At 38.6% G+C, this 72,089-nt stretch overlaps 1 protein-coding gene across 1 annotated transcript; it reads right to left on the reverse strand.

Annotated features, from left to right (window-relative positions):
* Nucleotides 1-24,621: 24,621 nt before the first annotated feature.
* LOC132062331 (uncharacterized) lies at nucleotides 24,622-27,408 on the reverse strand. The gene is made up of 4 exons (XM_059454918.1): nucleotides 26,902-27,408; nucleotides 25,718-26,016; nucleotides 25,428-25,589; nucleotides 24,622-24,841 (listed from the first exon to the last, which is right to left on the reverse strand). Exons 1-4 carry the CDS (start codon nucleotides 27,406-27,408, stop codon nucleotides 24,622-24,624), a joined length of 1,188 nt encoding a protein of 395 aa, XP_059310901.1.
* Nucleotides 27,409-72,089: the final 44,681 nt, after the last annotated feature.

Consider the following 72,089-nt stretch of genomic DNA (forward strand, 5'->3'; position numbering starts at 1 on the left):
ATCAGTCTTGACCAAGCCAAGCTCCCCCCGGAGTTGAGAGATAATGGTTTCGAGTTCACCAAGCCTCGAAGAAAAACGAGTATTATCTTGGCTAAGGCCGACCTTGTCCGCTTCCAGAAGCCGATTCTTCTCGAACATCCCGGCCAATTCATCCTTTAACCGAAGATTTTCGGCCTTCACTGCTTCGAGCTCGGGTTGAAGGTTGGAAAGGGCAACAGCTCGGTTCAATTCATCCTCTTTCACTTGCAAAAGGTGTGGGAACTCCTCCATTTCTCGACCCTGGGAATCCAGCTGGCCCTTAAGGTCGTCAACTTCTTGCTGAGCACGGATGAAGGCTTCACTGACGAGCACCACACTCTGTAAAATAAACGAGAAGTTAAACTTGGATAAACGAGAAGCTAAAATTCACATTAAATTATGCAAAGATAGGATCATAAGCTAACTCGATTGCCCGCGTGCATGCCTCGTTGAGACTGCGCCGGGGGGACTCGGTCATCTTTCGCTTATCCAACTCCGAGACGAGGGGCCTCAGATAGCTTGCTACTCCAACCGGACGAGACAAAAAGCTGCAATCCTCAGGGACGGTGACCATGACCGATCTGGTCCTTCTAGGTTCCATACTCGGGGCCGGGAAGATACACACTAGGCTATCTCTCGAACCAGTCTCGGTGGCCCGACCGGCTGCCCTCGTAACTCGAGGGATAGGGAGATGTCCGAAATCGGCGGCCTTCCGGGGAGGGGTATCCAAGAACATATCATCGAGGTTGTCCGACCTCGGAGCAGGAGTAGGAGAAGCCGGAATAGCTCCGGCAGCCTCGGTAGGAGCGGGTGCCTCGGGTGTTGTAGTTGGGTCCCCGACAGGTGTTGAACCGGTATCCAATGGAACCTCGATCTCGGGGACCGACTCAGCCCTCTATTCGGCCTCGGCCGGTGGTGCGTGCGGATCTTCTGGTCCTTTGCGGGGGGTCTCCTCGGATGAAGCATCACCTGAAATGTCAACATATTCAATTGACCTTGAGGAGTCGGGTAAAGAACTTCTTCCCCACCGTGTGCAATGCGAGGGCCGACGGTTTTCCCCTACCGAAGGAAACGGCGGAATGGTTGTATCCTCCTCCGCATAGAGTCGACGGAGGGAGTCACACCGACCCTTCGAACAAGGAAATCGGGCTGTTTCGTTTCTTGAGTCCGAACGACGCTTCTTGCCCTCTTTTCGGTTTCGCCCTTTGTCCGAGGGATTTCTCCTCCTTTTGTTGGCGACGATAATACGGATGTACCCTCCGAATCAAATTCGAGTGCCGCCACAAGAAGCCGATTCGGTCGTCTCCGGTCTGGGTTCCACCGAACCCTTGGGTAAACCTGAATACCGAAGAGGTTATGAAAAAGGGGAAAGGAAAAGGTAGAAAATGCGATAAATTTCGACCCAAGCATAGTATTACCGTGGTTTTGAGCGACCCATCGGCCACGCTACAGGAGTCCCCATGTCCGTGGTTTATGGGTGTGTTGGCTAAGGAGAGCACCAACCCATTCATTCATGTTCCGGACAGCCGGAGGTATCCATGCCACGGCTGGTATAAAGAAGGGGACGAATCGTGTTAATACGAAAGGGCAAGCGTTTGACAAAGCATTCAAGGGTAACTATTAAAAGAATGGAGAAACTTACGATTATCATTCCACCTCTCCGGAAAGGGCATATAGTTGGCCGAAATAATGTCCGCGGTCCTCACCCGGATGTAGCGCTCTAGCCAACCTCAGTCTCTGTCTTCATCCATCTTCGAAAAGATCGGGTTCCGACTTCGCTTGGCGAGCTTTACACCCCCCAGAACAACCTCGGGGAATATAATCGGATGAAGTGAGCCATCGTAAACTCCTTCTTTACATTATTGGCCAACAGCCGGAGGCAAGCCACGGTCCTCCAGACTATCGGACCAATCTGGGCCAAGGTTACATTATATGTCCGGCACATATCCAAAATAACCGGGTCGATCGGGGGGTCGAGCTTGAGTGTAAAAGGATAGGTGTAAACGCACAGGAAGCCCTCCCGATTATCGGTGATCAATTCGTCGGGTCCGAGGGCAAACACTTGCACCGGACGGTTATTATCAGCCCGGACTTGATCAAGTTTGTCCTCGGTAATGGACGATGGATACCGCCTTACATCAAACCCTCTATCAGCGACCGCAGAAGGCTTCTCAACTTCAAACTCCTTGTTATAGTTGGGTTTGGAAGGTACAATGTCTAAAGTAGTGGGTTCAACGACGATTTTTCCCTTAGTTTGTGAAGTTGGCTCGGTTATTTGAGAAGAAACCGAGGGAACATCCTGGGAGGTGGTTTCGGTGTTGGCAGACATTTGAATTAGATAATAAAAAAGGAGATTCGGTGAACTCGATGAGGGAGAAGGAACAAGTTACAAAAAATAAGAGTGAAGAAGCTGTTGAGAGAAAATTTCAAAATGGCGAAGTGAGAGAAGAAGCAAAGTAGCACTTTCAGTTAAAAGAACGGCAGTAGAGAAGTTGACAAAGTTGGTCCTTTTATGATCGAAACAAATAGGAAGGGGGATAATCACAATCAAAGAAGAAAATTGGAGAGAAGGACGATCAGTGAGTGAAAGAAGTGAAGAAGGGGAAGTGAAAATGGTAAAAAGAGGGGGTTAAAGGCCTTATATAGGCATGGGGACCGAGACGGTTACAGATCCCAGCCAACCGGGGGATGCCACGTGTCCCACAATTAATGAGACGTGATTTGAAACGTCGTGCATTACGAGCCGATTGCCAAAGTTGGCGTTCGGGATGAGACACGTGGCCGATAGCGAGAGGGACGTGACGCCTTAACCGTTCGCCAAAATGAAAAGATAAGAACGAGCTTATGGAACCACCGGTTTCGTGACTCATCCACTTCCCGTTACTCCGGTAAAACTACAGTCCGGAAAGTGTGGGGACTATCTTTATACGGTAAAAATCGAATTTATGCTAGACCGGGAATCGAGGGAAGAAAGAAACAAGCATGAGCATGAAGACTTTCTTTTGGACCGGAGGTATTGCACCAGAAGTGGTTGATCAGAAGAAAGCGGAGGAAATCGTTTTGTCCGGTTTCTCCATGGCCGAGTTGATCGTGGTCGTTAGTCCGGTTTCTCCATGGCCGAGTTGATCGTGGCCGTTAGTCCGGTTTCTCCATGACCGAGTTGATCGTGGCAGTTAGTCCGGGTGATCAGTTACAAAATTGCCACGCGTCAAGACCGTTTTGTCACATTGTACTACCAATCGTACAGGTGTCGGGCCAGAAGACGCCCCAACCTTATCCTTTAGGGTTTTTTATTCTAAGGGGCTTTATGTTGTAGGCGAGGCCTATAAGGCAAAACTATAAATAGGAGCGTTTCCCTCTTTTGGGGTTAGCTTTTCCAAGATCAAGAACATTGTAATAGAAATTATATATTGAAGCTCTCTCTCCTTTGGTCCGGATCAGTGGCATTTATGCTTATTCTTCCAATATAGTTGGCTTAATCATAAACATTTGTATCTTGATTCGAATCACTAACGCATATGTTCACACACATATGCTATAACGCGCAAATCTATAATTATTTCCTATAAATTCAAAATAGATTAAAGTTCATCCACATATCCTATATCTCACTTACAAATTCAATTGGTTACCTAAATTCGGGGTAAACAAATTGTATGCTTGAAGTTAGTTCCAAGTCAATTTTTCTTTTGTATAATTATCTAGTAGTCGGAACTCACAGATCCAAATAATCCAAATTTTGAAGTTCGTTCCGACTTCAAATCTCATGTTCTTGATGTCAGATGGAAAAGGACAACCGTATATTTTTATACACAAAAGACTGCCTTTATATTTGTTTAATGTTTTCTTCAACAAATTTCACAAGAAAACAATTAACTAAGCAACTACGATTAGGAGTTCATTAAAATTCAAACACGCAAAAATTACGAATGGTTGTGACAATCGAGCTGTTTCATTGGAGTACCACTTTTTTTTGTACCTTACGAAATTAGAATTAACAACAACATATCCAGTGTAATCTAGCAAGTGAAGTCTGAGAGGGCAGAATGTACGTAGACCTTACCCTTAATCTTAGAATGTTAAGGTTATTTTAACAAAATAGTGACAAACAATTATCACGCCTTTCCAAATTTCTGATGTAAAAGGAATTTATTGGTAATTACTTTTGGTGTGAAAAAATTCACAAGTTTCTTCTGCTTCTAATTTTGTATTTTTTGTTATCTTGAAAAAAGATAAAGAATCTTACCAAACAAAGTAAAATTTTATAAAGCATGTGCTAATTTCTCTCCACCAGACATCTGTATGTACATATATTTATTCACACGTGTTTGATTTTCTAGAGGGGTAGGTCGGCATACTAAGCAATTTTGGTACTCAAGTGTACATTCACAAAGGTCCGGGCATGTTTGTTGGTATTTTAAAGTTCAATGATGCTCTATGTCCACCCCCACCCCCCGGCCCCCCAACCCCCAACAGAAAAAGATTAAAGAGGGAAAAAATGATTAAACTTGATACAATATATATAAAGAATTTCTAAACTATAAAAAACTTTAATATGTTGTAGGAATAGGTTATTATATGCCTTATTTCCAAAGTTATTAATTTCACTTATTATAAAAATTTATTTGTAATTATCTTTTAAATAACTTGATATTGTAATATAGAAGTTGATTTATCAAAAAGAACTCGCCTCTCCTAGTTCTTCTCAAATTCATAATCAACAAGCTGGGAAACAGAGGTTATAGCTCATTGATTATTATTTTCTTGCTTTTATTTAGTTTTTGTGCTTATATATATGATAGGCATATATAGCTTATGGGTAACCTATATATACTACGTGGAATTAATGAGGCACCTACTTCTTTGTTCTCAAAGTACCTAAAGTCTCTGTGACGAGTCATTAATAGATTAAGATTGAGGACTTAAATGTATAAAAAAAATGTGATTTTGATATCTTATAAAAAAGGAAAAGAAAAAAAAATCTGCACCTTTTCACGCATGATGCAACCGCGTGAAAATCTAGTTGATTTTTTTTTTTTTAATGGGTTAGTTTGGTTCCAAAAATTATTTTTTGGGTTAAAAAAGTTCCGGGCTCATGGGTTAATATATTAATATATGTGGTAGAATGAAAGCGCGAAAGTGTCGTCTCAAAACATGATTCACGTTCCTAAAACAAGAAAATAAAAGCAAACCATGATAAGTTCGCCTGATGTCTCTCCTCTTACAACGTAAGCCCCACACGCGCATGACATACATTGGCTGGATTTATATTTTATATGTATACTTGATGGCTTAGATTTTTTTACCCCATTAGATTACTTGACGATTAATTATCTGTAATAAATGAAATTAATAACTTAAATATGAAGCAATAATAAAATTATATTATGGGGTAAAAAAGTTCTCCTTGAGTCGAGGATCTATCGGAAATAACCTCTCTACTTTCACGAGATAGGGATAAGGTCTGCGTACATTCTACTCTCCTCAAACCTCATCTTGTGGGGGCTATACTAGCTTTATTATTGTTGGTAAAACTTTTTATACCATATAGATATGAAATAAGAATTTATCTTATATTTCTTTATTAATCATATAAGGAATTTTTATGCTATTAATATATTTGAACTTGTTATAACAAGTAATATGACTCATTTTTCAAGTTACAAATTAAATCTGACTTTTATCAAGGGTTACCTATATAATTATACTTTATATAATTTTGTAAAGTAGAAATATCACAATATATAAATTACCATAAATTAAATCTTACACTGAAAAAGCTGGCATGAAAATTAGTTCCTAGGAAAAAGGTGGAACCTAGATAAATAATTCATTTTTATTTATTTATTGGGAGAACTGATAAATCAAAAAGATAATAATTATTATATTATGTTTATTTGGTGTTGCTTTAAGATTTGATTAATTTAAGTTTGCATTGAAAATTTTCACTCTGTGAAGAGAAAATGACTCTCTGCAAATTAACAAAAAAAAAAAAAAAAAATCCGACCTTGGTAAAATGCAAATTGGAGATTTCGTAATAAGAATTGAGCAGTAGTTATCATTATATCTTTAATTTTAAAGATAAGATATTTTGTAAGAGAACCGTCAGTTTCTTTCACTGCGGATTATGACAAGACAATATATTTAGTTTCCCGTACGTTAGAAAATATGGTGATAAATAATGAATGGTTGAAATATGACTTTTTGGTTGGACATGTAGCCCCATGTTCATAAAGCACGAGCCTCATTTTTCTTATTAGAAAAGTATATATCCTAGGATAACAAGTTACCACGTTGCTTGACCTTAAAAAAACAAAAACCTTGTCACAAGTTTCGACTGGATTTGGATTTCATGGACCAGCAAAATCTACTCTACTGTATTTATTTTGACAGTTACGATAAGGTCAAAAAATGATTTTTGACTCTTTATTAAAAAAAATTAATTTTATGATCCGTTTGTAAGAGTTTTTTTTTTTTTTTTTTTTTACACATAAAAAAATTTGAAAAAAACACATACGATATTTAAAAAGATCATTTTCTTCTCTTCAAATTGTAAGACGATAAGAGATCTCATTTCCTCAACTATTTAGTGCAACGTTTTTTGCAAGTATAGATTGTTAGAAAATACTACATAGCTAGTTCACCATCACAGCAGATTTATGAATTATTATAGCGATTTCAAATTTTTATAATACAAAATAGTAGTAGAAATCATAATTATTTATTAATAATATATTTATATATAAATATAAGGTTTGAGAAAAAGTTATGTAGTTTACGTAAACTCATATATTATATGATAGATCCACCTCTGATCACCAAGTTTCACCACTGCGGGTTCCATATTCAAAAGAGAAGTTGGATATTGTCTCACAACAAACATGAGTTATATGCTTGATAAATACAAGTAGAATGCTATTTTTGGAGAGCTGGCAGAAGAAAAAGAGATTCTTAGCTCGCTAAAAGTAGTTTGTCTCGCCCATGAAGTAAGAAGAGTTGAGAACAAAATGTGGCAAACGTATGGAACACAAACAATTATTAGAGTTTATTTTTTTAAAATGTGATTAACATCTTTAAAATCACATTATAGCTCTGTAAATCATAATCTAATACTCAAGATATTTGAAATAGTTATGTTTAACCTCGAAAATGGGTAATAAGTTAAATTTGTAAATGAGGCAAAGGATATGTGGTACTTTAATCTATACTTTGAGGAATAAAAGAAAGTCGAATCTATTTGGTTTATTAAGGGCTTGAGCGAATAGTGGTATATATTAAAGGTGCTAAGACGTTTAGATCTTTGTATTTGAGACAAGTTTTTATATATCTATATATGTTAGATGCAATCGAATAAAGAGATTTAATGAATACATTTCGGTTATGTAACCTGGACAAATCAAGAACACTAGGCAAGAGAAATTTTATAATATATTTGAAGTACAAAGCTCTTGGATCGGAAAAGCCCTCAAAAATGAGAGAATGACCCACTATTTATAGTTTTTTCCTACGCCTCCTATACATCATGGGCCCCTTTTAGGGTAAAGAAAACCTAATATGGATAAGGTTAGGTCGTACGGTCTGACACCCGTACGACTGTCAGAAACAGGTGGCAGATTCCCACACATGACGAGCGAATAACCGATTATCCGGACCAACGACCACGATCAGAATGGTCACGAAAAAACCGGGCTAACGACCACGACTGATTTCACTATATTCGAACCGGGCAAACGGCCATAATCAATCCGGCCACGTAAAGATCGGACACCGGACCAACCACGATAAGGAGTTATCTCCGGATACAACGGATTCATGCCAAGCTTCTTCGGATTAGACATTACCGTTCGTTCTCTTCCCTTTGCCGATCCCGAGTTTCACCAGACAAACTTTACCCGGTTTTTACCGTATACAAATAGTCCCCACACTTTCCGGACCGAGGTCATATCGGAGTAACGGGAAGTGGATGAATCGTGCAACCGAGAATCACATTGGCTCGTTCTTATCTTTTCGTTTTGGCGGGAACGATGTCACCTTTCTTCCGCTGTCCGCCACGTGTCATACCCCAACTGGTCCGAGCTCTGCAACCGCCGTTACGCACGTCCCTTCAAATCACGTCCTCATTTATTACGGGACACGTGGCGCTCACTGATTGGTCGGGATTTGTAACCGCCCAGTCCCATGCGTGTATATATAACCTTCTACGTGCTTCCTTCTTCATTTTACTTTCTCCACTTTCATCATCTTCACTTCAAACTTCTTCACTCCACTGCTGTTTTTCATTTCATCTTTTTCTAACTTCTCTTTCATCGTTGATCCTGTTATTTCATCACCCATATTTGCCACCTAAACTTTGCTTGCAAGGAAAACCGTTCCACTCAAGTGTCGCTCGTCATTTCATTTTTCCATTCGTGCTTCATTTTATTTGCTTCACTGTCACCATCTTCTTACCTTCATTCCTTTGTCACATTTTCAACCTCCCATCGATTGCAAATGTCTGCCAATACTGAAACCACCTCCCAGGATATTCCCTGGTCTCCTCCCAAGGAGCGGCCGGTGTCTCAACCGAAGGGAAAGAATGTGGCGAACCTACGGCTTTGGATATCGTGCCGATTAAACCCAACTTCAACAAAGAGTTCGAAGCGAGAGAAGCCTTCATTAGTTTCGGATAGAGGGTGTGACGTAAGGCGATATCCCTCTTCCATCACCGAGGATAAGCTTGACCAGGTCCGGACTGACTGTGGATGGGATAACCGACCGGTGCAAGTATTTGCTCCTGGCCCGGACATACAATGTGACCCTCGCACAAATTGGACCGATAATCTGGAGGACGGTAGCTTGCCTCCGTTTGTTGGCCAACAACGCCAAAAAACCATTCACGATGGCACATTTGATCCGCCTTTATTCCCCAAGACGATTCCGGGGTGGCGTAATAAAATTAGCCAAGAGAGGCCGGAATCCGATCTTCTAAAAAATGGACGAAGATAGAGACCGGGGTTGGTTAGAGCGCTTCGTTCGGGTGAGGACCTCGGATATTATCCCGGAGGAATACATGCCTTTCCCGGAAAAATGGAATGACAACCGTAAGTTCCCCGACCCCAACTTCGTCAATTTATTCTTATTTTCCTTAATTTAATCCTTCGGGCTTACGTTCTCCTTTTTCTTTTCTATAGCCGTGGCATGGATACCCCCGGCCATTCCACATATGAACGAGTGGGTCGAGGCGCTTCTTGACCGTCATTCACACGAAGAGTTGACATGGGGAATCCTGGCTCGTGGCCGATGGATTGCTCAAAACCACGGTAACACCACTTTGAGTTCGAGCATTATGTACTGTTTGCCCTTCTTTAATTTTACTCGACTTCACCCATAACCCTTCGATTTTAGGTTTACCGAAAGGTTCGGTGCAACCGAGACCCGGGACAGCAACAGAGCAAGCTGTGCCGATACCGGCATTTGATTCATCCGGGTCATCCAGAATTATTGTTGCCGCCCAAAAACGAAGAAAAACTTTGGATAAAGGAGATAAGCCAAGGAAAAGGGCAAGGCGCGTCGTCCGATCACTGAGGGATGAAGAGGAGTCCGATGTGATTGTTCGTAGGGTCGGTGTGGCCCCTATTTTTGAGTCGGTCCCGGAGGAGGAAACTGCTGTTCCACCCCCTTCAACCGAGGAAGGACCCTCCACTTCGGCTCAGTTACCAGGTGGGGCAGAAATACTTTACCCAACACCTCTTAGGTCTATTGAGTTTGTTGATATTACAGGTGAAGAGTCTTCCGAGGAGATTCCCCTGCAAAGACCACGAAGATCCGGACTTGAGCCGACCGCTGGAACTGGGACAAGAGTTGAGCCTGCACCGGTCACTGAGGCACCAGAAGTTACCGGTTCATTGCCTGCCGAGGACCCCGTCACCGGGTTTGAAGCCTCTACTTCTGCCGAGGGTGCCGGTGCTGTTCCAACCACACCCACTGCTCCTAGGCCGGATAATCTAGATGAGATGTTTTTGGACACTCCTCCTGCTACCGGGGAGGCTGCCGGATTTGGCCATCTTCCCATCCCTCGGGTCACGAGGGCAGCTAGTCGATCTACCGATTCCGGTGCGAGGGAAAGTCTGGTGAGCATCTTTCCGGCTCCTAGCGTGGAACCTAGGAGAACCAGATCGGCAGTAATTACTGTCCCGGAAGATTGCAGTTTCTTATCTCGTCCGGTGGGGGTGGCAAGCTATTTAAGGCCCCTCGTCTCGGACTCGGACAAAAAGAAAATGGCCGGAATCCATTGGCAGAGCCTGATCAACGAAGGAATGCATGCAAGCAATCGGGTAGGCCTTCTAGCCCATGTCTTTTATAACTTGATGCAAGTTTATGGTTTTTAATGTCTTTGCTTCTTTGGCAGAGTGTGGTGCTTGTAAACGAGGGCTTCATCCGGGCCCAACAAGAGATTGACGACCTTAAAGGCCAACTTGATGCCCAAGGTCGAGAAACGACGAAATTCCAACACCTTCTGCAAATAAAGGAAGACGAGCTGAGCCGAGCAGTGTCCCTTGCTAACCTTCAGCCCGAGCTTGATGCAACAAAGGCTGAGAACCTTCGACTGAAGGATGAGTTAGCCGGGATTGTGCAGAGGAACCGGCTTCTGGAGGAAGAGAAAATCGGTCTTAGTCAAACCAACGCTCGGGTTTCTTCCAAGCTGAGTGAGCTCGAAACCACCATTTCCCAACTCCGAGGAGAACTCGACTCGGTTAAGTCTGATGCCGCCAATTTGGCCGAGAGGCACCGACGACTCGAATCCGAGAGTACTAAGTATGCGGATAGAATGAGGGTTTTCGAGCAAAAAGCCGAGGACAGGGCTCGAATGTGCGATGAGCTAAGAACCAAACTCGGGGAGATGACCGAGGCAAATGATATACTCAAAGCTGAGCTTGACTCGGCCAATCAATATCGGAGTGTCCTCGACGTAGAGAGGAATGAGCTTTTGGTTAGGCTGTCCCGGGCTGAAGCCGATTTGGCAGAAACCTTAAAGAGTGTGGAAGCTGTCGAAGCCTATTCCACGGTTGCAGTGGAACATGAACGGTGGAGATCTCGGAGAATCACCCTTGAGGAAGCCGAGCGTGGCTTTACCGATCTCCCAGCTCTTATTCGGGAGGCTAGAAGAACCGAGGAAGAAGCAAAGAGAGCTCTTGACTCCGACTCCGATGATTCTGAACGGACGGAGTCCGAGCATTCTGGTTCCAGTCGTACCGGATAAGCTATGGCTTGTACTTCCTTTTGTTTTGTCTTTATGGCACTTTGAATTTTTTCAAATTTCGAGTGTAAAAATTTGTATATATAAAAAGCGTATCCTTTCTGCTGACCATTCTTTTGTTTGAATGTTTGCTATGATTTCTGTCCAACTGCCGATGTTTCGGACTTGTTAGACTAGAGTTTTCATTTCATCCGGAATGATTGATCCGGGAGCTGAGCAAAGAAGTTTGCCCGCGGGACTTATTTATGCTTTGTGAATTCAGACGTCTCCGAATCACGTTAGGCATTTTTAGGGCCGGTATTTTGCGGCTATTCCTTTATTTTTGATTAGGTTCGGGCACCTGAATCTCTGCTTAAACAAATTCGTGTAGCGAGTCCCCATTCGGGGTATTAAGATTTAGGCTCGGTTTTCGTAACCTTGTGGCCTTTGCCGTATTTCGGCTGTAATGTCCGGGATCGAGTATACGGATAAACTGGTGCCCGATTTTTGGAGAAAAGTGATTTACTAAGAAGATAACTCTGAAATGTAATAATTTGATTTTTCAATAAACTGCAAGTACATGTACATCATATGCGGACTTTATCCGTTTCCTTCTGTTTTTTGCCGTGGCAAATTCTAAGTGGACACGATTCGCTCTGATCGTTTGGTCCTTACATCAAAACCTGATACAGAAGGTCCGGCATCGGTTCCTGCCATAATGAATATTAGAGGGACACGATTCACTTTTGATCATTTGGTCCTTACATCGAAATGTATTGTCATAGCCCCCTGGTGCTTATTCGAGCTGTAAAGTCGGGTAAGCACTATCCACTTTCGGTCGTAGGGTCTTACCCCCGAATATCCGATATTTATACTCTTACTTTAGTAACACGTTGTACTTGTCGCCTCATTAAAAACCTTTGTCGGAAAACCCATTTGGGACAAAACCGAGCTAAGGAAAAGAGTGCAACACGTGTTTTCAGACCTAACAAGCTAACTACGTCGGGCACTCGGCTCCCTGCAAAAAGAAAAGGTAAGTGAATAAAATAAAAAGGTCCATACCTCAGCAGTAGTATCTTTTCAAATGAGCCACATTCCAGTTGTTGCGTAACCGTCGCCCGTCCATGGATTCCAGCTGATAGGATCCTTTGCCCGTTATCTCGGTCACCTTGTACGGACCTTCCCAGTTCGGACCAAGTTTTCCCTCATTGGGGTTTTTGGTGTTCAAGGTAACTTTTTGGAGCACTAAGTCCCCAATTTGGAAATGTCGGAAGTTAGCTCTCCGGTTATAGTACCTTTCCATCCTCTGTTTCTGGGCTGCAATACGAATTAACGCGTTCTCGCGTAGCTCGTCCGTGAGATCGAGTTTTACGGCCATGGCCTCCTCGTTCGATCCCTCGGTGGCGTAATTGAACCGGAGACTGGGTTCTCCGACCTCTACAAGAATGAGGGCTTCGGTCCCATAGACCAACGAGAAGGGTGTTTCCCCGGTACTCGATTTTGATATGGTTCTGTAAGCCCATATCACCTCCGATAATATTTCCCTCCAAAGGGTGCTTTGACGTTTCAAGTCTCTTTCTCAGATTTTGAATTATCGTTTTGTTTGTAGATTCCGCTTGTCCGTTCGCACAATGATAATACGGAGTTGACACAATTTTTTTTATCTTCAACCCCTCGAGGAAATCATTAACTTTGCCACCAACGAACTGGGGCCGTTGTCACAGGTGATCTCGGCCGGAATGCCGAATCGGCAAATAATGTGGTCCCAAATGAAGTCAATAACTTCTTTCTCTCGTATTTTCTCGAAGGCCTGTGCTTCAACCCATTTTGAGATAGTCAGTCATAAACAAAATAAAGCGGGCCTTACCTGGTGCCCATGGCAATGGACCAACAATGTCCATTCTCCATTTCATGAAGCGGCCGTGGTGATACAACCGAGCGCAAAGCGGCTCCCGGCCGATGAATCATCGGCATGTCTTTGCACCCGTCGCACTTCGGACAAAATTCTTCGCGGCATCCTCCATCCGGTTCTAATAATAACCGGCTCTGATAATTTTTTGACTAAGGCTTCCGCGCCGAGTAATTCCCGCATGTCCCCTCATGTACTTCTCTCATCACGTACTCGGTTTCACCGGGACCTAAACATTTGGCCAAAGGACCGAAGAAAGACCGCCTGTATAACTGACCGTCCACCAGGCAAAACCGTGCTGCTTTCGTCCTTAGCGATCGTGATTCCTTCGGGTCATTGGGGAGCTTTCCGTCTTGCAAATAGTCGATGTATTTATTGCGCCAATCCCAAGTTAATCCCATTGTGTTTATCTCAGCATGCCCGTTATCTATCGCCGAGTTCATCAAGTGCACCACGGTCCCGGGGTTAATTTCTTCCCCTTCGACTGAAGATCCCAACCGGCCAACGCACCCGCCCTCGCACTCGCTACCTCGGTATATGCCGCATGGTCCATTCTTTGAACCGATGAAGTATGACCTGGACCCTTTCAAGATATCTTTGCATTCGTTCATCCTTGACTTCGAAGACGCCATTCACCTGGTTGACAACCAGGAGAGAATTGCATTTTGCTTCGATTACTTCAGCCCTCATACTCCGAGCTAATTCCAGCCCTACAATCATAGCCTCATACTCGGCTTCATTGTTAGTTAATTTAACCGTTTTCTAATAGATTGCCGGATTGCATCTCCGGCGGGGGTTTTAAGGACGATTCCAAGCCCGGAACCTCTAAGGTTCGAGGCTCCGTCCGTGTGTAATGACCAAATACCCGTGGCTTTTCCCGGGTTAGCAGGAGTTCCTTCTCCACCTCAGGGATCATGGCCGGGGTGAAGTCCGCCACAAAATCGCTAAGATTTGTGACTTGACGGCCGTCCGGGGCCTATATTCAATATCGTACCCGCTTATCTCTACAACCCATTTAGTTAGCCTGCCCGATAATTCCGATTTATGCAAGATGTTCTTTAAAGGATAAGTGGTCACTACGCATATCGGGCGGCATTGAAAGTAAGGTTTAAGTTTTCTGGAAGCGCTTACCAGTGCCAATGCCAATTTTTCAAGGGGGGGATAATCGGTCTCCGCATCCCCCAAGGTCCTACACACATAATAAATGGGAAATCGTGTACCGATTCTTCTCGACCAGAACTCCACTTACCGCTACCTCGGATACGGCAAGGTAGAGAAAAAAGTCCGCTCGTCCGCGGCGTATGCAACAAAGCGAGGGCCGGATAGGTACTTCTTTAGTTCTTGTAAGGCTTTCCGGCACCCGGTGTCCATGTGAAGTCGTTCTTCTTCCCGAGTAAGGAGAAGAAACGCCGTGGCTCTTGTCCGAAGATCTTGATATAAACCGCCGCCGCTATCCTCCCGGTAAGCCCGCACTCCTTTGACGTTATTTACCACCTCGATGTCCTCGATTGCTTTGATCTTATCCGGATTAATCTCGATCCCCCGATTTGACACCATGTAACCGAGGAATTTACCCGACCGACACCGAAAGCACACTTCTCCGATCGAGCTTCATATTATATCTTCGGAGTACGTCAAAGGTTTCCTCGCAAATGTTTTAAATGGTCCTCTCGTTTCCAGGACTTAACAACCATATCGTCAATATAAACTTCCATCGTTTTTCCTATTTGTTCTTCGAACATTCCGTTAACTAGGCGTTGATAGGTTGCCCCGGTATTTTTTAATCCGAATGGCATTACATTGTAGCAATAAGTCCCGTGTCGGGTAATGAAAGATGTTTTCTCTTGATCTTCCGGGTGCATCCGAATTTAGTTGTACCTGGAGTAAGCATCGAGAAAACTTAACATCTCATGCCCGGCCGTCGCATCGATCATTCTATCGACGCGGGGCAACGAAACGAATCCTTCGGCATGCTTTGTTTAGATCCTTATAATCAACGCACATTCGAAATTTATTACCTTTCTTCGCACCACCACCACGTTGGCCACCCAATCCGGTATTTTACTTCCCGAACGGAGCCTATTTTTAAAAGCTTTGTTACCTCATCCTTCACGAAGGCATGCTTTGCCTCTCGCCACGGGCCCTCCGCTTCTCGCCCTCACCGGGGAAATCTCCCATCGAGACTAAGCTTATGAGTTGTCACTTCCAGCGACACACCTGTCATATCTATATGCGACCATGCAAAATAATCGGAATTAGCTTGAAGAAATTTAATTAACTTGTTCCTGAGCTCCGAGGTTAACCCCGTGCCCAGGTATACCTTCGTCCGTAGATATTCGAACAAGACGACTTGCTCCATCCTCTATTGTAGATTTTGTCGCGTCCGACTCATCCGGCAAGACGAATGATCTAGGTATGTTCAAGTCGTCTTTTCGTGCCCCGGTCCAATCCTTTTGCTCCGTTGTCGGACCCGTTAACGGTAATTGCTATTTGGAATCCTTCTCCCCGATGATCCTTCCTTTTGATCCGACTTTTCGAGTGGGGTGACGATTCTTCGATCGCGAACATCTCTCGCGGCAGTTGTTCTCCCCGGATAGTTTTTATCCTCCGAGTCGGGAACTTCGTTGCACTCGATGTAAGGTAGACGGCACAAGCTCTCATGCTATGTATCCACGGCCTACCCAAAGAATGCGTATTTCATATCCCCTCGATTACATAAACACAACCGGATGGTGCCGTCGACGTTGACCGGGTAAGGAGATCTCACCCTTCGTAGTTTCACTCGCCATATTAAATCCACTAAGCACCGGCCACCGGTACGATCCGGTCGAGTAGCCTTAATCGTTCAACCACTCTCCACCGACGACGTTGGCCGAGCTACCCGAGTCGATTAGAATACGTTTAATCCGAGATTTAAAAACAAGAATAGAAATTACCAAGGCATCATTGCGTGGTTGAACGATGCCTTCCGCATCTTTGTTGCCGAAAGTGATGGAGCCTTCGACGCATGATCCCGCCGCACTTTTCACGAACAAAGGGTAAATCTGGCTCGCTTCATTACCGGTCCTCTAGGGACATCTGTACCCCCGATTATCATGTTGATTATATGTTGAGGCTCTACCGGTTCACCCCGCTTATTCGACTCCCTTTCCTTGTAGTGGGTTTTGGCTCGCTCACTCAGAATTCACGAAGGTGCCCGTTTTTCGCAATCGAGCCACCTCTTCTCAACCGGGCGACGCCTTTCGCTCTATAACCATGAGTACCATGGTATTCACAAATCATGTTCGGTCCCGTTGACCGGATCCGACCTCAACGGCTCGCCACCTTGCCTCCGAATGCGACCTATGGCCGACACAAGGTCCGAGGTGTCGACACTAAAGTTGTATTCCGATATTCCCGCGGATCCCCGTTGGTTGCCGAACTTCCGCTCACTTCTAAACGACAACCCCCGCTATTCGACGGACGTTCGGTTCTTCTATCTCCTCCCGCCGAGTATTGATTAGGACCGGACCTCGATTTTTCCGTCTAAAGTTTGTTTTCTCCGACCGAGGATACGGCCGATATCTTTCCTTGATGATCGCATCTCCGGTCAAAATTTCTTCTAGACCTCTCAAGTCCTTTACCTAGATTTACCGACCCGAGGAAGTTCGAGCCGATCGTCCTCCGACCCGAATTTTGGACTCGTATCGGTGTGTACGTCCGCCCGTGTCACAACCTCGTATTCTAGCAAATTTTCCTTGAGTTTGAACGAAGCCGTCGAACTTCGGGGAGATTAAGCCCTTTGGTGAACGCTTGTGCGCCCATTCCTCCGAACGGAGGGAGTTCCATCCGTTCCCTTTGGAAACGATTGACGAACTCCCGCAACTCATCGTCCCTTTGGGCTATCCGGAAAATATCCGCCTTTCGGCCTCGGACCTTTCGGCCCGCATGAGCCTTTATGAACGCATCCGCGAGCATTTCAAATGAAGTGATCGAATGCTCGGGATGGTCATACCATGTTAACGCTCCCTTTGACAACGTTTCCCCGAATTTTTTCAAAGAACACGGACTCGATTTCGTCTTCTTCGAGATCGTTACCCTTTATAGCGCAGGTGTATGAGGTCACGTGCTTCTGAGGGTCCGTTGTGCCATCATATTTCTGGATGTCCGGCATCTTGAACCTCTTTGGGATTAGCTTTGGAGCCGCACTCGGGGGAAAAGGCCTCTGAATATACCTCTTCGAGTCTGGTCCCTTCAAAATGGGCGGAGCCCCCGGAATCCGGTCTACCCGAGAATTGTAGGTCTCGACCCTTTTCTCGGTTGAATCTACCCGCTTGGCCAACGTCTCGAGCATTCTCGCACTCGATAAACCTCGCTCCGGACCCGTTGCTTTCAACCATTCGGGCTTCTTCTCTCCGGGGTTCGGTAGCACCCTTGCTTCTTTCCGGAGTCGTTTCATCCTTCTTGTTTTGTAGTTGGGCTATCGCGACTCCCCGCTCAGCAATAGAATAATGCTTTGTTCCGCAACATTTCAAAAATAAGGCGCAAGTTAATATCGTCCGGACATCCGCACTTTCCGCCATGAGCCCGGTCACGTGATGTAACCGAAAGTATTTAAGGGATCGGGGCCGGGTGAGCGGCGTTCTCCCGGTTCACGGTATTTTGACGGCCGAGGCCCTCCCTCGAATTGACAGGATCCGGGCCAATGGGATTCACTGGTAGCTCCTGTGGTCCGATGTTATCGTTTTCGGCCACAATCTCATTGTTAACGTGGCCGGATTCTCCACTGTTTGCCATTTTGTCCGTTTTTGCAGAGACGAACAATGGAACTGAAGCCCTTAGACGAGTTGCAACCGAGATCAAAAGACCACTATTATCCAGGGCCCCACGGTGGGCGCCAAACTGTTTAACCTCGAAAATGGGTAATAAGTTAAATTTGTAAATGAGGCAAAGGATATGTGGTACTTTAATCTATACTTTGAGGAATAAAAGAAAGTCGAATCTATTTGGTTTATTAAGGGCTTGAGCGAATAGTGAGCTGATATATTAAAGGCTGAGCTAAGACGTTTAGATCTTTGTATTTGAGACAAGTTTTTTATATATCTATATATGTTAGATGCAATACTGAATAAAGAGATTTAATGAACTGTTTCAGTTGTAACCGGACCAAAATCTGAAGAACACTAGGCAAGAGAAATTTTATAATATATTTGAAGTACAAAAGTTTGGATCGAAAAGCCAACCCTCAAAATGAGAGAATGACCCCTATTTATAGTTTTCTTTTCTACGGGCCTCCTATACATCATTGGCCCTTTAGGATAAAGAAAACCTAATATGGATAAGGTTAGGTCGTACGGCTCGACACCCGTACGACCGTCGAAAGGTGGCGCATTCCCACACGACGAGCGAATAACCGATTATCCGACCAACGGCCACGATCGAATGGTCACGAAGAAACCGAGCTAACAGCCACGACCGATTTCGCTATATTCGAACCGGCAAACGGGCCACAATCAATCGGCCACGTAAAGATCGGACACCGACCAACCACGATAAGAGTTATCTCCGATACAACGAATTCATGCCAAGCTTCTTCGGATCGTACATTATCGTTCGTTCTCTTCCCTTTGCCGATCACGAGTTTCACCGGACAAACTTTACCCGGTTTTTACCGTATACAAGTTATGATCAAACTAAAAACTCCTTAAATTTTTTAAAGCAGTAATGATATGTTCCTCCTTAATTTTTAAAATAGTATGATATTTTCCTCCTTAATTTTTAAAATAGTAATAATATTTTCCGAAAGGTAATAAATATTTGCAATATTGTATTTTTACGAAAATTAATTACATATTAAACTTTACATGGTTGAAAGATCGCTATACAGAATCTGAAGTGGATGAAGTACCTATTAGCTGGCTATCATAACGAGGATAGTGTTGTTTTCATTTACTCCTCTCCTTTTGTTGGATGCAATTAATCCATTTCTTTCCAGGTGTCCTAAAGTTCTATCTTAAAGGATAGAAAAGAGGGACCACGAATTCGACCAAGATGATAGTTGTTATATTAAACAAATATACTACTTCTTGATCAATTATTGCTTTTCGCACATTAGTCACATGTATATATCTTTTGTACAAGAAAGAAATCTAACCTAGAGATTAAATTATATGTAAACATGGTGAGGCATCCAAGTTTAGTCATATGTTGTGAATGAACAATTAATTAATTCAGATAGTATGGAGAAGTCTTTTCATATTATGTTGGAATCCTCTAATTATTGGATATTTTTCATTATATACGGATATCAATGAAGGGAAAGAGAAAAGTTGTTAAAAAGAATCGAACATATCTTTTCGCGTGGAAAGAATACCTTCACTGATATTAATAGGCTGTAAATCATGGATTCTAATTAATATTTAAGGTTGACATGTTATCTTAGAGCCAATCACTCCCTGTTAGAAATCCCACATCGATTTTGGATGAGTAATTGATCTCTTTATATGTTTTCGGGTAAATCCTCGTCTCATGAGGTAGCTTTAAAATTGAGAGGCCTAAGATTTATTTCTTAATACGATATCAGAATTAGAGCAATCCTATTTTTTATTTGCCTAATATTAGATCACTGCATTATATTGTCCACACTAAGGTTGTTAGCGGGTTGGACTACTAAGGGTGAGTCCTTGTTATATTCTGTGATATACAGTTTAGGATTATCAAGTTAAGAAGAAGAAGTAGAAATGCAGAATGATCTAATCGTATGAGAGAGAGATAAGAGAGATAGGAGAGAAGAAGAAGATGATCATTGTATTCATTCAATGTGTGTACTCAATACTGATTACATGTATATATACATATGAGAGATGTATATCATAACTAACTAACTACTTAGTGGAAGCTTAACTAACTTTTAAATATCCTAAAATGTGTTTTCTGGAAACTGTGTATAGTTACAGAACTGCCCCTTAGTCATTAACTAACTTATTTAATTGACTTAATGACTTGTATTAACATTCCCCCTCAAACTAGGTATGGTAAATATGTTGAACATTCCTAGTTTGCTCTTCAAGTACTCATGCTGCACTCTTTGAAGTCCTTTTGTGAATATGTCAGCAGGTTTCTCTTTGTGAATATGTCACCAGGTTTCTCTTTTGTGTTGATATATGGAGTTGTCACAAATCCTTGTTGAATTTTTTCCCTAATAAAATGGCAGTCTATTTCAATATATTTAGTCCTCTCAAGGTAGACAGGATTGGCAGCTAATTATAGTGCTGCTTTGCTGTCACTAAACACAGTCACTGGCTGAGCACTTTCTACTCCAAGTTCCTTCAACATCCCTCGCAACCAAGTCAATTATGCAATTGTAGTTGCTAAGCTCCTATATTTAGATTCAGTTGAGCTTCTTGAAACTGTAGTCTGCTTTTTTGATTTCCATAACACTAATGAGTTTCCAACTTTGCTCATGTATCCTGTAACCGATTTCCTAGTCAAACGGCATGCTGCCCAATCTGCATCACAGTAGGTTGTGATTTCTTTGTTGTAAGCACTAAATAGAAGTAGTCCTTGTCCTGGTTTTTTTTTTTTTTTTTTTTTTTTGATATATTTGACTATCCTTAAGGCTGCATCCATATTAGTTTTCTTTGGTTGTTACAAGAACTGACTGAGTGTTTGTACTGAAAAGGTTATGTCAGGTCTGGTTACTGTTAAGTATAGTAACTTTCCAATTAATCTCTGATATGTTTCTTGATCAGCTGGAGGATCCTCACTCAACTTGACTTCAGCCTTAGCTTCAAGCATTTCATCATATTGCATGGTGGTCAGTTTTGTGTAGGTGTCGGTGGTGTGATTCTTTGTTTTGCGGTGACATTCCGGCCCTCGAATATGAGTTCTAATTCATATTTTCTTTGACGCATGACTATACCTTGTCCTGATCTTGCAAATTCTATGCCTAGAAAGTACTTAAGTTCTCCAAGGTCCTTCATTTTGAAGGTTTCCTGCAATGCTGTCTTTGTTTCTTGTATCAAGTCCAACTGGTTCCTGTTATCAGCATGTCATCCACATAAACCAAGACAATAGTAGTTTCATGTCCTGCTTTTCTGATGAATAATGAATGATCATACAATGATTGCTTGAATTTGAAACTGATCAGTGCCTCAGACAATTTTGCATTCCATTGTCTAGGTGCTTGTTTGAGTCCATACAAGGATTTGACCAATCTACAAACTGTCTTTTTTGGCTTCTCCCCCGATTGGTGAATCCTTGTGGCATGTCCATGTATATTTCATCATGCAAATCACCTTGTAAGAAGGCATTATATACATCCATTTTATGTATATGCCATTTGTAAGCAGTAGCTAAGGATAAAACACTTCTCATAGTAACCATTTTCACCACTGGTGAGAGTGTTTCCTGATAATCTATGTCTTGTTTTTGGCTGTATCCTTTTGCAACAAGTCTTGCCTTGTACCTTTCTATATCTCCATTTGACTTGTACTTTATCTTGTATATCCACTTACGCCCTATAGTACTCTTTCCTTCTGGTAGAGTGACCACTTTCCAGGTGTTGTTGCTTTCAAGTGCTTGAATTTCTTCTTTCATATCTTGAATCCATTTGGGATCTTTCACAGCTTCTAGGTAGTTTCTTCGTTCAGTAGTAGTTGATACTGTAGCAATATAGTCTTTGCATTGGTCTGAAATGTGTTCATAAGTGATGAACTGATCTAATGAATAGGGTACATCATGATGGATATGTAATGAGATAAAATCTTTCATCCAAACTGGAGGTTTGGTTCCTCTAGAAGACTGTCTAGTTGGAACTGAAGACTACTGAGGAACCTGCTGTTGCTGAATCTGTGTTTGTTGTTGTTGAGTCTGTGTGTTTGCATTTGGTCTGAGAACTTGGTCTGGTATTGTGTCGGTTGAGTCTGGTATGTGTTCTTGCATTTCATGTTGTTGTGACACTTGCTCATTTTCAGCATTTTGACTTGTTTGGTCGGTTTTGTTGCATAGCCATTGGATTCCAATTCTGTATATCATCTGTATTTGGTCTTGTATCTATGAATATTGGTGATGCACTGGTATGATGATTTTGAAAAGGGAAAAGGGCCTGATTTACCCCTCTACTTTGGGAAATAGTTCATATTTACCCCCGTTATACTATCAGCCCATTTAAGCCCCTACTGTTACAATAGCTGCACTATTTACCCCTATTTTTTACGTTTGTCCACCGTGGCCAATGGATTGGGCCAGGCTTGTCTACCGCGTCCCATTAAAATGCCACATAAGAGGCCATGTCTGCAATTTAATTAAATGAATCCTAAAATTAAAAGACCAAAATGATGCCTTCTTCTTCAATATCAAAAGCTAGGGTTTTTTCCTCTCTTCTATTCTTCTCTCCTCTCTTGCACTGTTTGTGTCTTGAAAAATGTCGGAAAATAGCTCCTCGTCACAGCTGAAGTGCCATTGTGGTTTGATAGCTAGCCATTTAACTTCAAAAACTCCTTCAAACCCTGGAAGGAAGTTCTTTAAGTGTCCTAAGCCAAAGGTTAGTTATTGTTGTTATTCATATTTTGATTAGTAAAGTGCATTATTTAGGTGTTAATTTAATTTTAATTTCTTGGACAGATTAATTCTTGTGGTTATTGGAAATGGGAAGATGAAGTATTTTCGGATACTCCATTCACTGAAGTCAGAGAGTTAGTGGTTGCATTGGATGTTGTTAAGGTTGAAATGGACAATTTGAGGAAAGAAGTAACTAAATGGGAGTCTATAAGTCGATCAAGTGATTAAAGTGTCAACTTTGGAAGAAAAAGTAACAAAGATGTGGATGATAATTATGGTTTCGTTGGCACTTTTTGTGGGTGTCATTACAGCTCCAATGATGAAGTGATTGACCTTACGAGACTAGTATTTATGTTATTGGTGTAACTTGAAAAATGTTTTTGGTGTAACTTGAAAAATCCTATCACGAAGTGGTTTTAAATGTCTTTGTTTGGATGTATGTAATGTAATGCTCTCCTTTGGATAAATTGTTGTTGTAATTTGTCCAATTTTTGTTGAAACAAAAAGTTACCATGTACCCAATCCAATTCAGTTTGGTTACTTTGCTATATTGGAAAAATCTCAAATGAATCACCATATGCATAATCCAATTAGTTTTCCTAGCTATATGGTCTTCCACTTATAGTAACGCAACAGAACTCTAATATTAGACAACTGGATTTCAAGAATCACTCAGACTATTCATACACATAGTCCAGTAACAATATTATATCACTGAAATCCTTTCTAAGCAGCCACAAAACACCATCAAAAACATTTTTCTAGCAACTATTATTAGCTAAAAGAAAACTGAAAGAAAGTGAAATACCTGTTGTTTTCTACGCCAGTCTTCAATACCCTCTTTAACCATTGTTGCTCCAATAACAACTATAAGAGGAAGAATAGCACTAACAATAGAATAAGGAGCCAATGGTGTAAAAGACAATATACCAGTAACAAGAAAGTAGAAAATAGCTACTCTTCTAAACTGCTCAAATAATGACTTTGGCAAGAATGTTGCAGCTGTATATTTTGTTGTACTAACATAATTCCCATTATATTCTCTAATACCAGACTCAAAACTATCTGGTTCATTGCAATATACAACTTTAGAAAATCCAGGTCCTCCAATTTGTGAATGATCATCACTTAAAACTGATGTTTTCCCACATTTAAATGAGTAGATTTTGCTAAAATGTAGCTCATTTCTTCTACCAGTCCTCATTATAATCCCAAAATAGTAACCAAAAAACTACTACTTTCCTTTTCAATACTGAAAAAAATGCAGTTTTTTTCAAGAATCACCTTCTGAAAATGTCCAGAAACACCAAAGATTAGAACTTTATGATTAATTACTAACTCCCAAGAACCACCTTCTGAAAATTACTTTATGATCCTGAGATTTACATTCTCTCAGCTGCAGCATGATATTGAGCCTTATAAGAGTCCAAAAATTTTAAAGTTCATAAAACAGTTGTACCACAGTTTGGATACACAAAAACTAGAATCCAAACAAAAATGCAGGAGCCAAGAGAGCATAAGTCAAGCAGAAAGTGTCAATCAAATCCAATTCCACCTAGATAAATTATCTGCCAACATTAACTCAAGATATAAACTACCAAACATCATACCTTAACATTAACTTAACATAAAACTGCCAAAAAAACTGTCAAAGTGTAGTTACATTGACAAGGGGATGCCACATTATAACCCCAAAAACTGTCACAACCAAAGTGATAACATGACATCCACTTGCAAGTTTCAACAGCCAAACAAACACCTAAATAGTTACAGTACTGTCAGATGCAGTAATTACATCATATTAAACCCAAAAAACCGTCACAAGTTAACAACTTCAAATCTGCTCCTTGCCATTCCCCTTCCTTGTTTTCAACTGGGCCATTTTCTGAAGCGTGTTTCCAGTTACAGTAGTGTTTCCTTGCCATGTCAGCCCCCTTAGTTAGAATGGAAGGTTTGTTGGCTTACTAATACCACTAGCATCACCAATAAAACCAATACACCTTGTTCCAGTTGCTTCTCCAATATGCATCTGCCTTAGGAATCTAGTCTTGGCCTTTAAAATACTCATTAGCATTAGAGGTGGATCTGCTTCATCACTTGATGGAAAATCAAAGTTTGGTTCAGCAGTAAAAGCATTGTTGATGGGTGCTGCCTTGCCACTGATGGTGTTGGCATAAATCTTTATTGACTTGTACTGCTGCTGGCCTGACTTGGAAGTGGTGTTGCACTATTTCTTGCTTGACTTGTTTGAGTAGGATGGGATGTTATCAATTGAAGCTCTTCCTCAAGTATGAGCCCTACAACAGGTGGACTTCTAGCCAGACCTTCTTCATCAATCAAGGATCTAGTCCTCTCCTTTGTCTTCCTTCCACCCTTTGATTGCTTTCTTTTAGTTACTTGTCAAATTAGTGAAAATGCAAGTTAATAGTTAATAATTAATGAAGTGATGAAGTAGAGCATAATAAAGTTAAGTCTCTTACCTTTTGACACCTCCTTGCATTGTGGCCAGGCTCTCCACATGTAGAACAAGTCATCACCCTACCCTTTCTAGATTCAGACCACACTCCTTGTCTATTCACACATTCATTTTTTTCTCTAACTCTCTTAATTTTTTGCCTTCCAGCCAACTTAACTAAATTTGGAGGCTCCATTGCATGGGCTGGTTCTATTTTCCAAAAAATTTCTCCTCTTACTGGTTGTAACTTATGTGAATAAGTTAGGAGAGCAGCTTCTTTGGAGTACTACCAGTGAATATGAGTCAAAGGGTTTATCTTCCTGTACAGTAGGGACCTTATAGCATGAGGGCATGGGATCCCAGTGAGGTCCCATGTCCTGCAAATGCATCTTTTCAGTTCTATGTTCACCCTATGCCTATCAACACTATGAGACACCTCATATGCATCATCCCTATTGAAGTAAACAGTACACTTTTGTGCAATCTTTAGAAATTGGTTATACAAGAGCATGGTTTGATGACTGAATTCTCTTGTCTAGTTTATCACTTCAGATTCATGATCACCCAAAATAGTCATCACCTTAACTCTTTCTCCTCCAACATCTTTATAATGGGCTTGAACCTAGCATTCATCACCCAGTTATTGAATGACTCTACAAGATTGTTCTCCACTTGCCAATTCTTGCACACTGAGTCAAAGTATGCCCTGCACCATGACTCAGCTGGGTACCTATTCAACAAGTCCTCACCAGCTTCTTTATTTTCCTTCCCCATCATACTCAAATGGTCTTGAACCTCTTCTTTGTAAGTACACCATGAACACCACCAAAGGTGGTTCTTCAACTCCCCAAAGACCTCATCTCTTGCACCAATTAGCCTCTATGTGCCTCACACAATATCTATGGTGTGCTTCTGGCAGAATATTCAACAATGCCTCAATCAATCCCCGTATATGAGTTAACAAAATTTAAACAACCAACAACAATCTTAACAGACAGAAGTTAAAAGCCACACCTTTCAGGAAGTATATGTGCATAGTTAAAAGCCACACCTTTCAGGAAGTTAAAAGTTACATAGTTGTAACATAATGTAATTTTAACAGACATATCAACAAAGGACTAAGGCTAGACAAGCTCAGAGTTTTCATCTTTAGATTCAGACATGTTGTACATAGTTGTAACATAATGTAATAGTACAACTACAACTACATATCAATAAGGAATCAAAGCAGAAAAAGTAACAGATTTGAGAAGATGAAGTTATTAAATAGATGTAACATAATGTAATTGTACCACTACAACTACATAGAAATGCATGTATTAATTCCACTTAGCCAATTGAAAGATAAAAGTTATTAAAACAGAGGGACTTAAGCTAAAATGAAACGGAATAGGACATCCAAACATGAATAACAAACTACTACACTACCTTCCAATAAAAGGACTTATTTATACAATCTATCAAAAATAGGTAAGCGTATTAGTAAATGAAATTAGAAAAAAAGTGTCTTTCTCAGTACTGTAATCAGCAATCTTTAAAGTAAAAAAAAAAAAAAAATCCTACACCACTACTAAAACCAGAATCAAGGTTTGAGCTAACATACATAACCAAGTACATAAGTCACTATATAAGAACATGAGAATCTATGAATTAGCAAAAGGGTATGTTGTAAATAAACCAACAGTGCTATATTTGCAAGCAATCAAAAGGAAATAAGTGTATCAAAGAACTAAGATTAAGCAAAAAAGACCAAGATTAACTAACCTTCTGCATGTCTGACATGAATGTGATACCTTCACCTTTCTTGAGGTCTAAAGACTTTTCTAGCAATGTCAAGAACCAGCTCCAGGTGACCTTTGTTTCTTTATCCACAATAGCCCAAGCTATGGGATAAAAATGTCTTGTTGTATCTAGAGCAGCAGCAACTAAGAGCTGACCTTTGACTTTTCCTTTTAAGAATGTTCCATCCAGGCCAATAAAGGGTCTCAATCCACTCTTAAAACCCTTCTTCAAAGCATCAAAACAAACATACATCCTTGAGAACCTTATTTTCCCTTCCTCAACTGCATCATTTGATATGTTAATGACCACATCACTTCCTGGATTGCTTAGCCTTAATTCATTTGCATATGCCTCTAGTTTGTTATACTCATAAAAAAAAAAACTACCATCAAGACTCTCCAAAATCATCCTCTTGGCCCTCTTACATTTTAAATGACTAACATTGATGTTGAATGTATCATCAAGCCCTTTCCTCATCTCCTTAACCATAATTTTTGGATTCTCCTGGAGTTTGTTCTTAAAATATTGTGCTATTGTATGGTAGTCAACCCTTATGCTATCATAAGCCGGGTTACACTTATGCTTTGGATCTAGTGTTTTGATGCTAACCCCATGACTATATTTACCCTTTGAAATCAGACAAACAAAAGGACACCCAAGTTCACAAACATATCTAAGCCTTTTAGTGTCACTTTTTTTTTTTGGCCTTAAACCCCTACAACTGGCTAAGGAATACAAGTTTATGACTTTTCTAGCTTCATGAATATCTTTGAAGGTCATGCCTTTATGCAGTTCCTTATAATCATTCAACTTTTCAGAAATTTCCCTATTTTTTTTTTTGTAAAAGAAGTGACTCTAACTCCTTAGAATTATATCCATCTTCATTTTCATCTGAACTACAATTAGAAACAGCCTGAACAATTTTAGTAGTGGTTGTGTTTGACTCTAGGTGGTCAAGAATATTAAGAATAGTAAATCCTATTTCATTTTCATCCACAACAAAGACATTAATAACATTAAACTGGTCAGACACCAATGCCAACAAAGTTTTAATACCAACATCACCTTCTACTTCATAATATCTACCAGAAAGACCACACATTACCAACTGTTGAACACCAACATATCCTAACTTGGAGATAAATTCATCTACTATGTCTATGTGAGATAGAAGATCAGAATCATACTCTTTCCAAGTGTGCACCAGCTTTCTTGAGTACTTAATTTCTGGGTGAGTAATCCATTCACCTCCATGACGGAATAACAGGGCCACATTAACCATCCCTACAATATAAAACAAGTAATATAATATTAAGAAGTGAAAAGTGACATTATGTGGGACCACATTATTTAATAACAACATACAACCACCAACTAACCCCTCCCAACCAGCAAAACAAGTAAAGAGCAATAAGGGCAGTCACATGGAGCAGAAATGTACAAAAAAAAAATGAGTAAAAAAATCAAAAAACTAAGAATGGGGGGACCACATTAAAAATGAACAATAAGGAATCCAACAAAGTGTTTCTTGTCCACCATTTTAAAAGCACAAATTGTCAATTTGGGGTCCATGTACCCTCAATGCTGACAAAAAAATTCTATCCCTTTTCCCCAAAACATATACAACAAACACCAACAAAAGCACCAACAGAATTTCTTTTCCCCAAACTGAGTCAAATACAAATCAAACCCTAAACCCTTTTTCCCTAAAACAGAGATATCGTGAAACCTAAACCCCTTTGCCCCAAAACAAACTGAACAAAAAACCCTAAACCCCTTCAAAACTCATGAATTCCTAAACTAGATACAATAACAATACACCCAACTATGTCTTCACAACAGTCACATGATAGTAAAGTAATAACACACACATAACCCTAAGCTAACAGATACTTCTTCATAAAAACTAAAACAGAAACCCTAACACTACTTCAACAAACAATACAAAATAGAAACCACTAAGTCAAATAAAGACGGAAAAATGTTAAAAGTAAACGAAATCAAGGTTTAATCAAAGAAAAATGTTGTACCTTTGAAGATTTTTCAACACGAAACTGCGATATATTTTTTTTGACCTAAGTCACCGTCATCCAACCCTCTCAAACGATTGAAAACAAATGACCCTATTAGGTTAGTAAACGGGTTGGATTGCTTATATTTAGTGGAGAAATGGGTCGGGTTACGGGTTTAATAAAGTTGAGGTTGGGTAGTGAATTTCCACCATGGCATTTATTTAAAAAGCCATTGGCCACAGTGGACATAGGTCAAATATAGGGGTAAATAGTGCAACTATTGTAACGGTAGGGGCTTAAATGGGCTGATAATATAACGGGGGGTAACTATGAACTATTTCCCAAAGTAGAGGGGTAAATCAAGCCCTTTTCCCTTTTGAAAAGGGAACACCTCTTCCCTGAATATCACACCCTATTTACAAAGAAAGATTTGTTAGATATGTGATAGAGTACATAACCTTTTTGAACTTCAGAATAGCCCATATGTATAGCAATTTTTTACCTTGACATCATCTTATGATGTTGATTCACATCTTTAGCAAAACACAGACATCCCTGAACTTTCAAATGATTTAGTGATGGTTTTCTTTTATGCAACTTTAGATAGGGTGAAACACCATTAAGAACTTGAGTAGGTAACCTATTTATCAAGTATACAGCTTAATGACACAGTGACCCCAGAATTCAAGTGGTATAAATGCTTGTAATCTAATAGCTCTTGTCACTTCTAGAATGTGTCTATGTTTTCTTTCTACCACTCTATTTTGTTGTGGAGTATATACACAGGTAATTTGATGAATCATTCCTAGTTTCTCGAACATATTGTTACATGTGGAATTAATAAACTCAATTCCATTGTTTGTCCTTATTATTTTAATAGTTTTGTCAAATTGATTCTGTACATATATAAAGAAATGTTGTAATGCATAGTAAACATTAGATTTTTCCTTAAGTAAAAAGATCTAAGTAAATCTTGAACAATCATCTACTATTGTGAGAAAGTACTTATTTCCATCATATGTAGGAACCCTGTATGGTCCCCAAAAATCAACATGAATTAAAGCAAAGTATTTTGAACTCTTTATACTATGTTTGGCACATGGACAGATTATGCACTTAGTAACTGGTTCTTTAATAGTCTATATACTAGTAGGTAAAATCCTTTTGAGGACTGAAACTGAGTTGTGTCCTAATCTTTTATGCCATATTGAAATATTCAAAGAAATCATATTGTTGAGAATTTGTAGACTGCACTGCCACACAAATACTTCTTCTATCCTTTGTGACTCTATTCATCGGCAAGTATAGTCCATTGATTACTTTACTAATCTTCTTCACCCTCCCAGTGAAGAGATCCTGAAAAGGACAAAAGTTAGAGAAAAATGATGCAAAACACTTTAATTCTCTAGTTAATTGTGAGACTGATATCAAATTGAACTTGAATTGTGGTAGGAGAAACACATTAGAGATTGTGCTTCTAGAAGAAATGATGCTTCACCCTCTGTGTGTGACCATTGATACATCTCATTAGGGAGATATATTCTTTTTGGACAAGCAGATTTGACCAAAGTATCTTTGTTAAGTAAGTTAATATCAGCAGTCATATGGTTAGTGGCCTAAGTGTCCACTATCCATTCAGCACTGTTATTGGCACATAATGCCAACTGATTATTGCTGGTTTAAGCTTAGTGAAAGTGTGCTCAGTGTAATTTTTGTCATCACTTTCATCACATGTACCATCCAAGCCAACTACATTGGCAAAGTGCATTTCTGTAGTAGCTGAGTTATTCTGGTTCAACAGACTGAGAATTTTCTCATTTTGTTCCTTTGTAAATGGAACATTATTTTCACTTGTGCCTGTTGATTTCCACTTGAACCACTAGTGTCCCTCTTGCAGAGTTGTACATACTAGTGTTTAGCCCATATTTGAACTCTCCTGCAGTTTGACCAATAGCCTCTTCAGATGTAACATGATAAGCAGCATTGTGTCCTCCTGGACCATCAAACCTCCTCTTCTTGCTCCTGAACTCTTGAGGATAGCCTACCACTTTGTAGCAGGTTTCTTTGGTATGACCCTTGATTTTATAGATTTCACAAAACAGATTCAAGTTCCTCTTGAACTTAGACTGTCCACCCTGATGACCAGAATTAGAAGCACCTCCATGGTACCCATTATTACCTCCATGGTATCCATTATTCCCATGACTCTTGGAGTATATAACACCTTCAAAATTTCCTGATCCTGTCATAGGATGAGTGCCTTATAATCCAGCATTAGCAGCCACATTCTTTTGACTTTCATCACTCACAACCATTGAGTAAGCTTGATTGACAGTTGGTAAAGGATTAGTCATCAAGATTTGGCTTCTAGCTTGACTGTAGGTGTCATTTAGGCCCTTCAAGAATTGAAATAGTTTCAACTTCTGTAAATGCAATATGAATTCTCTTGATTTTTCATAGTTGCAAGCAGGTGCAGGTACAAAAGCCTCAAATTCTTTCCATAATTCCTTAAGCCTTGAAAAGTAAACAAATTTAGTTGCATTTCCTTGAGTCATTGTTGCTATTTATTTGTGAAGGTTAAATGTCCTAGATCCATCAACTTTACTGAATCTTTCTTGTAACTCAGCTCATAGCATATGTGCGACAGATGCATACATTATACCACCAAGCAAGTTCTTGGCTACAGAATTCATGATCCATGACAATACTATTGCATTTACCCTTTCCCAATGCTCCCACATAGTTTCTGAATAATTATCTTTAAGACATGTTCCATCTACCATCCAAGGTTTATTTCTACCCCTTAATGCAATTTCATAGATCTAAGCCATAAGGAATAGTTTTCTATACCTGTCAACTGGAAAGTAATAATCTGTATTCCACTGACATCAATTGAAGCAAGAAAGAGAGAATGGTTGTAATCAATTCCAGGTCCTTGACTCATATAATTCCCAGAATTACCAGATCTATTCATAGTACCATCTCCAGAATAGCCGGAAGTATTTTGATCAGATGACGAACCATTTTGTAGTGAAGTATTGGCCTGAAGCATTGGCCTGGGTGTTAGTAGTACCCATTGTTTCTTTCTCAAGATTTGATTTAAGAAGTGAAGAGAGGTAGTTTAGCGGAAGCAAAGAATTTTTCTAGTTTCAATTTCTTGAGTAACAAATGAGGCTTTGAATCGTATGTAATCTCAAAGCTCTGATACCATGTTGTATTCTGTGATATACAGTTTAGGATTATCAAGTTAAGAAGAAGAAGTAGAAATGCAGAATGATCTAATCGTATGAGAGAGAGATAGGAGAGAAGAAGATGATGATCATTGTATTTATTCAATGTGTATATTCAATACTAATTACATGTATATATACATATGAGGGATGTATATCATAACTAACTAACTACTTAGTGGAAGCTTAACTAACTTTTAAATATCCTAACTATTTTCTGGAAACTGTGTATAGTTACAGAACTGCCCCTTAGTCATTAACTAACTTATTTAACTGACTTAATGACTTGTATTAACAATCCTACATGTGGTTCTAGGTCGGGTAGAGCTATCCTTATTTGGCTTAAATTAGGGCCGGTCTTTGCAAGAAAATTAAGGATTGTGCTGGACATATCTCACTACCCATTAAGAAAATATATGTTCTAAAAATTCTTGTACCAGGTGCACACTACAAGTGTTGGTGTTTAACTTTTGGTCCCATTAAATTTATTGTATAAAGTAGCGTCGACATTACCCACCACCTAGGATTTGACCTCCTCATTTTCTACCTCATCTTACTTCTCTTTTCCCCCTCTTTCTTCTCCATGCCTTCTTCCTCCTTCTCCTTCTTCTAGTAGTAAATTACGAGCACACATAACTAAATTTATTGAGCTTGAAAAAAACTTGTTGAAGAAGACAAAGTAGATCTATTCATTTTAAGGTTTAAGTGAATCTAACCATTGGGAGTTGTTGAAATTGATCGGTATTAGAATGTTGGATATAAAATTTAGTATCTCGATTTGGAGTTAATTTGGCAAATATAAATAAATTTAAAGCAAAAACAAGTTGAAATTTTCTAAGAACTTCTAGTGATAGGCAGAAATTGTGAATGACTTGTCCCAAAGTATAATTATGATACAATTTGTACAACAACAACCACAACAACAACATACCTAGTGAAATCCCACAATGTATGATACAGTTTGTACTGAACTCCTAATTATTTGCCAGGACTTGTTGCAAGCCCTTTCATCATGCAAGTGGTCCGCCAAGACATTTTTGCACTAAAATCTTGGTGATCTACCATGAGTTTAAATCATTTACAACTAGCTTCTTTCTCGTTGCTGGTATACTTTTTTGTTTTATTGACTTATGATTTGAATAGAAAAGACTACAAATACGTTTGCTCAAATTCTATTTTTGTGAAAAGCTAACAAGCGGGCTGGGCTTAGCTGGTGCCTTAGTGGCTCGATAACAACTAGTTAGTTTTTTTTTTAAAAAAAATTAGCTTTCGAGGTGGGTTTTTCCTTTTTTAGGGTAATACTTGACAAAACGACTTGAAATTTCCATCAAAAGTTATTTTGATTCTATTTATTGAAACTGAAAAGTGTTATTCAGGAAGCGTCTTCCTTGCTTTTTACCTCTTATCTTATTATTTTTTTTTTGGGAGGGGGGAAGGTCATAATAATGCTCTCTTTGTACAACAAATTCATTTAGGGTGGGACTTATTCACGCTCAGTTAATCGTCAGAATGTGTACGAAAATACCTCTATAAATCAAGGGCGGATCTTAATATAGATTTCTTATAAGAGCACTACTACGGCTACATCATTGTTAAGGCTCCTCACTCTGAACATGTAGGGTAGAGATCCTAGTTCTTAGATCTCTTTTAGACCGACAAAAGATGGTGCAAAAAGAGGGCTAAAAAAGTACAAAAAGAGGGCTTCGAGGTATAAATACTATATAAGTTGATGATGCATGGTTTATCATCATCAGAATGTTTAGTCTAGGTCGAGATGAATGAAAATTACTTCTAGAACTACGAAATGAACATGTTGTGAGGGATTTGCACAAAATATTGCTGATCATGTAATACAATAACTTCTATCAGAAATAGCCTCTATACCTTCTAAATAGGGCTAAGGTTTGTGTACACTCTATCCTCTCCAGAGTTCACTTTGTGAGATTACATTGGATATGGTGTTGTTGTTGCATGTAATACAGTAACTGACTCTTAATTTTGAGTAGGTGTAACCATTTCGAGAGAGGACTAAGAAAGGTAGAATGGACAACAACTCTTAGGGGATCTTAGTAGCTCAGTTGGTTGGCTACCTGAACTTTCACCTTGTTGGTGAGGGTTCGATTCCCCACCTTGTAATCCCTTCCCCATTTCCCCTTCCCCTACCCCCTATGCAATAAAACAATTTTTTTTTTTAAAAAAAAAAAAAGACAACAACTCTGATATTTCACATAGCCCTTTATTAGACAAAGTGAACCAGAATTATATATTTAGGTAAAATGAATCTACATTATATAGTATATATTACGACCGGAATTAGACCGGTCACGTCGGTGTAAAAAAATCCTAGTCTAAGTGTAATACTCTAATTATAGTACAATTGTAATTATGGTAATATAGCATTTGTAGTCCTAATAGAATAGGGTTACCTTATTAGAATAGGGTTTAAGGAGGTGGCTAACTTGTATATAAGAAGGTCATTATGTGAATACAGGCAGAGAAAATTCTCCAAAAAATATTCTTGTTTCTTTACTACTTTCACACCACATTTTAGTATGGTATCAGAGCCAGGTCCAGGCCTGATCCGATATGGGCCCCCAGAAAAAAAGGGGCAGAATGCTCCCCGAACCAATTGACCGGTCTCGGACCTATAGGGGGTGGAAGTTGCCTCCGGTCCATGAACGTGAACGCTTCAGAATGGACAATCGAACCCAAGATAAAAAGAATATTTGGATCTGGGCATGGGTGGAAAAGAGGGAGGGGGGGGGTGGTGGAAGAGAATATACCACATCAAAGGATTTTACGACGAAAACTCTGAACTCCTTATAAGACTTGGACAATCCTCCTCCCTTTGAGCTAAGCTTTAGGGGTATGAGTTAGGCCCAAGACCTAATTTGACATGGTAATAGAGTTTAACGAGGTGACTAACTTGTATATAAAGAGATCATTATGTGAATACAAAGGTAGAGAAAATTCTCCCAAAAACATTCTTGTTTCTTTATTGCTTTCACGCCACATTAAATTTTAGCATATAGTAAGTTATAGACTTTAGTGATATATCATTTGGTGTAGTTTTACTCTGCAATCATCCATCACACTAGCTCTACCAATACAAGCTAGCTGCTCTCATTTAATTGATCTGAAAAAAAAGCTAGGGACCCAACAGTTGTGGAATTGTTGAAGCTATCCCACTTATATTCCCGAAATTTTTCACATGTTTTTTCTAAATGGTAGTACGTCCAATATCTTTTTCTTCTACGAAAAGATGATGAACATTGGTTTTCAACTTGCTTCTAACTTGATTCCGGTCATTAACTCATAAATTAAAGAAAGGCGTTTATCTCTAAACTCTCATCTTCAAGAATTAATTAATTAAATTAACTTACCAAGAAAAATAGCGGTGAGACAAAATTAACCTTCGAAATTGCTTAGGCTTACCTCTAACTCCTTATAATTAATTAACGCCACCCCATGACTAACCTTTTTTTTTTCCCTCTCATTCTTGCCTTCTTTTACTTTTTGGTTTTCTCTAAGAGTCTGATTAAACGTTGATAAAATACTTTCTCTTTCCGCACTACGTTGAATAGAGAATTCAACAAATTTTATTTTAGTTCATACTTTCGAAATTTAGTCCAAATTAAAATATTTACAAGAAAAGATACTAGATATCCATCACAAAAGCACATGCCGTTGTTATGTAATTAGGTCTTTCCTTATACTTATACAAATAAGGCCTCGAAGAAAGTCTTTTAGGATCGACTTAATTGGAGTTGAGAATCTATAGTTGATGCTTCCTCCGCTACGCTAATAGGCCCTTGAACACAAGTCGTAGCCCTATCCATTAAATCTCGCAAACGGCCGTCAAAGGGCAAAGCCGAATATCCTTCTTTCGTAACCAAGAATAGATCTTTAAAGCCTTATAGAATAGAAAGCGCCCGTAGCCTCCGGAGTCCTCGTTTGGCGAGACGGATAGATGAGGTGAGAGGTTTCAAACGAAAGTTTGAAGATTGGCTTGGTGTTCGGTGTGGGTCGTCTCCTCTATCAAAATAGTAAGAGAAAGAGAAGGAAACGGGAAGGCAAAGAGGAACTCATAGCAAATACTTGATGGATTAGTCGAAGCGTGTGTAAGTTGATCTTGACACAATTTATATGAATAAATAAAATCTATCTTTATTGTAAAAAAAGAATCTACCAAAAAGTAAATTAAAGAGATAAACTATATTAGGCATTGATCATGTGTTGACAGAGGCGGCCCTAAAATTTTGAGTTTATAGGTTTTGGATTAATCTACAAAAGGTAACTTACAGGGTTCTGATTAAATTATTTTATTTACATTCAATAGATTTCTTTTGGTACAAATACATTATTTTGGCCAATAGAATTCTATCGAATTCATACCTAGAACTCTAGCTCCGCCTATACTGAAAAAAAGGGAGTTACAGAGGCATCTTCCATTCATATCGATTTTGGTTTTTCCACATCATATTTTTATCTGACTCTTCTTCGATGCGGAATTCCCAACAAATCCTTGACTCCTCGAATATAATGGAATTTCACACCTGACAGCAGTCTAGCATCCTTACATTTTCTACTAGTCTAAACCACACTGAAATTGAGTGTGAAGTCATTCCCGTTTGAATGAAAAAGGTGGGAAGACGTTAGAAAGTATAAACACAATGACTTCTCATCACCGCATATGACCCCATTTCAATCTCTATGACACCACCTAAGACATGGATTTAATAACTTAAGTAGCACAAAAAATAAAAAGTTGAACCAAACTAGTGCAAAAAAAAAAAATACATTACTAGTATCCACGCACGAAATTCGTGTGTGAAAGGACCAAACTGCAAAAATACAGTTTCAGCCTTTCACGCACGAATTCCGTGCGTGAATGTGTCAACTTTTTTTTTTTTTTTTTTTTGGCGTTACCTTTCCAATCACGTTTTTTTCCATACTTTGGGCAAAGATTAGTCATGTTTCAAAATCCCAAAATATCAATATTTTATATAAAACTTAATATCTTTTTTTGCGTACAATAATGTCGGCTCATTATACGAAGTCCACCTAAACGTTTGATCGTCGTTTTTTAGGGGTTCTAAAGTGCCCCGACGCAAGTTTTGAAACTTGTAATATTTATAGGGTTTTAATTTAAGTGTTTTATTATATTTAAATGTACAAATTTAAATATTTGATTTAATAATAATTCATCCAATACGAGAGGTTTATACTAATTAAAAAATAATTCATTCCATTTAATTACAATACTAATTCAAAGCAATACAATAATAAATTACAATAACAATACAATCTTCAAGTTCTAGAGGCTCTATTACTTCGAGACGTGCTTGTACTACCACGGCCTTGTTGCCCACACGAACGCTTGTCATGGCCATATTGCTTACATATAGAGCACTTGCGAGAGTAAGTTCTTTCACTAACATCCATTTGATTGGGTCTACGACTCCGTGAGTTAATGCCCAATTTTCTAATGTAATCCTTGTTAGCAACCATCGAAAACGGCTCGTTTGGCCAATAAGCTTCATTACCAAGTGGGTGGAATTGGCGGAATATGCTCTAAGTAACTCAGGACCTTGTATTCCCCCACACATAATTTATTACCGTTTTTCTCATTCTGCACTTGTGACGCCCCGACATGAACACGGCACGTGGGTACGTTTGCCACTTACCACAAGTGCATGTTCTTGTTGCCTCATAAACGGTATGCACGTTTCCACCCTTACCGTTGTAATAACCCGTCCTAACTTCATACACATGTTGAATTGGGTCATACTCGGTCATTTGGTGACGCTCACATTTTTGCCTATAATGCTCCATAGTTTTGAAGGGCTTTGGCATCCATGTCCCGCCGTCGGCTAATATCGCTCTGGCCTGCCTTGTCCTAACAACAAATCGCTCCACCACCTGTTTGAAAGTCATTCTCACCATTGCGGTGACAGGTAGTCCTCGAGCGCATTTCGGCAAGCCATTGAAAGACTCGAGCCGTTTGTTGTGAGCATGCCCTATCTTTTCCTCCATCACATAAGCGTCCATTTTTCAACATCGAGCTTCATCAACCAAACGATGCGGGTTCACTCACCGACCTGATGAGATCCATTTTTGCAGCCCATTTTCGTTGTTGATACTCCATCGCAACCACAAGAATTTGTTTAGAGTGCCATTGTGAAACGTTGATTGCAAATTTGCCTTCAAAGTGCCTTAAACAATAGCGATGGTAAAACAAAGGAGGCCGCCATCCTCGGTAAATTATCCATATTGTGCAATATGCCTTTATGACGATCAGACAAAGCACGCATATCTTGCACGATCCTTAATAACATGAGTTTTTCAAATGGGTCAAAAAGACCTCCCATGTGTGTCGTTGCTCGTTAGCGGCAATTGCGAAAGCAAGAAGAAATATTGACCCATTGGCATCCATTCCTATTGCAATTAGGAGCTTGATGTCGTAGGCACCATATACACGCGTACCGTCTATGGATATCATCAAGTCGGCCGATGAGCAAAACCATCAATGCATGGTTTGAATGTCCAAAATACGAAGTTAAAGATTTTACCCTCTATAAGTCCGTACCTGCATATGTTTGCAAATATCAACAATTTAATAAATTTGTAAAGTAGTACATAAGACGATGGTTTAAGTTTAAGACTAATAAAACTTACCCGGCGCCTCGTGCGCTCCCGCGAGCTACATATCCCAAGCTCATACGGACGACGCCCGAGGGGTTGCCCGATAATGATGCGAGTGATCCGTATGTACCACTCCATGTACACATGGATGGGAGTGTCATGTCCGACCACCGCTAGGCTCGCCATCCTCATATCTCAACTCGGACCCTGTTCTCGCCGCATACGGAGTCGCCATGTATCATCGACGCCCGCACGCTCGTCCATCGCATAGTGGTCGTGCTCCCAAACCGTAGCCGCGGGTATATTCGTACGTACATACCCAACCGCCGTAACACGCGGTCGGGCGCGTGATACTCAACGATATCCATATGTATCAATGGACACCGTGACATCCACATGTGCTGACCATCTCTACAAAACGCCGGCAGCTCATCCAAAATATGATCATACGGCGTCCATATAAAAACCTGTAAAAAGAATTGAACTAGTTAACAACATAAGACTAAAATAGTAGTTATGTGGTCTAGCGTGTGAATCCAAAATATGAACATACCGTCTGCGCCGTCGTGCGGTCTAGCTGATCCCTAAACGGGAGAAGGCTGTGGTGCGTCTCCACACGTCGGCGTACGCCTCGCGACCATCTCCGCGCGTATGGCATCGGGACAGTAAGATAGTCAGCGGGAGGGTCAGCTGGTATGGGCTGAAAAGGTCTCAACCTAGTCCACACCCATATCTGATATAGTCAATTAAAAAAAAAATATCGGGCCGTCGTTTTAAAAATATATATTTTGTGTATAATTACACACACTTAAATATATAACTCGAAGGAGCGAGCAAAAATGCAGACCTCACCCTCGTGCCCATAGAACATCGGCGAATCCTCGATATATGTGGCCCAAAGACACAAATGTGCCTCAACTATAACATTCTATCTCGGTGAGATCGTCGATATACCGAAGATACCTCGGCTCATATGCGAACCCGAAGTGTTCGAGAATAGGATGGCCCCGAATATGATGAGTAGGTATAGACGCGCACGTCGATCAACGTCGCCCGAGGCGTGTCCTCTCCAATCGGATCTTTGCATGTCCGCGAGGCGCAAGTGAGCGTAAAGGGCCGACAAACAAAGCCGACTGGCCGGAAATATGACCATCCAGCCGCGAAACCGGTGAGCCTAATCAACTCATCCCTGCAGGCGGCGGAGACGCAGGCTCCTCAATATACAATGGGCGTCCATCAACCCGTAGCCCATAAATGACCTCCTCCACATCCCGAAGGGTAATGGTAGCCTCACCGGTGCGGAGATGAAATGTGTGCGTCTCCTGTCGCCACCTCTCAATCAATGCCGTCACTAGCGACCTATCGTGCGTGCCCGACCAACTTCGACGCACGGTAGATACCGCCCGACGTAGTATATCTAGGACACGAGGATGTGGGGGGGCGAGCGCCAAGATCTCCCATGCCGAGTCCCCTAACCGGGTACGGACCCGAGACTCGGCCGCCGTGGTCGGATGTCCATATATGTTGCGACCTATGCTCGGGCCGAAGATACGGTAACTCTCGGTCGAAGGGCCCCGGATCGAAGGTGGTGATCCATCTATTTTACGCATTTTAAATAAATCATTAACAAGTAGTATTAATATTAGTTATGTAATCTTTTATCGAAAAATTTATTAAAGATTGTGGTGACCCATCTCGTTTTACGTATTTTAAGTAAATCATTAACAAGTAATATTAGTTATGTAATCTTTTATAGAAAATTATATTAAGGGTTTTCAATCCTAAGCTACGGGTTATGAATCCTAAATTAAGGGTTTTCATTCCTAAAATATAAAGATAAGTCAAATAATTAGCAATTAGTTAGCATACAATTAGTATAAATAATTAATAAATAAACAAATAACTAACTAATCAAATAATTAACAAGTTATTATCATATATTTAATAAATAAACAATTAAGTAACTAATCAAAAAATTAATAAATTATTATCGTATATTTAACAAATAAACAATTAATTAACTAATGAAACAATTAAGAAATTATTAACAAATAAACAATTGGCTTAACAAAAACAAAATAAATAATTAGCCAGTCTAACAATTGAAATAGCTATTCTAACAATTAATAAATACTTAATTCGCTAATCCAATAATTAACAAATACTAAATAAACAAGCAATAAATAATTAACTAATTAACAATAGATAAACAAATAAAAAAAAAGGAAAAAATGGGCAGTCCCAACAGTGCACGGACTGCCCAAAAACGAAAAAAAAAAAAAAATTACGAGTAATCCACCACAATTATACAATGACCATGCTTAGGGTAATAATATATTTAACAATGTAATAGAAAATTCGTAGTGAAATACCTAGATTGAAGCTTTTTTTGAGTTTTTGAAATGTGTTATATGCCGCCTATTCCGAAATCCAACCTTAAACTTGTTCACACACTTCAATATACCAAGAATATTGAGTTTTGGATTGAAAAATAACGCCTAAATTAGTATTTTTAGGGTTGGGACCACTGAAAATGGGGTTTAATGGCGGGTGGGGGAGGGGGACGTCGCGATCTGTGGTGGGGAAGATGGAGGGACCGATTTATGGTCCTCCATTCACGCACGAATTTCGTGCGTGAATACTACTAATGTATTTTTTTGCACTAATTTGGTTCAACTTTTTATTTTTTGTACTACTTAAGTCGCGGATTCCTAAGACATGACATGTCCATCACCTTTATTAATTCCCTTCATTTTTTAAATCCAAATAATGTAGTACTAGTAAATTGTGGGGGCACAGAATTCAGTATCATTCTGATACCGATAATAAAGTAGTAGTAGTAGTACTAATAAAAGAAGCAAAGCAAGAAAGAAGAAAGTACAAACTATCATGATTTTTGTTGAGTGACTCTTCCCTTCCTATTAAGGCAAATTCTCTATCTCTAAACACTTCTTTTTTCCTAAACCAAAATTTCCAAATCTGGTAAACCTTCAACTTGTCACCTTTTGAGTCATGACCACCGGCTACAGCCGGTTGTCGGTGGTTCCAACCGTATTACCAATGCTATCTTTATTGGTTATCTTTTGCCCAATCATCTCCTGACACGTATTCGTTTGCCCCATGTTTTCAATATGTCAAAGTCATCAGACGGTTGATATTGTTCAACGGTGTAATCCAACGGTCGGGTGTAGTTATATATTCCCTACAAGCAAAGTCAAATATCTCTTGCACAAAAAGAGAAGAAGTTTAAGCTTAGACAAATACGTAATTTTTTGTTTCATTAGATTAATTTGATTATAGTAACAAATAGTACTAACTATTCATAACAAGCCTAACATATAATATACTAATGAATTACAAGTAACGTCTGGTGTTTGAGTCATGGATATGGAGTTACCTTTATTAGGCAGGGAGCGTTTTACCTTGTATATGAGATTTTCCAGTTAAAATCTAAATTTCGTCGGTTCCAATGTAAATACCGGACACAGAATGAGAAATAAACAGAAAAAGAATTATGATCAAAACAACTATGAACATAAATTCAATGAAATATAAATATTCACTGATATATGATACGAGAAAAAAGAAGGATAACGATAACATTATCATGAAGTTTAAATATTATATGCTATCACCTTTTTCGAATCAAAGGGGAAGAAGTGAAAAAGAAACCTTCTACAACTTTTCATTCTTGGACCTAACCATGATATACAGGTTCGGTCTTAGTTGTGATTTCATTTTATATGAATATTTAGGAAAAAATAATCACTATATACAATTATATTTAACTCATGTCGCATTTAAAGAATATATATGTATATACTCTAATATTTATATATTCTTATATATTGAGAATTGATAAAAATTCTCAAGGTCCCCTATACCGAAGTGATATAGTAGTTGTTCTAGGAAAAGATACTTAGTTGTGATTATCATTCAAATTGGAATATTTAGGAGAAATAAGTGGTAACCACTCTATCAATTAATTCAGATTAATACCATTAATGAAAAACTCTTATATTGTAAAAAACTTCTCATCAGAATTGATCAATTCTCAAGGTCCCCCATAGTATAAGTTAGTAGTAGTAGTAGTAGTAGCATCTTTTAGAATATCATTTGGTTACCTAATTTCACTTTACATCAACCACGGCATAAACGTGCTTACATAGTTCATTTTGTATTTTCTTTTCGTAATAAAATAGTGAGCTAACTAAATAATACTAAAATAAGAGAGGACAAAAAATGAGAAATTTCTTGATGAGATTGAAATGCGCTTTAGCAGTGAAAGTGAATAATCATTATTATTGCTACTTCATTTGTTCGTCAGATGGTTAGGAAAAGACCACTAGGTAGTAATGATCACTAGTTTCTTTTATTTTTCCTATGTTTCTCTTTTAAGGCTATAGTTTTTGTCGGCAAGAGGAGGGTACTGTCGATGATCAGTCTATTTTCAGACAAAAATCAATATGATATGGTTGGTAGCAAATATTTTCATGCATCTATTTATGATACAAGAATAAGACTTACCACCCATAGAATCGAAAATCAAGATGGACAATGAATCACTGATGATACACAAACATCAGATGTTATAGTTTAATATTTTGAATATATCTTTCAAATTTGACAGAGCAACTTAGATTCAAGGTTTTGAATGCATTAGTCAAATGATTAATTAGAAGATAATGATGCTTTGACAAATTATCAAGTGAGAAAGAGATTAATGCTGCTTTTTATTACATGGACCTCAATAATTGACCTGGACCTGAAGGTTTTGTAGAATTATTTTATCAATCTTGTTGGACCATGATCAAAAACGACGTGGTAGATCGATTTTGTTCACAGTTACTTTAATGGTCAGTCTTGACTAAATTTGTACTAATACTCCTTGGTGCTTATTTTTTTATCCCATACTAAGACTTAGAAATCAATGCATATATATTGACAAGTTTTTTTCAACTTTGCCCTTAGACAAAAACTGACAAATTTATATATTCAAAACAAAAAGCACATAGAAACTTGGTATTATTGGAGTCCCAATATTAAAAGGCTTACTTTTTATGCATGCTCTAATCAAAAGGAAAAAGTAATTTATTTTTATTATATAGGGGTAATCTAATAAAATTTACATTGTATGATTGATTTCTTACTACGCTATTTTTACTAAGTTTGGTCCTTATTCCTAGGACTGATAACGCAACCTCTTTTTCTGAGCTAAGGCCAATTAGTCTTAGCACTTTTACAAAAAAGATAATTTATAAAATCTTGAGAAACAGACTAGTATGGGACTACTAGGATCTCCTTTTCTAGAACAAAGCATCAAGTTATCTATCATATGAGACAGAATTATTTTTAAAAATCTGGGAAGCATAGATTTGGCCTTGGAAATGGACAAGGATTTGTGATCAACTTTAATTTTTTACCGAAGTGGAAAAAAATTCAATCAGGATGGGTAAAAGTGAATATTGATGGTGGTCGAAATGAGGAGAATCAGACTAGTGCAGGAGGTATAGAGAGGAACTATGATGTAAATGATTATGGCCTTTGCAAATAAGGTTCGAAAAGGAACTAGTAATCTTGTCGAAGCTAAAGTTGCATACATTGGGGTGAATTGGTGTATTTTGAATGGCTTTACAACTTTATTCTGGAATTGTGACTCTCTGTTAATTGCTAGTATGATAAAAGGTAAAGAAAATCTGGTCTGGAATCTGCAAGGCACTGAGGAGGAGTTCAGAAGACTTGTTTCGAATATTAATGTTGTGATCCAACACTACTATAAGAAATCAAATCAGGTTGCAGATACTATTGACCATGCCATTAATATTAGGGTATTTACGAGGGATAAGAATAAATAATCCCGAGATTATATTTGAGATGAGTTTATCCCACATTTAATTGGGATAAAATCGGATAAATAATCCGGATTATATTTGAGAATATTATTTAAACTAATCCCGGTCCCAAAATAAAATATCCCGATATAACCAACCAAACGGCCCCTAAGGATCTTCCTAGAAGTGTTGCATGCCCTTATATTGTGCTGGCTTCCTTAAGGCATAAACATAGGAAAATTATTCCAAGCGCCACTATTCTGTCTATAAGGCTACGAATACTTTGTATTTACCAAAGCTTCACGCTTTTTAAAGCGTGAAGGTCGTTTTAGTTTTTGGCTACCTCTGCCTCTTTTGTGTAATATGTTTATATGTTCATCAATAAAAGGTAAGTACCACTAGAGGCGTAAATTAATATAAAAGATATCAAATAATTTAAGTTCAATAGTTAAATATTAAATAGTTAAATATTAAAATGATCATGTAAATTAATTAGTACATATATGTACATGACTTTTATATTCATTGATCCAACATAAAGATTAAATGCGGATAAATATTTAGCTCGAATAATGACGAAGCCGGAGGAATAACCTAGAAAGATGTGGACATTTTCTCTCATCTTTTCTCTACCCTTCGTTTAGTCTACTTTTCCTTTTTTTTTCTTTTTTTGTTTTGTTTATTATTCTTATATTTTCATCCTTTCAATAGCTATTTGTCTCTAATACCTGGATGATAATAATAGGAACTCATTTCTTTTGGCTTCAATTTGAATATCTAGTTGCATTTACCCAAATAATTCATTTACTAATATTCATTTCGACACAAGCATATATCTATACTTGGATATTATGCTTAGATTCAAATAGATAAGTTATACGAAAACAACCTTTATCATTGTTTCAAGTCACATTTCAAACATCCACTTGCTACTAGAGAAAAAACATGTGATACATGTGGGCTGTGGTTAGCGACCAAACGTAGAGGCTAGAACAATGTCAAGTTGGCTATGGTGGTCACCACTTTATAATAACAACAAATAAGAAATAGTGACAAGCACATATATAAGATTTCATATTCTTTTGTACTCCTTGCGTCCATGTTTATTTGTTCACTATACTAAAAAATATCTATTTTTACTTGTCCAGTTTAGTAAATCAAGAGATATTTATTATTTTATATTTTGTTTACGCTTATTAAAAGTATTATCATTTTCCAACTTTTAGATGACTTATAATAATTAAAGGTGATCTCATAAAATTATTGTTTTATTTATTGCTTTTTAAGGGGTGTGTCAAACATATATATAGAGAAAATTAAAGCTGATAAACTCCGGACAGGAACCTAGGAGATTATATATATAGAGTATTTTAATAATTAAAGCTGACTAAACTCCGATGAGGTTAAACAGGCCAAACTAATTTCATTGATCCAAAAGATTAGTTTAATCATAACCTTAAATTTACATATTTGTCAAAGTTAAACTTATTCACGACACGTATCAGATATGCCTATAAAAATTTCTTCTCATTTCTTTTCGCTATGTTTAATCCCATGCCAAAGTCAGGAGTGATGGCTCCTCCAGCAGACCACTAGACAAATAAAGAGGTATTTAAGTTTATAAGTTGATCAAAATAGCTTATAAATTAAAAATTTCATAAATTGGTCTTCCCCAACGTAATCGACTTAAGATTTTATAACTTAAGCCAATTATGATTAGATCGAGCCTTTGACAACTTCGATTCTAATATCTTTTTGTAATTTAAGAGGGATTTAAGTTTATAAGCTGATCAAACTAGCTTATAAATTAAAATTTGGTCTTCCCGAACTTAAGCGGCTAATGATTTAAGGCAATTCTAGTTTGATCGAGCCTTTTACGACTTTAATCTCAACATCTTTTTGCAATTTTCAAAATACTCTTTCTAAAACATAAATATTAATTATTTCTCTATTCTATTTTCGTCATTCTTCCTTTTTATGTAAAAATACTTTTAAATTTGTATTTTTTACAAATAGATTGAAGATATTTTGGTCATTTAAATAGAAAAAAAAATGCTTATCAACATCTTTTCACCAAACACATTAATTGTCAGTTTCATCATGTTTATTCAAACACATAAGTCGTAACTATTTATTTATAAAACCAGCTCCAACACCTAAAAGTGTTTTTCACCACTTGATGTTTATCAACTACTTTTAATCAGCTAACCCAAACAGGCTCAAAACTTGCAAATAATATGTAAGAACCGAATTGAAGATTTGAATTTTATAAAGTATAGTTCGAATTTTTCACAATTTTTTTAATTTACTAGATTTAATTATTACTCCCTCTATTTAAATTTGTTTGTTTTACTTTCTTTTTTTAGTCTGTTTAATTCTAATGCCTCTTTTATTTTTTGGCAACTCTTTAATTCTAACTTTCCACATGTTTTACTTACGCTCCATAGGAGGGGCAGGTGTTTGTGTGAGGTGTTGACACACTAGAGAATGCGGATCGATCACTTGCCTCAACTACTTTTAGTGAGTCGCGCCCACCTTGCATCTAGTGGAGGCTCCATAAACGTCGCAGGTCTAGTTTATGTTTAGTCATTTATGTCAATCTACTTGATCTAAATCTAGAACGTTTCTTTTAAAGTGTGTGGTCATCTCATCTAAAATTTAAGTTTTACAACGGGAGTATTTTTATTTTCTTAATTATATCTTTAACATTTAAGAAAAATAAAAATGTTAAAAAATAAAAATAAACAAGAACAGGCTAGGAAATCATTTGTACTTCTTTAAAGATAGAGTGCATGCTAAGGAATATTTCTTCTTCCAAGGTTCTTACAAATTGTAACATGAATCGATTTATCTAGGGAAGGTGGCATTTGGGGTTGGGGACCAATAATAAAGACACATTTACTCAGAAATGGTGTTGAATTGTACCTAATTGAGAATATCACTACATAAGTAAGCCTCAAAAACTATATACATGTAGATTGACACATTCGTTGCCAACATGAGGTGAACAGCTTGATGCCAACATGAGCCAGGAAAAATCTTATACTATCGTCAATTTGTGTGAAAACACTTAATTTTACACTAAGCGATCATCTTTATTATATTGAGAGTAGGCTTCAGAATAATTTGAAGTTGCTAGCGTTTTCTTTGCATTATGTGACCTAAAAGCTAAAATATGAAGGAGTTGTGGAGAGTAAATTAGATGCGAAGCAATTTGTTGCTAAAAGTAGATTGCAGTCTTGCAATTAGATCGTTTAAAGCAGAAAACATTTACATGTCCCTTTACGATATTTGACACTAAATATTAGGGGTGTCAATGGGACGGTTCGGTCATTTTTAAAAAATTATACCATCCCAATTTTTCGGTTATTTCACAATAAAAATTAGATTTTCTAAAACCATCCCAATTATGTCGTTATGCAAAATTAATTTCGGTTAATTTCGGTTATTTTACTTTTAAAATATCACTTAAGAATACAACCTTTTATCTTTATTACAATAATTAAATGAATAACTGAGAGGCCTTTATATACTTGCTTTGAAACAACAGGGGAATGGCTAATTAGCTATAGGTACCTTCTAGGCAAATAGAATAAATAGATTCATCGCAGATCATTTAATTTGTACTAAATAGAAGATGAGAATATAACCAACTAACAAGTATTCAAGAATCAATGCTATGGTGAGTATATTGTGATTTATCTCCATGCCAAAGCCCAAAGTCCAGTGGCCAAATTCACTTTTATAATTGAAACATAACTTATAAAATATATTTTATATATTCAATTATTTATAATATATAAAATATATTTCTACATTTAAGGCTATTCGGTTCGGTTCGGGATTTTTTCAATTTTTTTATAAATTAAAAATACCATCCTGATTGTTCGGGACGGTTATAAGCTTAATAAAAATCCACGGTTTTATTGAAAAAACCCTATAAATTGGTTCGGTATGGTTAGGTTCGGTCGGTTTTTCATATTTTTTTGACACCCCTACTAAAAAATCACTTTTTGAAAAAGTTGGTCAGGCACAAATTATGTATTTTATAACACTAACAACAAAAATTAATTTTCTTAGAACTCCATTTGATAAAAAGTATCTTTCAAAATCTTTTGCTCTTTATTAAGTGTCCATACTCATACAGTCATATAGTAGTTTGCTATGCAGAGGAGTGTCCAAGTAACCAAGTTGGCATGTGATTGAACATAGGAAAAAATGTAGTAAAAAAGATATGTGTTCTTCAAATGGTTAAACTAATCTTTTGATTATTTATTTCCGATATTTCTTTGGAATCACCTCGAAGTTTTGTCAGCTTTTTCTAAAATATTCTATTTAATGTAATCAGGTATCCTACGTTACAATTACTGTTTTATTATTTGTCATACTAATAACATTGTAAGCCATGTGGCCAACTTGATACGGTTGGCATTATTCTATGTTTGTTTGTACTTTGTATACATTATTAGCAATATTTCCTGTAGAGGTAAGTGGTTATCTAGGTTTCACCGAACTTCCGCATAATTATTTCGTACACTCCCATCACCTAATATAATATATTTAGTACCAAACAGAACTAAAGAAAAGGTAGCATTAGTGTGACGGCTTTTATATTAACCTAAATAATAATCAGATCACAAAGAAAATTCAAGATTCTTTTAAATGGACCATTGTATAGATGCTTTAACTGTTTACTCTTTTTTAATATCGGTATTAACTATGAGAATGAAATTACATCTTGTATTTGCAACTTCACTCTACATCATTGGCTATGCCAGAAATTCAATCTCTGTCCACCATTTTTGGGAGCATTTGGCTGTTTTTTTTTTTTTTTTTTGGGGTTGGGGGGGGGGGGGGGTGGTATGTGTGGCTATATGATGGCCAACTTGTGAAGCCCATTATACTTGTGAAGTTTGAAAATGACCTATACAATTAGGTGACTAATGAGTAAAAATTGCATTTACTAGGTACTTTCGACTTTATTTTTAAAAACTTAATCAATGTTCTGGGGTTCCAAATTCAACAAACGAAACTCCTAGATATATCTTGAACTTTCATGTGTGAATTTTGAAACTCTAAAGTAATATTATTTTTCGAAATTTTAAAAATTGAAAAGCGGTTATTGTAAATGTTTTCCACTGTGAAGTTCCCCATTGTACCTGTTTTTCTTAAGGGATAATTTTTTTGTTTTTTTTGTTTTTTTGCTTTGCACATGGGTTCTAATTATTGTGACCTGTTCTTTCCGATTGCTGTGTTGGCGGTGCTGTACATTATGTTAGCACCTCATATTTGCGTCCACAAGAACAAAAATTATAGTTTTTCTTTGTATATTTACTGTTTCATAATTTATTACCGAAAAGTCTAAGCAATAACATGATATTGAGACTAAGATTGAAATACAAATATGTATTGTATGTTCTATAATTTATACGTCATGCAGGTTCCTTACTTCAACCTGGTACAAATATTTAAATATGATAATCAATTTATTGATACTTATAGCAATGAAAAATTCACGATTGATCTTTTTTTGACCAATCCACTTGCCATAAGTTGTTTGTTAAAGTCGTAACTATCTATGTATACGGCCATGCTTTTTGAAAAGGAAAAAAAAATGATGTTTGTTAAAGGATTAAAACCATAATTGGTACGAGGAAAAAGAATAAAGTACTGGAAATCCTCTTCTGCGTACTTGAAATGGTCGGTCATTCTTTATAAAATGATACAGGTCAGCTTGTGTTATTGTTTTCTTTCTCAAAGAGTCTAATGTGGCTAAAAGGTCAAAAAAGCACAAAAACATTGCTTCAAACTTCAACAACTCTTTGTCATTCGTTTGACTTTAAAAAGTAAAAAAGAAAAAAGATGTCCCTCTGATGTATACTTGGAAAAATGGATGGATTTTTTTTTCTTTGTGAAGAAAAATATTTTATTAATCTTCGCGCAACACTTTACAACGTAAAGAAAAACAGCAGACTCACTACAACTACGTATTAGTTATATCTACGTAAATTTAGTTAAGTATTGTATCTATCCATACTCTAGTGAAAATGGAATCTCTTAAAGTAGGCGTTTGAACAATATTTGATTAAATTGAAAGAAAAAAAGTACTTGAAATTGAAATTTCAGAGATGTCTTACATAGTCTCGGATGGATTGAGCTCCTCTCCATTTTCCTTCTCTCCATTTTCCCCAAGTTCTATCTTGGATTAGAGACACATGGCATGAATTAGAATTAATGGCTAAGATTTAATTGACTAAAACAAGGCCCTAACCATGATTACATAATTAATAAATTATCCATAAATATATTAGAATATTTTTCTCTCCCTTCCTATTTACTTTTCCTACCCAGTAAATTTTTTTTTTTTATTTATTCGATTATTTTTTGCTACTTAATTTTTTCCCTAATAGACCCATTTTTCAATTGATGATATTTTCCATTTTTTTCAATTATGATACTTACTAATTTACATAATATAGACCCCATTATTCAATTGGTAATTGTATATTTCTGAAAGAGTTGTCTATATTCTAGAAAATATCACCATTAAAGAGTTGTCATGATTGAAAAAAAGATGGAATATTAAAATAGGAAGAGAGAGCAAATTTTTTTATATATTTATGGATAAGTTATTAATTATATAAACTATGGTTAGGGCCTTATTTTAATCAATTAAATCTTAGTCATTAATTCTAACTCATGCCATGTGTCTCTAATCTAAACTAGAATTTGGGGAAAATGGAGAGAAGAAAAATGGAGAGGAGCCCAATCCGTCTCGGATTCTGATAAACTAAACATTTAACCTAAAAAAGTTCATACATTGCGATTTGTGCATCATAACTAACTAATGCATTACAATCTCTATATTTACAATTTATGGATAACTTGTTTATGAAACTAAATACCGAATGACTTTATTTTCATTGAAAGAGACGACAGGCAGAACGAAATTCTGCAACTAATCACACATTGTGGCACTACAAAAAAAATAATAATAAAAAAAAATAACCTATGGAGGTTTTTTAACGGAGGGTATTAATACCTCCGCTAATTGCATCAATTTACGGAGGTTAAAAAGGCCCCCACAAAATTATGTAATTAGCGGGGTTGTAAACCTCCACAACCTTAAAAAAAAAGAAAAAAAAAAAAAGAGCGCCAAATTATAATAATTTAACGGAGGTTTATAACCCCCCGCTAGATACATAATTTATTGGAGATTCAAACAACTTAAAATAAAAAGGGTATTAACTCAGTTCTCTCTTCACTCTTATAACCCAATTCTCTCTTCACTCAATTCACTCTTATAACCCTCTAAGATTCAAATGAAACTTTGTGTGCTTTCAAATTCATTTATAACACTAATATTCAAATGAAAACCAAAGAATAGCAATAACCCAATTCATTTTTCCTTTTCTCACAACAATCCTTTGAAAACAAATACGTAGAAATTGCACTCACAACAGTCCTTTTCTTCAAATATGTAGAGATTGCTGCTTCAAATCGATAATTTTTGGTCTTACGGTCCGTAATTACCTTCATTATTCAGTTCATAATACTGTGATGAAATTTAAGGGTTTTTTGAAGTTTGATATTTGAGATTTTGAAGATTAGGAAAGAGAAGATTTATTTTTAACTGTTGATTGTTGATTTTTTTTCTCTTCATTTTTCTACTATTGTAAGCAATTTGGCGTGTTGATTTCTAGTTTTTAGAGGTTAGTGAATTGAGTTGTATGAAATTTTCAATATAAATTTGAAAATATACATTTTGTTTTCCGTCTTCGAAATTTGAAAATATACATTTCAAACCCTAGATCTCAAATTTCTCTTTCGATTTGAAATTTAGAATTCGATTTTAGTTTTACTCGCTTCAATTTACTTCATTTTTCGCATAGATATTGTTCGATTTCCAAGCATGTTCGATTATATGTGTTGATTTGGGTACAACTGATCATTTGTTGATTGAGTGTTTTGTGTTAGTTTATTGTAGAGTATTTGTTTTAGTAATGTATAGCTTGTAGAGGATTGATTGAGGATTTATAGTTTGAATATTTGAAAACTACAATTCTGTACTAAATTTCCTTATCACTTAGCTAGATTCTATGCCTTGCTCTTCTACATTAAACTATATGGCAAATATAGAGAATATTGCTTCTGTTCTACAATTTTGTACTCTTGATTTGTTTTTTCCCCTCAATGCTTCTGTTTCTGCTTTTTTCCCCTTCCATATTTGGAGACTTACAGTTTTTTAGTTTGAGTGTGTTTCATAGTTAATATTTTGAATATTTGTTTTCTATCTAATTAAGGAGAACTAATATTTTCTCTTCATATTCTGAAAGGTTTATCGTCGCACTTAAGTTAATACTTTCGGATAAATCCTGGATTAAAAGCCAAGGAACACCCCTGAATACGTGCTTGGTTTAAATCGATTTTTGGATTTTGCATTTACGAATGCTGTTGTTGGAAATAGAATAAAATGTCCTTGTCCTACATGTGGATATACAAAGTGGCAGAATAGAGAAACGGTGTTTAATCATTTGATTGACAAACCATTCCCCCAAAATTATGTCACTTGGGCTATTCACGGTGAAAGAAATGTACTGCATAATGCTAGAAACTTTGAGGTTACACATGATATACTGCCTCTTAAAAATCCTGTAGAACTTTTGATCAATGAAGCATACGGGGGATTAAGGCACGAGGGCATTGATGAAGGTCCGCTACAACAAGTGGTGGGAGAAGAAATATTAAATGATGAGCCATCTAAAAATAACGAAGATTTTTTTGAGTTGCTTAGAGATGGAAATCAAGAATTATATGAAGGGTCTAAGTACTCAAAGCTAGAATTTTTATTAAAACTGTATCACATAAAGTGTTTTTCTAGGATATGTAACAAGGGAATGACCATGATACTAGATTTGTTAAGGGATGCATTTAAATTTGCTCGGATCCCTGATTCTTTTTAGAAGGCCAAAAAAACCATCAGTAAGCTTTGTCTTGATTATCAAAAGATAGATGTTTGTCCAAATGATTGTATGTTATATTGGGGGAATAATGCTAACGAGCAAACATGCAAGTATTGTCACACTTCTAGATGGAAGCCTAATAAAAAGAGAAATGAACATCTTGTGACTGCTGAAGGCAAGAAGAAAACCAAGAAACCCGCAAAAATTTTGCGTTACTTTCCATTAAAATCAAGGTTACAGAGATTGTTCATGTGCTCTAAGACAGCAGAGTATATGAGATGGCATGTCGAGAACAATAACAAGGATGGGATCATGAGGCATCCCGGAGATGGTGAGGCATGGAAGAGGTTCGATTTAACTTTTACTGAATTTGCATCTGATCCTCGAAATGTTCGATTAGGCTTAGCTAGTGATGGCTTCAACTCTTTTGGCAAGATGAGTACTACTTATAGCATTTGACCAGTCGTTTTGGTTCCATATAACCTTTCTCCTTAGTTGTGTATGAAATAAGCTAATTTCATCTTGTTGATGATCAGTCCAGGTCCACGTACGGCAGGAAATAACATAGATGTTTACCTATAACCCCTTATTAAAGAGTTGAATGAGTTGTGGAGTGAGGGTGTTGAAACTTTTGATTCATCAAAAAGTATGGTGTTTAGAATGAGAGCAACTCTTATGTGAACAATTAGTGATTTCCTGGACTCGATGTCTTATCTGGTTGGAACTCACATACTGGTTTAGCATGTCCCAATTGTAATTTTGATGCAGAACCTTGTCGGCTTCGTCACAGTAGAAAGTGGTGTTTTATTGGTCATCGTCGATTTTTAGCAAAAACTCATAAATTTAGATTGATGAGACTTCGCTTTGATGGTAATGTGGAGGAAAGAAACCGGCCAAGAAAGTTATCCGAGACTGATATCTTACAACAAGTGAAAGATATTGATATTACATTTGGAAAACCGGCAGAGTTGAATGAGAGAAGGAAACGACCTAGACAAAGAAATGTTGGGGAAAGTGCAACACAGCAGTGGAGGAAAAAAAAGCATATTCTTTAATCTTCCATATCGGGAATTCAATTCGTTGCGCCATAATTTAGATGTCATGCACATTGAAAAGAATGTCTTTGATAATATTATATATTGTTTGCTCAATGATAAAGACAAGTCAAAGGATAATATTAAGGCACGAAGAGATCTAGAAAATATGGGTTTAAGGCGTGAACTTTGGCCTGATGAGAATGAAAATTATCAGCTTGGTGTGTTTACAATTCCAAAAAACAAGAAAGAGGCATTCCTTAGAACTTTAAAAAATGTCTCAGTGCCAGATGGTTACTCAAGTAATATTTCTCATTGTATTGATCTGGATCAGAAGAAGATTTTCAGATTAAAAAGTCATGATTGTCACATCATTATGCAATAATTGCTACTAATAGCAATTCGCAATGTGCTACCAAATGAGGTTTTGCAAGTAGAGCTTTCTCTTTTTTTCAGACAACTTTGTCTTAAAAGTTTGAGTCTTGTGGACTCGGAAAAGCTACAGTCGTATTGTGATTTTTGAACCACCATATTTACCTTTTGTACATGCTGAACTAGAGCAAATAGTGCTTTTTCACTGTCTATTATCTTAGTTTTTACTGCAACTGAGATTGCCACTGCTGCTGCAATCATAGAAGGCTTGAATTCTAAAGAAGTGAATTCCTGCATTGAATTTTTTCACCCACCTAAAAATTAGTCCATCTTCCATGTCCTGCTCTCTTTTTAGTCAAACCAAAGACAAATCAAGATCGTAATTATCTCAAGGATATTTAGTATAAATATACATAAAATTTACATATTAGTGTAGATATTTTGTATAGTTTGGCTGGCACCCGTAATTACCTTTTGGTGTGCTTAGTGTGAGTTGTACAGATTTATTGATTGAATATCTTGAAGCATTTTGATCACTATTTATCTTCTTGAGGAAATAATCTATGAACGAGAATGGGGTGATAGCCTGCATTCGCCATTTCAATATGCTCAACATAAGGAGCTCCATTCTTTGTATGGTTTTAGCTTAAACACAAAGAAGACAACACCATGGTAGTTGTGCAAATGAATCCCTTGAAAGTAGCATGCTTATAGTTTGCCTTGTTTCTTTTCCTATTTTATATTTTCTAGCTATGTCACAGATTAATTCTTAGATAGCCACATGATAATTTGCTTGATGTCTTTTGTCAACTATCTTTACGGGTGATATATATAAAGAAGAAAACAGTTTATTATTTGCAAGTTATAATTTGGAGTGTGTTCTTTTGACTGCTAATGATCACATCTTGGTAATGTATTCACAAATCTCTTTTTTCTTTTCTTTTTTCAGCCAAATGACACAGCTAGCAGCTAGCGGGCCCGTTGATGCAAGAATATTTCGAGCTCTAGTAATCTTGCAAAGGTTAATTGTTGCTTATCAATAGCATTTTACATCTCTTGAAATTGAAACTCATTCAGCACGGGTAATACAAATGTTACATGAAGTTAACAATTTACATGCGTATTTGGTCAATAATTGCAGGCACTTGATCATCCTGCTGAATAGTCCTTCGATCAAACAATCTACCGGGAGCAGAATAGTTTAGCGGATAGGATGGCTCAAATAGGAATGTCAACAACCGGTACTAATAGGTTTCACCGCATGTTTTGCGGAACCACCAACAAATGCAGTGGACATACTTACTGCTGATAAACTAGGAACTACATTCCTATGAAAAGACAGTCCTTGGGATATTAACTTCTTTTGTTCAACTACAACACCTGTCTACTTTGGTAATATAAATAGTGCTACTGCTACAACTAAAGTTGTAACTTCTGCTACTAGTCTTTTGCAATGTAACGTGACTGTTGGGTTTGGTGTTGATATAGTATTTTGGTGTTGATCCATACTATTTCGAGATCTTGGTTTTGATATTCTGTTTCAGCAGGAGTACATGTTGTTTACTATGCTATTTCGAAAGGTTGTTTCAAGTACTATATATATCAATTCTATAATATATTTTAAGCGGCAGGGGTTAAAGCCCAAACAGTAGAAGTAAATTGCGGGGGTTTGTAACCCCTGTTTCACCCAAAACGTTCAATAGGCTTAAAGTTAATTTCAGAGGTTAAAAATCAATTTGCGGAGGTTAGTAACCTCCGCTATTTGTTGTCACGGAGGTTGGGAAAACCCCCGCAGTAATCTGCCGCAAATTGATTGTGGCGGCATCAACTGCGGGGGTTTGGTGAACCTCCGTGACAGCAAATAGCAGAGGTTATTAACCTCCGCAAATTGCTTTTTCATCCTCCGCTAATTGCACCTTTTTTTTGTAGTGTGGATGTGTTATAGCCGTATTTCGCACGTTTGGATAATTCGGAATAATTGCGAGAGATTAAAGGTAAGACTATTTCCAAAAATTATTTTGGTGAACAATGTGTTGGAGAATATTATTTATGAATATTATTAGTAAGAAAATATGGAAAAAGGCCAAGGGTAGAAAGGAAAATTCAAGGGAGTTCATGGTAAATTCGTGGAAAGGCTAAGGGTAAAATGGTAATTTTACCAAAATGTTCAAGAAGGTTCTTGAACACTCTCTTGGCCGTGTGATGTGTGGGAGATGTTCATTTTTTTTTGGGGACTAAAGAGTACACAAGAAGACACTTGGTCTTCTTTGTAATTCAAGAAAGTTCTAGAAAATAGGAGAAGGGGACATGTGACCAAATTGCTTATTTGAGGGACCAAATTATAAATATAAACAAGTGGTGGAAAGAAAGGATAAATAAGACATGCTTGTTTTCATCTTTAGAAAGATGAAAAATGAAAACAAGACTTGGAGAGTAGGACTAGGCCATTCGGCCATGTCCATGGAAAATTGAAGCTTTGGAATCTTGTCCCAAAAATTTCTTTGTTCATGAATTTCCACCAATTCAAGGATGCTCTTCAACATGGTATAGTTGTTGAAGCAAGAATCTTCCTCTTTGTTGCAAGCTCATGACTTTGGCTAAGTAAAGAAGTTGAAGGAAAAGGTAAGAATTTCTCTTCTTCTATATGATATGAATGGTTGTGCGTGTTGTAGTGTATGAAAATGAATGGAATTCATGAAAAATATGAATGTAGAGGTGGTGGCCGTGTGGTGTGTGTGAAGCCGTGTGTGTGTTGTGTTGGGTAGAAGATTGAGTTCATTTCATGTAATGCGTTGCTTGTTGTGGTAATGTATAGAAAACATGGAAAAATCCATGGAAAATATGGGTGTTGTAGTGTGGCCGAATGGTGTGTGTTGCGACAAGTTATGGTGATTTAATTCTATCTGATATTTTAGTTGTCGCTACTATGGGTTCTATGATGAAGAATATAAGTTTGGTGATTTGGAACGAATTTGTAATTGTTATTGGAATTTTGAGGAAGTTGATGCAATATTGGTTTGAATTTTTGCATTGCATGAATAATGTTGCTAATGTATGGTGGTGATCTAACTTATGCATCTAGAATGAGAGAAATGTGTTACTAATGTTTTTATGGAAGTTGGAAGGTTTTAGGTAGCATTGTACAATTGATCGGGTCATTGTGAATATTGTAATGATTGATAGAAATAATTGTTAGAATTGTTGTTTGGTTTGGCCGAGTTGAATTCTCGGATTGTTGATGATAAATTGGCTGAGTTAGATTCTTGGGAACGTTGTATTTACAGGGGAAATGCTGCTGAAATTTCGGTAGGCAAAGTGATAAATTGGAAAAAAAAAAGGGGGACTCTTAAGCATTCATGACTAATGTTTGGTAATTGTGACCAAATGTAGATTTTTGGAGAGTTTGGGATTTGATCTTGGATTGGCGTAGGAAGCGAAAAGGTATGTAAAGCTTTACCTTTCATTGTTTTGGCATGTCTTAGGCGTTATAGGTTCGGATATGGGCCTTTGGGACGACTCTACTTCTAGAAATCCGAATCTAGATTTGGCTCTCATTCATTCAATAGAATTGAATTAGATATCTTATGTTATGTCAGAAAAATAACTTAAACGCCTATAACTTTTATAAATGAATCCGGATAGCGTTGAAACATTCGTAACCGATTTTAGAGTAACTAAGGATTATGGCTTAAATACGCCACCTCGGGTTGACTCGAGATATGTGCACGCTTCCCGAGGCTCGCCTTGCATAGTCTATTCCGATTTGACTTCCGCCTTCGTCCCGGGTATGTTCCGTTTCAAATATTCCGTTGAGTCTAAAGTATGTTTTACATTTGCATATAGTTTCTCATTTTACGCTCGTGCATAGAGTCTATTTCCATCACCGAGTCCCGGCCGGTTTATATCGTGCGCACGGTTCCCGAGCTTCTCGGAGGGCCGGGCACCGTATATAAATTCCGAAGTATGATGTGTTTACGAAGTATGATGTGTTTGGTTCTGCGAACCATATTTGCATATATGTGTACTTTGATATTATGATGTGTGTCGGAGACGAGAGACAAATCTTCGAAGTATGATGTGTGTGGCGCCCGTTCGTAGAGTGGCGACCACGTTCCGGTCCCGCGGGGCCGACACCGTTCTTGCATGCATGTTCTTCTTGATAATGTTTGTACATCGTGCTTATTTTAAATACCGCTTTGGACTTTATTTTCTGTTTATAATTTTATTTACGATTCTATGCTTTACATACTCGGTACATAGTTCGTGCGACCCCCTGTTCTTCGGGGGCTGCGTTACATGCCCGCAGGTACAGACGACCGGTTGGCGACGCGACAGATAGGATATCCATTCAGCCATTTGGAGTGCTCCTTTGTCCGGAGACATATTTTGGTACATATTCTACCGTTATGCATATGTTTATCTGTTCAGGGGTACGGCGGGGCCCTGTCCCGTCATATGACTCCGTTGGTTCTGTTAGAGGTCTGTGGACATAAGTGTGGGTTGTGTCTGAGTTCTGCTCGGTTACGTTTGTATGATATGCGTTTGGGCGGTCCCGTCCGCCATGACGATTTTACGATTTCTATCGGCACCCATGATTGTGTATGACATCTGCTCCCTATATTTGTGTAATTTGTCTGTAAATCTGCTTTGGGTAGTACGTGTGAGTACGGGTGCCCAAGTCGGCACCAGTCGCGGCCTATGGCGTTGGGCCGTGACAGAAGTGGTATCAGAGCGGTTCGTCCTTGGCGTGTCCACAGACCGTGTCTGGTAGAGTCCTGTTTATGGTGTGAAGCCGGCCACATTTATAAACAGGAGGCTACAGGACATTTAGGAAGTCACCCTTCTTTCACATCTTAGATCGTGCGATAGATCCAGGCCATAAGAAGTAAGATTTTCCTTATATAAGCCTTACGTACGACGGAAGAAGGCGAGTGATGTTATGGAAGGTCATGAAGGTAAATCCTGACGTATTTGTCTTGTTACCTGAAACTGGAAGTTCTGGGTGGCCGAGATATGTCGTATACGTATGTATGCCCTATGAGACATTGTGATACTTGCTGCGTACAGATTTTGGATAGTTGGAATGGTAAAGGAAATTCCTTGCAGAGTGGATATGCCTAACGGGGAAGCGTGAAAAGGAAATACGTAAATAGGTAATGAGTGAGATGCGTTGTTATGGATTCGACACGGCGATGAAGGTGCGATTAGTACTCCCGAGAATCTGGAAGCCCAAGACGGACAGTAGATATATATACAGGTGAGAGGTGAACGTTGGAAATTAAAAAGGGCAAAACGGTAATTGTAAAAGGAAGGGCGTGTTACGAAAATGTCTCGGAACCTGTAAGACCTCGACTCGCTCCCGATGATGTAATAAAGGTTATGCGAGGAAATGGACGTGATAATATTGGTATTAAGGCACCGGATTCCATCAAAGTTATGAGGTTAAACGTGCTCAAGTGGGAGGATGGGTGACCCCCCTGGGAAGTATTTGGGAGTTTTGCAAAATTTGAATTTAAGGAGAGAATGAGAAATTAGAGTAGCCTACGGGGAAATTAGGACATATGGGATGGTTGAAGACCATAGAAGATCGTGTAGGACGAGACAGGCTAGACTGGTTAAGAGATAAAGAGTGCAATACAAACCGGAAACTAGGATAGGCTTGAACAGCGTCTGAACAATATTTGTGGGCTAGTTGATCGCGATTATAGATATGAAGGTGTAGCGTATCCCATATATGATTGTATCAGTGGACATGTGAGTCCCAGCGACCGGAATTACGGTATAAAAGGCATTAACCGAGTAAGGGTACCAGAGTTCAAGTGACAGTAAGAACAAATGGTACAAGTATTGCAAAGTAAGTTGTATTACTTTACTATGGGTTATGATTGGAAATTTTAGTATAATGATATTTGGAAAAGAAAGAAGGTGAGTAGGTGGAAAGTAAAGAAATTAGAGTGTCGGAAGGAGGAAAAGTAAGAAACTTTAGTAAGTGGAGCTTCTGAGAGGAATTATCAACAGAGCGCGAGACTATTTGAGTACTTCAAGTAGGCACGTGAGAAGGGTTATGGTGTAGAAAACAAGAGAGGAGTGTATGAGGTTCGAGAGCTGAAATCAATAAATGGGGCTAAAGGACTAGTGACCAGGATAGGGAGAGGTAGAGTAAGAGAAGGAATGCTTAGGTTTGTAATAATGTTAAGATGAGAGAGTTATAAAAGAATAAGTACGTAGCTGTGTTAACGTACGAGCAATGATAGGGAGAGTGGAGGTCGTAAGAATTTTGTGCTAGGGACAAAAGTAGCAGACGCTTGAAAGGTATGGACGCGTAGCTATAACTCAAACACGTAGTAAGGACGAATCACGAGCAGCTGAGCCAAGTAAATGAAGGAACGAGCAGTGGATGGAAGAGCATAGAGAACGTGGACAAAATGACAACATGGACAGAAAACAAAGGAAGAATTTAGCATAAGAAGCTCTCGAGATGTTAATCATAAAGTGGAAGGAAGGTGAGGAATAAGATTAGAGGACTGTTGGCATATAAGGAACCCCTTAAAGGGGGGGAGACCATATTATCTTAGGACAAAAAGGGGTTGCAATAATTTCAAGTACCAGGAAAAGAAATCCATGACAGGGAATGAGGACTCATGTAAGGATCTAGGAGTTTGATAGTAAGGAAAGAAGGATGAAAGATATGGAATGGGCTTGAAGGAAAGGACAACGATAAAAGAATCCTCCCGAAAAATTAAAAGACCCTATAAGACCAGTTGAACATTCGTGGACGAATGTTCTAAAGGGGAGGAGAATGTTATAGCCGTATTTCGCACGTTTGGATAATTCGGAATAATTGCGAGAGATTAAAGGTAAGACTATTTCCAAAAATTATTTTGGTGAACAATGTGTTGGCGAATATTATTTATGAATATTATTAGTAAGAAAATATGGAAAAAGGCCAAGGGTAGAAAGGAAAATTCGCAAGGGAGTTCATGGTAAATTCGTGAAAAGGCTAAGGGTAAAATGGTAATTTTACCAAAATGTTCAAGAAGGTTCTTGAACACTCTCTTGGCCGTGTGATGTGTGGGAGATGTTCATTTTTTTTTTGGGGACTAAAGAGTACACAAGAAGACACTTGGTCTTCTTTGTAATTCAAGAAAGTTCTAGAAAATAGGAGAAGGGGACATGTGACCAAATTGCTTATTTGAGGGACCAAATTATAAATATAAACAAGTGGTGGAAAGAAAGGATAAATAAGACATGCTTGTTTTCATCTTTAGAAAGATGAAAAATGAAAACAAGACTTGGAGAGTAGGACTAGGCCATTCGGCCATGTCCATGGAAAATTGAAGCTTTGAAATCTTGTCCCAAAAATTTCTTTCTTCATGAATTTCCACCAATTCAAGGATGCTCTTCAACATGGTATAGTTGTTGACGCAAGAATCTTCCTCTTTGTTGCAAGCTCATGACTTTGGCTAAGTAAAGAAGTTGAAGGAAAAGGTAAGAATTTCTCTTCTTCTATATGATATGAATGGTTGTGCGTGTTGTAGTGTATGAAAATGAATGGAATTCATGAAAAATATGAATGTAGAGGTGGTGTGTGTGAAGCCGTGTGTGTGTTGTGTTGGGTAGAAGATTGAGTTCATTTCATGTAATGTGTTGCTTGTTGTGGTAATGTATAGAAAACATGGAAAAATCCATGGAAAATATGGGTGTTGTAGTGTGGCCGAATGGGGTGTGGTGTGACAAGTTATGGTGATTTAATTCTATCTGATATTTTAGTTGTCGCTACTATGGGTTCTATGATGAAGAATATAAGTTTGGTGATTTGGAACGAATTTGTAATTGTTATTGGAATTTTGAGGAAGTTGATGCAATATTGGTTTGAATTTTTGCATTGCATGAATAATGTTGCTAATGTATGGTGGTGATCTAACTTATGCATCTAGAATGAGAGAAATGTGTTACTAATGTTTTTATGGAAGTTGGAAGGTTTTAGGTAGCATTGTACAATTGATCGGGTCATTGTGAATATTGTAATGATTGATAGAAATAATTGTTAGAATTGTTGTTTGGTTTGGCCGAGTTGAATTCTCGGATTGTTGATGATAAATTGGCTGAGTTAGATTCTTGGGAACGTTGTATTTACAGGGGAAATGCTGCCGAAATTTCGGTAGGCAAAGTGATAAATTGGAAAAAAAAAAAGGGGGACTCTTAAGCATTCATGACTAATGTCTGGTAATTGTGACCAAATGTAGATTTTGGAGAGTTTGGGATTTGATCTTGGATTGGCGTAGGAAGCGAAAAGGTATGTAAAGCTTTACCTTTCATTGTTTTGGCATGTCTTAGGCGTTATAGGTTCGGATATGGGCCTTTGGGACGACTCTACTTCTAGAAATCCGAATCTAGATTTGGCTCTCATTCATTCAATAGAATTGAATTAGATATCTTATGTTATGTCGAAAAAATAACTTAAACGCCTATAACTTTTATAAATGAATCCGGATAGCGTTGAAACATTCGTAACCGATTTTAGAGTAACTAAGGATTATGGCTTCTCATACGCCACCTCGGGTTGACTCGAGATATGTGCACGCTTCCCGAGGCACCGCCTTGCATAGTCCTATTCCGATTTGACTTCCGCCTTCGTCCCGGGTATGTTCGTTTCAAATATTCCGTTGAGTCTAAAGTATGTTTTACATTTGCATATAGTTTCTCATTTTTTCGCTCGTGCATAGAGTCTATTTCCATCACCGAGTCCCGGCCGGTTTATATCGTGCGCACGGTTCCCGAGCTTCTCGCTTGAGGGCCGGGCACCGTATATAAATTCCGAAGTATGATGTGTTTACGAAAGTATGATGTGTTTGGTTCTCGAACCATATTTGCATATATGTGTACTTTGATATTATGATGTGTGTCGGAGACGGAGCAAATCTTACGAAGTATGATGTGTGTGGCGCAGTTCGTAGAGTGGCGACCACGTTCCCCGGTCCCGCAAGGGGCGGACACCGTTCTTGCATGCATGTTCTTCTTGATATTAAATACATCGTGCTTATTTTACGTACCGCTTTTTGCTTTACGGACTTTATTTTACGTTTATAATTTTATTTACGGTACTCTATGCTTTACATACTCGGTACATAGTTCGTGCGACCCCCCTCGTTCTTCGGGGGCTGCGTTACATGCCCGCGGTACGGACGACCGGTTGGCGACGCGACGGATAGGATATCCATTCGGCCATTTGGAGTGCTCCTTTGTCCGGAGACATATTTTGGTACATATTCTACCGTTATGCATATGTTTATCTGTTCAGGGGTACGGCGGGGCCCTGTCCCGTCATATGACTCCGTTGGTTCTGTTAGAGGTCATTGGACATAAGTGTGGGTTGTGTCTGAGTTCTGCTCGGTTACGTTGGTATGATATGCGTTTGGGCGGTCCCATCCGCCATGACAGTTTTGCCGATTTCTATCGGCACCCATGATTGTGTATGACATCTGCTCCCTATATTTGTGTAATTTGTCTGTAAATCTGCTTTGGGTAGTACGTGTGAGTACGGGTGCCCAAGTCGGCACCAGTCGCGGCCTATGGCGTTGGGCCATGACAGGATGCCGGAAAAAATGAGTACTTTATTCTATGACACTTCTTTATATTATTATGATTCTTATTTCTTCTTAGATATTTTGTACCCGCATTGATGAGACTCGATTAATTTAAATTCTAGTCAGAAAATTTTATTTTAAAAGGTAGAAGATCCCTATCTAACACACCTCCATTTCCAAAATTCGAATTCGGGACTTGTAATTGAGAATGAAGGGATATCTATCACCCAACCGCAATCTTTGGTGCTTAATTATATTATGACGCTTCAAAATAAAAGGAATAGGCGTGTTCTTCCTGTTACATTGTTTGATTGGATACATAATTAAGAAATTATTTTAAAAAATTAACATATCGGTCAAATATATGTAAAGTACAAAAATTATCCTTCTAGATAAATGGTGGTGAGAATTGCAAGTTATCTTTTTATTTTGGCAAAAGTCATAGATAGCCCCCTAAACTTTGTCACATTTTTCTCATAGCCACCTAAACCTAAGCTTGTTCCAATTTGACACCTAAACTCCTCCGAATTTGTACCATTTAGCCACCTTTTGCTGATGTGGCGAAGTGTGTGTAATACACACAAGAGAGGAGCGTGAGAGACATTATTTACCCTATTTTTCATTTATTTTTATTTTTTCTCTTTCTTCTTCACGTTTTTCCTTCCCGCTGCCAACACTAAAGCCGCCGCCGCCACCGGTGAACTCCAATCCCTCCAACACGAACCACTGCTCCCTCATCTCTCCCTCTCTTCATTTTAAGTAGGCTTTTCCGTTCTTCTTCAATTTTTTTACTCACCATAAACAGACCCATCACCATCTCTACCCCACACTGTCATTCCCCACCCCGTCGCCACCCCGTCACCACCCTCCCGTGGCTTCCTTGTTTCTTAAATCTTAAACCCACCCTAAACACCACTCTTTAACATCACCGCACCACTGTACCACCACTGTTCCTTAAACCTTAAACCCTTTAACCCACCACCACTGTACCACCAACAACCCACCATCGTTACCACCCTACACCTTAAACAGACCCTTTAACGCCCTTATTTTCCACCGAAAACCACCCCCAAAAAACAAGCTCTAAACCCAACCTCTGTAATATCCAACATTTTCTACGAAAATTTATTTCTTTCATTACTCCATTAATTCATCCTTAAAATAATAAGTTATTTATCCATAAACTATTTATTAGACATTAAATTAAAATATTAGAGCTTGGAAGGGAGGAAGAAGAAAGGGGAGAGGGGGATTTATCTTGAAAGTGGAATTGGGATTTTTCTACGAGGAAGAAAGAAGCAAGGGAATGGTAGGGTGGGGTGGGGCCGCAGATTTTTTTTTTTTTTTTTTTACTTATAATTATTTTGGACCCAATGCCACATGTCATTTTTTAATTATTATGATGGACCCAACCGCCACGTGTCACGTTTTCATTTGACAAAGTTGCCATGTCATGGAGAGTGTAATACACTCTCTTAATTTTGATGATTATTGTGAAAAAGGTACCCAATGGGATCGAATTTGGACTGGTTTAGGTACCCAATAGGTACAACCCTCGGTTTAGGTACCCCAGAGAAAAATGTGACAAAGTTTAGGGAGCTATCTATGACTTTTGCCTTTTATTTTTCAACCATATAGAAGAGTGGGTTAGAGAATGGGGGTCGACATGCTTGCCTGGCAATTTTGAGGGTAATTATGGTATTTCCAAGAAGTTATGCTTTATAGTGTTGCACATAGTTGAATGGAAATTTGTACTACTCCCAGAATTGACTATAAACCCATATGCCTTTCTATTTTGTTTCAAATGCGTCCCTAGCACTAATATTGTGGGTCCTGTTTTTATATCTACATTTTGCCATTGATTCTTGAATTTATTTCATTATTTGTCTTTTAACATTTTAGTAAATAGGGACAAGTTTGAGTGCTTTTTAAGTTCCTAGAAAAGGTGATGTGCTCAAGGGCATGTGCTAGGGAATGTATGAGAGGGTCATATGGATCTGTGGGACCCACAATACTATACTTATTCCATTTTTTTTTTTGTGTTCTTCTAGGTTTATTATTACTCTGTCTATTTTATCTTTAAACATTTCAAACCATAATGCATTTACTTTATATTTTGAAAGCTACAAAAATATAAATGTTGTTTCCGATATTCTTTTGGAATCAAAATTCCACAAGATGTTATCAAATTTGGAATTAAGGGTGCAACATCAAAATCGTAATTGAAGTTGTCACTACCGTAGAATAGCAAAAAAAATAAAAAATAGAGCATCGTGATATCATGTTGAGTTTGTTTAACCTTAAAACGGAGAACAATTAAATTTATGCGTGATGCCAAAGATATGTGGCTAAATTCAATTCAAGTTTAAATAGCGAGATATGTCAATAAATGAACAGAGAAGCAGATCTGACCAACTGTTAAGTGCGTCTGGCCTCGGGTATAGAAACCGAGGTTGATACCTTTTGTTACGAACTCTCACGAGGTATAATAAAAATGAACTTAAGAACAGATGGGAACGGATTTAATAAGATTCTTATGATAGTTGATGTAAACTATTTCTCTCCTTGCTATTGCCAACCCACTTCATGAACGATAACCTCCTCTTTATATAGTAGACGAGTTTCAACCCTAGTACAACTCTAAATAACGCAAGTAAATCTGGTGACAGTTGTATTGCCGAGATCGATGCCGAAATATCCGGTTGAGGACGGATATTTCGGTCTTCCGCTAATGGCAGTCAATCGCCCTTTCTTTATCGCCTCATCCCGGCTCGAATTCGAAGCCTTGTTCCCGGGGAGACCGTCGTACCGTGACCGAGCATAACCATAACAACGGAAAAACGAGCGTGCCTGTATCCTCGATTTTACCAGTATACAGATAGTCCCCCTATTTCCCGAGGTACAATTACTGACGGCGGGGAATGGACCCAAATAAACTGAGCAGCCGCCTTCAATTACCTAGGAGGGGACCTTTAAGTCAAATCTCGCTCTGCCCGATGCTAGGTCATTATTACCGAGTCGCCAAATCTTTTTGGGGAATCCTCCTTGTATCAGAATCCTTGATACGCTACAAGATCTCTTAAATCTCTTTCTATATAAAGCCCATGTCTTCTTTCTTTTCCATGCATCTGCACTTCTTCAAATCTCACTTTGTTCTACCTCAAAACCTACTGATATTCCTGCATTGAGCCCATAATACTCTTCGAATCTTCAATCTTCTTGTTCCAGGGTGTGAATACCTTTTGTTAAGGAGGACCTTCCACGATCATGGCTTACGTACCGTTATTGACTCAGGGTGAAGATCAGCATTCGTTCATGCCATCAACTGGAGCCGCTGGCTCTGATAGGGAGTTAGAATCTATTGCTGCTGGTATTGTTTCGTCGGGTTTTATTTATACGAACGACTGTAAAGTCCGTCATCTTCAACCGGTGGAAGATTTTGAATCTTGTATCGGTGATAGCGCCATTACTACGGTCAGGGAAGATTGCCATCTAGGCGCAGACGTCGGGTGTGAAAATAAATCATCACGTTGCCGGTTACTCGTTATCATACACTTATCCCTTTGCCATAGGGTTCGCCCTCCCTTTTCATAGAATAATCGAGGACTTTTGCCGTCAATATCAGAAATGTATCGGGCAGATCGGCCCCCAAATTTGGAGGCTCGTGTTCTGCATTGATAAGTTGATCAATGCGGCCGGAGTCGTTTTTACCCTCGATTATTTGCTTTATTTATATATACCTCGGGTGATCCGAGGGAGAATTGTTAGCTTTCGGGCGAAGCCTAATCGACCCCCGAAGACGATTATAATCGAGGATGGCTTCACCGGTTCGTGATGATACGCACGGTTCAACTTCACCGTCCATCATCTGTCAATTTTCCCGAAGTGTGAAACCCTTCACCGGATCCGGTTGAGCCCACGCTTGAAACTGTTATTTTTGAATGGGTGATTGCCCTTCTCCGGGCTTCCGTAGCTTAGGCCGTTCTTGGAGAAGAATGGCACCTGAAGGGTGGAAAGGCAAAGACCATGGTAACTTCTTAATCTAATCGTTTCGACATCAATTGGTTTCCGATAAAAGGCAAATACCTTTGGTTTCCAGGACTTCGGACGAGGAGGGCTTCCAAAGGAAAGTCGGTAGCCGAGGACGTAGTTCGAGGAAGATTGTGCTCGATGAGACACCCGCTCCATCGAGGCCACCTAGACGCAAGGAGGCTGGAAGTTTTCCCGTTGTGCATTCGGGGGTTGGATCTCGAGTTCGAACTCGCCATATTATGGGGACCCGTCGGGAAATGCCTTTGGGTGAAACTACACCAGTGATTGTGCTCGGTAATCAACATTTCCATAAAGAAAAAACCTTCACCGGGATATCCCCGGATATCCGGCCGGTCATCCACCTACTCGGTGCACTCATGGGGACATCTAATCGGTATCACTCGTCATTGCCGTATCCCTTGGATAAACTCAGAGATCTCATCCTCCGACTTGTTAGGTTGAGTAAGGGTGTGGCTCTAATAAAAACCGCCTTATTTTTGTTTTTACCAATTCGTGTGATCGTAGATTAGGGTTTCTTCCTTTTTTATTATCTTCATAATTTCATGTATCGATGTAGGCATAGTCGAAATTTTATGAAATGGAAAAAATCTTTAATGGAATTTTGCAAATTGGTTGTTATTGGACTTTATTGAGCATTCCATGTGTATTGTTTATACCCAAACCTTCGTACATGCCCTTGTTATATTCGATCAGTAATCACTTATTTCATAATCCGAAAAAACCAGACATGTTTTGCTACCGGCCACCGTAATCGAGCATCTTGTTATTAAACTCGGCCACAACTGGTTCGAAACAACATCCTTTGCGAAATATTCGGAAGCTTTACTCGATCATGGAGGTGTTCGCACGAGGTTCCGATTTAGGTCTCTTCGGAAGGTCGCCCGTTTAAGCACGATCTGTTGGTTGAATGGACGGCCCGGTTCCTTCTCGCGTACGCTTCCCATGATTAGATAGGATCAAGGTCAAAACCATCACATCTGTCCGACATTGACACGTGTCGAAGCCTCGTTGGCTCTGAAGACGGTTGCGGAAGGTAAAGCGTCTCCGTCCCACTCTATAAAAGCAAGTTTTCCCTTCTTTTTTCACTTTCCGACTTTTACCAAATGGAATTTTTACCTTCGTGTGCACTGGATACGTTGATCTTCATATCTTCAAGCCGTCATACCTTCATATCTTCATATCATTTTCTTAATTTCCTGTTCAGTCTTCAAATCCTCATTCAAAACCTTCTTATCTTCATAATTTCAAAATGACGAGCACATCCTCAAAGGCTAAGGCCTCATGAGACGCTTCGGTCCTAAACCGCCATATTCTGCCGATCGACTTCATTCCTCAAGAAGGTCGTTTAACTATTCGGGACTTTGGCCGTCAGTCGAGAAACCTTCTCAACAAGGGGATCGGGGTGTCAAAATATCAGCCTATTTGTGCACGATACCCCCGAATAAACTCGAGCAAGTCAAGGAAGACTGTGGGTGGAAAGGTAAGGAGGTTGTTATTCCCGATCAGGATGAAGCCATATCGAGCTACGTGGAAGGGTACTTAAGTGTTTATACTTACCTTTTCACATTCAGCAAACTCGACCACCATGTGTGGTCGATTTACAAGCGGTACGAGATTACCCTCGTCCAAATTCACTTATCATTTTGGAGGATCGTTAAGCTCCTCCGTTATTTTGCTACAAACGTAAACATTCCGTTCACGGTGCACCACCTACTTCGGCTATATAGCCCCCGTGTCTTCAGAGGGAGAATGATAAAACTCTCAAAACGAGCTGGAAAATGCCCTTCTCTGATCTGGATGAAGATAGAGATCGAGGATGGCAGGGCAGGTTTGTTCGAATCAGGACAGCGGATTTGATTCCCGCTAACAAATTGCCGTTTCCCGAGAAATAGAACCCAAACCGTAAGTAACTTCATGTTGATGCGATTCGGCCGCGTGCCTGTACCTATAGTGAACCTTTACTTGTTCGTGTGTATACAACGTATGAATCAAAATTTCCGAACCCTTGGTGCGGTTCGGTACGCCTTCGACCAAAATTCGAATGGATGGGCGTCCGTGTTGACGTTATCGGTTCCCAACTCTTGACTCGATTATGACATTTTTGCATTTTTAGACCGTGGTCTTTAACGTGCCAAGGAGTTTTTAGGCTTTTGTCGATCCCGTTGGGAGGTCGGGACTCCATGGTAAGTCTTTCCCTTGGAGCTCGTCATCCTTTCGACTCGTGCAATATGCCACGTTAGTTAGGTAATGGCAACGTCGGATCCTTCTTCTTTTTTGCTTAAAGTGGACACGTTTGTCAAAGGCCGCTTTACATAGAATTCGGGGTAACTCATGGAATAGCCCTAGTATGAGGTCTCGACGAGCAGGATATCGAAGCTCCCGATCAGGGAGACCTAGTTGAAAGGAGAAAAAGAAAATCCTCTGAATCTTCTCGAGCTCCTTCCCAGGCTAAGAAAAGATCGAGGGTCGTTATTCGAGAGACCTCGTCGGAAGATATCTCAGCCCGTGCTTTGGACGCTGAGGTTGTTGGTTAATTATTGGACCATTCTGACAATGATGATCAGGCGTTGGATTGGCATCATCTTATTGACGAGCTCCTCGAGCATGATTTCACCGGTTCTTGCGTTGTAATCCCTCCCGCCTTTGGTGAAAGCTGTCCGAATTTCGGTGCCGGGTCGGGGAGTGGTATCTCGAGGTCGACGGATGATTTTCGGGGATCATCGGGTCGAAGGTCGGGGCCTCGGATCCATACTTCTATGGAGAAATCAATGACCTCTTTTTCACGAAAAATTACCGGCCGCGGCCGTCTTATCGAAGGCAACTTCATTGGCGTCAGGTTCTAAGGTACCTACTATTTTGCCTTTGTATGATATTGGTTCCGTCCTTCTGATACAAGCTGTGGCCTCATCTAAAATGATAATTTGCATAATGGTTTCGCATTCTCCCGCCTCCCTGGTGGATATTCCCCGCCGATGACGATAAAGCTAAAGAAAATCAAGGTGGCCTTGGCGGAGGGCCCTTGCCGGTATCACGAAGGTTATGAAATACCCGCTGGCCGAGGTATGTTGGTTTTTGAGCGAACCGCTTGCCATCCCCCCCCGCCGATCGTTTTGGGGTTAACAACATTGGTACGGCCGCTAGGATTTCATAGGTTACGAGAGAGAATCGATTTTATCTCGGCTCCTAGTTCCGACCCGAATCGAAAGAGGCCGATAACTTAAGGTTTGCCGGACCCTTTTACATGAACATGTGTACGGGTCCGCTCGGCTAGTCCCGAGGTGGCCACTATTTATCGGCCACAAAATCCGGTGATTTGATGGAGGGGGTTTGTATTCAATATCATACCCGTCTCCACGAGTCGGTAAATGGACGAGGGGGTACGCGTTACCGCGCGTCTTTTTAACGAGGCCCGAAACAGTATCGAATGTGGGTAAGTTTTGTTC

Source organism: Lycium ferocissimum, chromosome 7 (assembly GCF_029784015.1).
Source record: "Lycium ferocissimum isolate CSIRO_LF1 chromosome 7, AGI_CSIRO_Lferr_CH_V1, whole genome shotgun sequence".
Lineage (NCBI taxonomy): Eukaryota > Viridiplantae > Streptophyta > Magnoliopsida > Solanales > Solanaceae > Lycium > Lycium ferocissimum.

Coding starts and splice junctions, on each gene's coding strand:
- LOC132062331 (XM_059454918.1), bottom strand. CDS start 27,408: ATGGTTAAGGAGATGAGGAAAGGGCTTGATGATACATTCAACATCAAT. Junction 25,590..25,717: donor TTGGAGGAGAAAGAGTTAAG/GTGATGACTATT, acceptor TTACTTCAATAG/GGATGATGCATATGAGGTGT. Junction 24,842..25,427: donor CCTTTGACTCATATTCACTG/GTAGTACTCCAA, acceptor CAACACCATCAG/TGGCAAGGCAGCACCCATCA.